The sequence below is a fragment of the Brassica napus genome, chromosome C2 (assembly GCF_020379485.1).
Source record: "Brassica napus cultivar Da-Ae chromosome C2, Da-Ae, whole genome shotgun sequence".
In the NCBI taxonomy this organism is placed as follows: domain Eukaryota; kingdom Viridiplantae; phylum Streptophyta; class Magnoliopsida; order Brassicales; family Brassicaceae; genus Brassica; species Brassica napus.
In genome coordinates, this window is record NC_063445.1 from 40,663,543 (window position 1) to 40,735,631 (window position 72,089).

A 72,089-nucleotide genomic window follows, 5' to 3' on the forward strand; every position below is an offset into this window, starting at 1 on the left:
AATGTGAAGGAAATAGGTTTGTACTGATCCAAGAACTGAGGATTCACCATAGTGGAGCTCATGATTTGAATCAAAGTGATGAAACGAGAATCGCCAGTAAGCGGAAGGAAAGATCCGAGCTCAAACAATGAGAATCGAGATCAAGAAACGCGAAATGACGGAGATGAACTTTATTGCGAGAACAATAATCAGATTGACGAATCGAGAAATCAATCGAAGATCCGCAAAGCTTAACGCCATCAACGAGAGGATTCCGAGAGCTCGACGAAGAAGATGATTCAGCAAGAGCGCGAAGAAAGTTTCGATTTCGGCTCTGATACCATATCAAATGTATTTAATTAATCTGATAAGATCAGTTTGTTACATGGTTCATCTTATATATTACATCAGTTTAAACAAAAGGAAACTAAACCGAGGTTAACACTAAACTGGTACTAGCATTGAACCAGTACTCTATCTAAATGAAGCTTTTGGATCAAGATGCAATTTTTTGCTGCAGTGTAGACACCGAAAAAAAAAAGAAACATAATTGTATTACTATTATTTGATGTTTGGTTCACAGTTCAAAAAATAAAGAGAATTCGAATTTGTGTGGGTACGAACAAGTTTAGGTTGATTGTTTGTGGTTTTTAAAACGTTTTTTGATTTTACTTTCCTCAAAAATCTATTTTACAGCCATTCAAGATTTTGAATAAATAGTTTTCCTACAAAATAAGGAATTAGCTTTTGACTTTTTAATACTCCATCCGTTTCATTTGTAAGTGTCGTTTTGGGTTTGTGCATACAGATTAAGAAAACAATTAATTATATATATTTTCTATATAAAAACACCATTACCTATACACCTAACCATATTTCAACCAATAGAAAAATAAATTGCTGAACAAAATTAATAAATTTTACATTGAAAGTCGAAAATGACACTTATTTTGTAACGGAAAAAAATTCTCTACAACGACACTTAATATGAAACAGAGAGAGTAAATTATAATGAGAAACCAGAATCTGTGTTTCCATGGAGTTTCCGTCTAAAAAATTACGCATATATTTTTTGTTAGCTTTTTGTTAAAAATATATTATTATTTGATATACTATGGATTTGACCCATTTTCATCAATAGTGTATGGGTGTTTTTAATAATAATTATTATATTATAGAGTCTATTTATTATATTTATAAGATCAGGAGTGTTTTGGAGAGAAGTGATGATTTTGGAGCATTTTGGAGATATTTGGAGTAAACACCCGAGATGACCATCGAGCTCGACCATCGGTCGATATTCGAGATGAATAATCAATCGATACTCACATCTGTGTGTTGATCGACAGCGAAGAACACAGAAAGCCCGTTTGGTCACAGCCGACATGAAGCCCAACTCTTCACCATTTTACAAGATTACCCCTGACGAGTTTTACCCTAATTATATAAGCTTTGCCGCCATGTTTGAGGCAGAGTGTGCTTTTCGAGTTTTATTATTTTCCCAGCAAAAGTTTTTAGGATTTTGATAGATTAGAGAGAAGATCCAAAGTTATAATTTGTGATTGGAACTCCATTAATATCTATTTACTATTCTAATGAAATTTTCATATTTAATTGATGTTATGAATTGTTTAGCTATTTCTAAGTAGTTCCATTGTTAGATTTTAGAGTTTAAATAGTTTAGGAGGGATTAGCCCTAACTATAGCTTGCTGAGTTTTTCATTAATGTTTGTGTCTAGATTAGCTACCTAGAACATGCCCTTGGATTGATTGATAAAAGCGAGAGCTTTATTCTCATCCTGAAAACATTCTAATATAACTATGTTTCTTGCTATGAGCAAGGCGAGAGCTGATCTAGTGAGCTTAGTAAGCTATTATTCAACCCGCGCATAAAGCTTGACTAGAGCGCGTCGATCGATATCACACTTGAATAATCGATCGACGGAGCAAAAGGTGTATCGATGGATATCCCTATAGGATTATCGATCGACAATTTCTATTGATCAAAATAACGAGAGTTGAGATCATTAGATCTATTTAATAGACAAGTCCAAATATTGCGAACGCTGATGGACTTGTTGACTAAGTAGTTGAGATTTACATTATCATGCATGCAACTCATTACGCATTTGTAGGATTATAATCCCAATTTTCCTGAAAAAAATCCTAAGTCTAGCTATTTCCTTTTTAAGCACCAAACCTCAAAAAAACTATTGAACAAATACTTGTTCAGTATAAAACTGCAATTTATATTAAAAACTCTAAAACCATCTTGCTTAACAAATCATATTAGATTTCTTAAGTTCCCTAGCTCCATGTGAATTCGATCCCTAAGTACTACAACCCGACCTCTTATTTGAGAGAGTATAAATCACTCCTTAGGGTAATTTGAGTGGTATGAAATTTGGCGCCGTTGCCGGGGAGCGTTGATCGCCTATTTATCTAATTTTTGTTAAGTTTCTGACATAAAAAATTTCTTGAATTTTCAGATACATGCCCAGCAGAACCAAAAGCAACATGGAAACTCAACTGCTATTCTCACCAGATCCTGCAAGTTTGGAACATTCGATCCGCAAGGAAGCGCGCTCCTCATCGACCGACAACAACACTTGTGTTTCGCTCAATTCTGCTCAACCACCGTCGGCCCAAATACTAGTTCCGTCGACCGATACTCGCTCACCACTGTCGACCGACAACACTCACCTTCCGTCGACCAACATCCTTCATCCGACATCGATCGATACTCCATCCTAGACATCGATCGATACTGAGTCCCGAGAGATGGTTGTGCCTTTGATACTTGTACGAGATAACAATGGAGACCTGCATGACCAGGAGGGTCATCTGCATAATGCAGCAGGTCAGAGGATAGATGCTTAGGGGGCTGCAATCCCTGAGCCTGATGCTAATGCTACAGGTACTACTTTACCCGTGGATGAGGCTGCGCAACACAAAACGTTGGCTGACTACAACCGTCCAGATCGATACTACACCAACAGATCAGCCATTCGTCCTCCCACTATTGAGAGGGATTTTGAGTTGAAAGCGCAGTACTACACGCTTGTGGGACAGCTACCCTACCATGGATTATGGACCATCTGGAGAGGTTCGAGGATCTGATTTCTGCTATTAGAGTCGAGGGAGTCTCTGAGGACTACCTGTTATGCAAGCTCTTCAGGTACTCACTTGCTGGAGAAGCTCTGCGTTGGCTCAAGCAGTTACAACCAGGATCTCTTAAATCCTGGAGCGATGTCAAGAATGCATTCTTATGCAATTTCTTTGATGAAGCGCGTGCTGAAGACTTGAGGAGCAAGATTGTTACATTCACTCAGGAGCCTGCAGAATCATACAGGGGCTCTTGGATCAGATTCTAGTCTTATCAGAGAGACTGTCCACACCATGGATTCAATGAAGTACAACTGCTCAGTACTTTCTACAGAGGCATCGCGGTGCAGTACCAGATGGCTCTTGATGCTTCCAGCAATGGAAACTTCAACACCAGGAATCCAGAGGAGGCAGTCAAGGTTATTGAAAACCTAGCATCCAGCAACAGCACCAAGAACACTGATTTTGAGAGGAAAAGATCTGCCACCATCCTTGGGAATGATCAGATGGATGAGGTGAAGGCAAAGCTTGATAGTGTTCACAAACTTCTCAAAAAGCAGGTTAGCTTTGTTGAAGATGCAGAAGCTGTAGAGGGTAGTGCAGAGGAAGAAGAGGTGAACTACATTGGTGGAACTGGATTCCAAGGTTCTGGAAACCAGGGTGGAAATAGAAACTCCTATGGAAATAGGAGTAACTTCAACCAAAATTCACAGTACCAGAAACCCTACAACAACATAAATTATGGAAGTTCCTACGACCAGAAGCCACCGCAGCCTACTCAAGAGAGCAAGATTGAAGAGATGATTGATAGAGCTCTTGAGGCACAACAGCGAATGACAGTGGGCTTCAATGGGAAGATACATTCTGTCTACACCAACCTGAACACAAATTTTGAGACTTTGAGCACTCATGTGAAGAAGCTGGAGATGCAGGTTGTGCAGACAGGAGATGCTGTTAAGAGGCAGGAAGCCTTGACAAGAGGAGTAGGTGATGATGTGATGAAACACCACGTGAATGCCATCATTAAGGATGATTTTGGGCAAGTGGTGAAGGAAGAGAAGCTGCAAGAGGAGATTTCGAGGTAGAAAGTTTATTGAGTTTCGGCGGATCGCAATGGTGTCGATCGACGCTAGACCTCGAACATCGATCGACATATACCTGTCCAAATCGATCGACAGGAACTCCAGAGCATCGATCGATGACGCCTACGGAGTCAGCCGCGTCTTGCAATGTCGTGCAGATTCTAACTCACGTGGAGTTCGCAGCAAAACACCCACATCCGCCCAGCCCTGTTAACGTACGAATCGATCGACATGCTAACAACAACATCGATCGACACTCAGAGGCCAGCATCGATCGACAACCTCCAACGCATATCGATCGACGAGCACCTATTACCTATCGAGTGCAGATGCCAAAGATAGATGTTGTACGACTTAATGCACCCAGGCCCAAACCCAAACCTTCAGAATACCCACCAGAGCCCGTCAGGACACCTTCCGATGATGGAGAAATCCTATGGAAGAGGATAGGGTTCCTACTGGAAGAACCCTAAGGAGAGGAAAGGAAAAAGTGGCGAAACATCTGAAGAGGGGGGCCAATGATAAGGAAAAGGAAAGTTTCCGGAAGAGAGTTTTCAGGATTCCTAGAGATAAGCCATTCGAGGATGCTTATTATACCCACAGATTGTGGATGTTCTTCAGAGAAACCAGAGAGAAAGAAGAAGACACCAGGAGAATGTTCTGTGAAGCTAGAGAAAAGATGAGGAAGAGGGTTACACTGAAGAAGAAGAGTGATCCTGGGTAATTCGTAATACCATGCACGGTGAAGGGTATTGAGTTCCCACATGCGTTGTGCAACACAGGAGCATCAATCAGCATACTACCTAGGGTTATGGCAGACCATCTGGGTCTGCAGGTGGAGCCTTCGCAGGAATTGTTCACATTGGTGGTTTGTTCCCAGAGGAACTGAGGAGGAATTGTGAGAGATCTAGAGGTGAAGATTGGTAATACCCTAGTTCCAGTTGATTTCCATGTATTGGACATCAAGTTAAACTGGAACTCTTCTCTACTACTTAGGAGAGCTTTCTTGTCAACAGTGGGAGCAGTGTGCAACTTGCAAACCAACCAGTTGTGTCTAACACTCATAGATCTTATGCCCACTACGATCCTGTCCCAGTCAAGAAGCCACAGATTTCCTCCAGGAGAATCAACGTTCCAGGAATCATTGCAGCTTGCCATTGTGGAGCCGAATACGAGACAGAATATTAAGCGTCGATCGAGACTCACACAGCAACATCGATCGACAGTGGCCATCAGAAATCGACCAACACACGACAGGAAGAATCAGTCGATAGTCGTCCAGATGATTGGGAGAACGACTACTACAATCCCACTATTGCCGCATACACCAGACAACACATGCATACAGAAGAGTATGATGGAGACTATGAGGAGGAACGAGCTACTGAGTACAGAGCCATCCTTGATGAGTAAGATAAACTCTTACATCATTCCTCCTGGAAAAGGAATGCACCATCGATCGACATGACAAGCTGGCCATCGATCGACACTCAACCTCATCAACATACCGACAACGAACATCGACTGACACTGCCTACTATAAATCGATTTCCACTAAATTCAACCGTGCTCAAGAAGGAGACTACTCGATTGGCAGTTGGGCAGATGAACACCACCACGAAAGCTTTGCAATAGAAACAGCTACCTACGTACTGGGAGCAGATAAACTACAACATAGTTTCACAGACGAGGAGCTGCTCAACATGCAAAGACGCTATGAAACAGATCAGATTCGAGCAGAATCTGCTTGGGAAAGAACTCGTTTCAGCCATCCGACTGACAGGGCAATCCGCCCATCGATCGACACTCATCACCAACAATCTATCGACAACAACAATGCAACATCGATCGACAACCGTCCAATACCGAAAACTACTGAAAGCGAAAAATATAAATTCAATAACCAGTATCTAACTCCAGATGAATTTGGTATTTTCAGGGACCCTGATGGCTACGCAAAAGCAATAGACGGCCGCACACTACACGTATCTCGAGAAGATATCGCAGATATCTTTCAGACAGCCAATGGAGCAGACAATCTGTTCATGCATCAACGCAACAATCCAGAACAGAAGGCTACAAAGGAGTTCTATGACAGAGCTGGTGGCATAGACAACGGCTTCATACAAAGATCTCGCCATCCAACTCAAACATCGATCGACGTTGCCGTCCCATCATCAGTCGACAGACATCCAGAATTCTGCAGAAGAGCTTTTGATTCCCACGGTACCAGGAGATTCTACTGGGAAGAAAAGGATCAGTATGGCGTCTACAGAGATGAACAGGGATACGCCAGAGATCTAGATGGAAACACCATTCGCCTTCACAACACGGATGTCAGAAGAGTTCTGGGAAGAGCTTCGAGAGATGAGCCAAGCTACGTATGTCTTCCTGAACATGCTAACCTATTCACACAGACAAAGCTGGTACCAGAGATCTACACCAAGGACAAGATCAATGAGATGTTCTATGGAGTCTGTGGAGAACACGAGAAGAACAAAGAAGCTTTCCAGATGAAGCTTGATGGTGTCTACTATCCATTGAATGATAATATCAGTTCGCTAACTACTTTCATGGAGGAAATGAAGCAAGACATAGCCAGAATTCAGCACGCGACCGATGTTGCTCGACCTCCATTGATCGACAGAAGACGACCACCATCGATCGACGGCAGACAACCTCCATCGATAGACAGGCATCATCGCACATCGATCGACAATCAGATGCCAACACCGGTCGACAATGATCCACCACGCCCATATACGATGAAGTCTCAACAAAACTTTCACACCAGGGAAGAGATAGATCAATTGGTAAAAGAGATCTATAGAGCTCTGGAAACTACAGAACAGAGGCTTGATGGGAGATGTGATGACATCTATTTCCCAATGGATCTTAGCATTAGTGCTTTGACTTCCAGGATTGAAGCTATACAAGGGGAATTGGTGGAGATTCAGAGTTACATTGCCCGTCGACCAGAAGCATCGTCAACGATCGACAGACGCAATAACATATCGACCGACATTCACCATCGAACATCGATCGACAACGCTACAAACCGAGGCCGGCTAGTACCAATGATGACATCAGACATGTCCGACACACATTACCATGAAGAGGAGATCTCAGCTGACACTTATGCCACAATTAGGAGACATCAGTTCAACCTGGAGAGTCTTGAAGAAAGATTGCAGAGGATGGAAAACACAACTGCAACAATGAAAGAAAAATGGCGTAGAGGGGATGAAGCTATGAGAGACTTCACTGGTACATGGTTCAACAAGCGCAAATAGGAGATGGATACTTGTTTTCCAACAAGTCCCAGTTCTCAACACTACTAGCCAAATCACCTCCAAAGTCAAGCTAAATGACTATAACAAAGCGCTGGGTGAGAGGCAACCCACTATTAGGTAATATTCATTAAGTTCTTATTAATATACTATTTATGTTGGTTTTTAATTATTGCAGGTCATAAAAAAAAAGATCCAAGTAGACGATAGCCATGAGTATCGACCGACGAGAAGCTGTCGACATCGATCGACATTGTCTAACCTGCCGCGACCGATATCAACATCCCTACATCGGTCGACATCCATTCTGGTCTGGTATATCGTTCTTTCTTGTTTCATTGAGTCTGGGGCTACTGTAGTTTAAGTATGGGGGGAGGTTTACTGATATTTATTTACTTATTAGTATTATTAAAATGTTTTCAAAATTAAGTTATTACTGAGTCAAGAAGGGGATTATGAACTTTAAGATTTTGCTAGATATCTAACCACTCTTTAGCACCATTCTAGACTTACTGATTGCAGATAGTACTAAAGATACTAAAGTGGATCAACCTGTCAACTATCCACTCTTGCTGAGATTGTTTTGAAGGAACCAAAGCTGACCTCCAACACTAAAATTGACACAACTGCTTGTCTTGGGGCTTGGTAGGCATGGGATCGGATTCTTCAAACAAGTCTGGAAGGTAAAGCCTTTTGTATATAGATTTATCATCCTTTCTCTCTCTATTTTCGAAATTATAGATAGATAGAATATATATATATATATATATATATATATATATATTTATTATTATAATATATATATATATATTTATTAGGAAGGAATTCGAACAGGACTTGGTGGCTACAACCATTAAGGCTTGCTTCATAAGAATTTCACAGGAAAAGGATTAGAACAAGACTTGGTGGCTACAACCATTAAGGCTAGCTTCACAAATAATCCTAGGATATAGGTCAAAAAGAAGTGAACAAGACTTGGTGGCAACCACCATTAAGGCTTGATTCATGGAATCATGTCCAATCGTGGTCAATGATCTAGATAATATAAGCAGACTTTGACTATGAGAGAAAATTAGTAGAGAGAGATAATAGGAACTAATGTTTACCTGCAGGTCCAGATACATGTTTGAAAGTCCATGCATCCTGTGATCGATACCCCCAAGGTAAAGCTTGCACTTTTATTTATGCTAAGATATGAGGTTGGTGATAGACCATGGATTTTACCCACTTTTAGCCATGATCTATAAGTGTTTTAATATATATTTATTACTATATAGAGTATATTAAGAGTATTTACAGATTCAGGTACGTTCTGGATAAATATGGTGATTTTGGAGGCTTTGGAGATGCAGAAGAGCACAGACGCGTCATATGTCAAGCTATGGATGGAGACCTTCCCACAATTAGATTGAGCCCATATTTTGACACAAGATCGAGCTTTGAATTAGCTTTCCAATTCCACCGGTTTGAGGTCAATCAGCATTCTTTAGCAGAAGTTATGCCCGTTTTACTGAGGAGTGGTCAGTCTGCCTCGCGAGAGAAAGCTGTCGAGAAGAGGAACGTATGTCGATCGATGCAGAACTCTTGACATCGATCGATATGGATGCCAGAATGCGGGCCGAGCATATTTTATGACCGACTGAAGCCCAGAAGCAACCCCAAATTACCAGAATACCCTTGGACGACCATAAACCCTACTTATGTTATTTCTAAGTCATTGTTGACGACTACACGCTACCAAAGCTTTCTTTTATTCTTGTTCTTAGTTAGGAGAGAAAGGAAGAACTCTTTCAGAATCCTCATGGAACTCCATTGGTTTTGGTTTTATATTATTTATGCTTTTTATCTATTCATCTATGATTTCTGTGACACACTTCATGTCTGAATAGATCCACCTGTTAGATTTAGGGTTCAAATAGGTTAGATGAATTAGCCTCAACTATAGAATTACTTAGTTGTGATATTCATTGATTGATTGTTCTTAATGTTTGTTATAGCCTTGCTAACTAGAATATTGAACGCAGGAATTTGCATGTGTCAAGCATCCTTGATCATCATGTCCTGAATCTAATCTGTCATGCTAGGACTGCTAGAAAAAGGGTAACCGCTGATCTAGGAAGCTAGTGAGCATTATCAACCTGCGCCTAGGGCTTAGCTAGAAGCATCGATCGATATTGTCTTCTAACAATCGATCGATATTGTGAAAGGTGTATCGATCGATATCCCTATAGGATCATTGATCGACACTTTCTTGTGATCAAAAGACGACAGTTGAGATCCAAGATCTAGTTAGTTAACCTGTGAAACATTGCTATCGCTGATCAATGTGATTAAGGAGTTGAGCTCTAATATATCATGCATGCAACTGTTAGGCATCTATAGGATTATAATCTCCAACACCTGAATAGAAACCCTAGATCTAGCAACCATCCTTCCATCAAACAAACTTCTTGCCAAGCTGAACAATCGTGTTGTTCAACTTGTTTACTGCTTTATTACTGCTTTGCATTTACTACTTTATAAACTATTAGCCTAGCTTAATCATATAGCTATTAGATCTAATTGGTTTCCTAGCTCCCTGTGAATTCGATCCCTAAGTACTACAACTCGACCTCTTATTTGAGAGAGTATAAATCACTCCTTAGGGTAATTTGAGTGGTATCGAATTTGGCGCCGTTGACGGGGAGCTTTGATCGCCATTAGATCTTATTTAGTTAGATTTAGTCTAGGTTTTACTATTTTTAAAAAACTGATAAAAAAAAATTTCTTCTGTTTCAGGTACATACATATTAGTACCAGGAACAACAATGAAGAGAGGATTTCTGGGTTATTCAAAGAAGAAGCCTGCTGATTCACGCACGATCCGTAAGTCTACGAGGGAAGAATCGATCGACACCCTCCAAGCAGCATCGATCGACAGCGTGAACCAGAAATTGATCGACAACGTACACCATCAATCGATCGCCACCCGACAAACAACAGTGATCGACAGAGCCAATGAACCGTCTAAAAACACTGTTCATCCGAGGTACTGTTCATCCCAGTACTGTTCATCTAGGTATTGTTCATCCTAACACTGTTTATCTCCCGTCGATCGACACTGTTCATATCCCGTCGATCAACACTGTTCATATCCCATCGATCGATATTGTTCATCCTGCGTCGATTGACACTGTTCACTGCGACACTGTTCATCCGAACACTGTTCATCCCGACACTGTTCATCCGGTGAAAATCGACACCACCTGCGGGGAGACAGAGAAGATCGAAGTGCTTATACTTAAGGTCGATGAGAATGAGATGTTAAGAGATGAAGAAGGTCGCACTCGCAACAGTGCGGGAGAATTGATTAATGCTCAGGGTGCTGTGATCTCTGATGTGATTGATGTTGCTGAGATGAATGACTTTGACCTGAGCCGTGAGTGGTATGATTGGGTAGGTCAAGATCCCTTCCAGGGTCTTCCTCACCAAGATCCCAGAACACACTTCGAAGAGCTGGAGGATCTCGTGTCAAGGAGTGAGCAGAATGAAGTGTCTGAATACCACATGCTCTGCAAGATCTTCCCTTATTCTATCTCTGAGGATGCATTCAGATGGTTCAGTCAACTGCAACCAGGATCTCTAACCAGCTGAGATGACATTGAAAGAGCATTCCTTTACAAATTTCTTGATGATGTTGAAGCAACTCGTGAAAAGGAGAAAAATGATAGATGGGACAGGTTCTTGGCATCGTTAGATGATGAGTAAATGATTCCACTAAAGCTGCTCGACGACTTTATTGCAAAAAGGGATGAACAACATGTATCTAGAGAGCTGAGCTGAGTAGAGGAAGCTGGTACTGAAGACGCGACCTCAACGTCGACCGACATCACGACCTCAACGTCGATCGACGGTACGACCTCAGAATCGATCGCCCACACAATCCCAGCATTAATCGACGGAAATTCCTGTTTCCGATCAAGACCACTTGAAATCCCTGAAAGTTTGAGTTATCCTCAGGACATCGTAGACTCGGCACAGAAGAATACTGATGTATCAAATTGTCATCCTGACCTAGATGTAGACAGAGAAATCACCATGGAAGATTAATCACCATGGAAGATTTCTTGGAGCTAGAAGAGTTCTTGGAATTGGAGGATGGAGAAAAGCTTGAAGACTTGGATTCAAGTAGAGAAGTCACTATGGAAGACTTCTTAGAGTTGGAGGAATGGCTTGAAGATATGGATCAAAATTCGAAGAAGAAGCTTGATGACGATCAGCATACATCGAGAGGAGATCTGGAAACTTCAAAGGCTAGCATCGATCGACGCCAACCTGATGAGATCGATCGAAAACCACCCCACATCATCGATCTACACCCACCCGACATCGATCGACACCGCCAACCACTTATCGATCGACACCGCCAACCACTTATCGATCGACACCACCCACCTAATATCGATCGATTCCCATTGCTAGACGTTCCACCAGGTTGCATAATTGAGATGGAACCGATTGAGGAGAGGATTTACATGTCTAAATCCTCACACCTTGCTGTCCCTAAACATCAGAGACCACCTATCTGGACAGAAGAATCTGCTGGGTTTCACAAAAGAGTGAAGAGGATACATGATCATGTGAAGACTGTGGTTCCAAGCGCTGTATTTGAAGCTGAATCTCCTATTCCACCTGATAGAAGTATGCAGTTCAGTTCTCACATTGAGGTATTGGATGATCATCAGCACGTAGAAGCTTCTCAGAGAGGGTTGCGATTTACAGATGAAGTTGATAAGGGCCCAGCAGAAGCAACATCGATCAACACCAACCGGATACCATCGAACGACATCAACAAGCCGGCATCGACCGACACTACCACTTCTCCATCGATCGACACTGGACGCGTATCAGAGCTGAAGAAATTCGATGTGTGTGGAAATCTTAGGGATGTAGATACCACCACGCGTTCAGACAAGTCTGGGAAAGAAGAGGAGGAATTGGAAGAAGAGAAAAAGGATCAAGGATGGTCATTGACCCCTCACTTCTCAGATTGTGTCAGGAAATCCAGGGTGTGCAAAAAATACTTCTCATATCCATTTGCAAAGCTTCGAGCACTCCTTCTTGCTGAGATGATAGACAAAGGAGAGAATTCTATGGAGGAGGCTTTCACACAAGAATGATAAAGCTTCAGAGAGTAGACATTGAGACTTGTTTGGAGCATGTTCTCATTCTCATCCGGACTAAATCAGATCTCCAAAGTCAAGCTAAATGACTATAACAAAGCGCTGAGTGGGAGGCAACCCACTATTAGGTAAAAGGAAAAGATCCGAGGAAGACGAGTTTGCAAGAGGATCAACGATGGCTGCGCAGCATCGATCGACAGAGCATCACTAGCATCGATCGATCGCCACTTAACTGTGTCGATCAACAGAGCTTCAAGAGTATTGATCGCCCCTAACCTGTGTTGGTCGACACTAACATCAAAGTCAGGTATACCATTTTTCCTTGTTACATATTTTCCTTATGATTTATTTCCCCACCCATCTTAGACTGTATAACACTGGTCACAGTGTTGTTTAAGTCTGGGGGAGGTTTTACTAATATTGTGTTTTAGTTAGCTATTTAGAAAAAAAAAATTAAAAAAAAAAAATCCGAGTAGACGATTCCTCAGCATATCGACCGATGGGACCAGCTCGACATCGATCGACAACACTTCATATCCATCGATCGATTGTCTCCTCATTGTGTCGAATGATTGCTCTAGCTATCGACCGATGAGACCACGTCGCTATCAGTCGACAGCACTTCATCAACAACGATCGATTGTCACTTCATTGTGTCGATCAACATTGACATCAGCGAGCAGGTTATCGTTCTTAGTTGTTAAATTATGTACTTATGTTTATGTTATTACCATAACTTCGACTGGATATACACTGGGGACAGTGTAATTTAAGTCTGGGGGGATGCTTATTGATATCTAGTTTATTGTGAGTCTTATCAAAATGTTTTCAAAAGAGTTTTATTGAGTCAAGAATGAGATAATGAACTTATTAGATTTTACTTGTTATCTAACCACTCTTTAGCACCATTCTAGATTTAGTCATTGCAGATAGTACTAAAGATACTAAAGTGGATCAACATGTCAACTATTCACACTTGTTGAGATTGTTTGAAGAAACCAAAGCTGACCTCCAACACTATACCTGACACAACTACTTGTCTTGGGGCTTGGTATACATGGGATCGGATTCTTCAAACAAGTCTGGAAGGTAAAGCCTTGTGTAGATTAATCAAATTTTCTCTCTCTATTTCGACCCTAGATTTATAGGTAGAGATATTTATTTTCAAAAAATATATATATATATATATATATATAATAGGTGTTAGTTTGGTGGAATCCGAACGGGACTTGGTGGCTACAACCATTAAGGCTTGCTTCATAAGGATTCCAACAAAAAGAATTCGAATGGGACTTTGTGGCGGCAATCTTCAAGGCTCGATTCATATGAATTCTTGGATATAGGTCAAAAAGAAGTGAACATGACTTGGTGGCAACCACCATTAAGGCTTGATTCATGGAAGCCTGTCAATCTTTGTCAATGATCTTGCAATATAAGCAGACTTTGACTAAAGAGAGAAATTAGTAGAGAGAAAAGATAGGAGCTAACTTTTACATGCAGATCCAGATACTTGTTTGAAAATCCTTACATCATGTGATCGATACTCCCAAGGTAAAGCCTGCACTTTTATTTATGTTAAGAAATGAGGTTGGTAGAGGGGAATGTCAGACAAGATTTGCTAAGTTGTTGGCTAGGTGAATCTGGTTGCTAAGCTAGGATATGGTATAATGTGCTTTTGTGATTAGGACTTCTTATATGTGGATTGAAATATTGTAGAGGTTAAGATTCTAAGATTTAAATCATGTGAGTCCCTGCTGTTTTCAAACCTCTTTCAGAGAAACTGTCCGTTTGTTTTGCTTGAGGACAAGCAAAAGGGTAAGTCTGGAGGAGTTGATATACCATGGATTTTACCCACTTTTAGCCATGATCTAAAAGTATTTTAATATATATTTACTACTATATAGAGTTTATTTAGAGTATTTACAGGTTCATGTACGTTCTGGATAAATATGGTGATTTTGGAGGCTTTTGAGGTGCAGAACTGCACAGACGCGTCAGATGTCTAGCTATGGATGGAGACCTTCCCACAGTTAGATTGGGCCCATCTTTTGACACAGGATAAATCTTTGAGTTAGCCTTCACATGCCACCGGTTTGAGGTCAATCAGCATCCTGTAGCAGATGTTATGCCCGTTTTACTGAGGAGTGGTCAGTATGACTCGCTAGAGAAAGCTGTCGAGAAGAGGAACGTTTGTCGATCGATGCAGAACTCTTGACATCGATCGATATGGATGCCAGAATGCGGGCCGAGCATATTTTATGACCGACTGAAGCCCAGAAGCAACCCCAAATTACCAGAATACCCTTGTACGACCAGAAACCCTATTTATGTTATTTCTAAGCCATTGTTGACGGCTACACGCTATCAAAGCTTTCTTTTATTCTTGTTCTTAGTTAGGAGAGAGAGGAGGAACTCCTTCAGAGTCCTCCTGGAACTCCATTGGCTTTGGTTTTATATTATTCATGCTTTTTATCTATTCATCTATGATTTCTGTGACAAACTTCATGTCTGAATAGATCCACCTGTTAGGTTTAGGGTTCAAATAGGTTAGAGGTATTAGCCCCAAATATAGAATTGCTTAGTTTTGATATTCATTGATTGATTCTTCTTAATGCTTGTTCTAGCCTTGCTAACTAGAATATTCAACCTAGGAATTTGCATGTGTCAAGCATCCTTGATCATCATATCCTAAATCTAATCTGTCATGCAAGGACAGCTAGAAAAAGGCTAACCGCTGATATAGGAAGCTATTGAGCATTATCAACCTGCCCCTAGGGCTTAGCTAGAAGCATCGATCGATATTGTCTTCTGACAATCGATCGATATTGTGAAAGGTGTATCGATCGATATCCCTATAGGATCATCGATCAAGACTTTCTTGTGATCAAAAGACGACAGTTGAGATCCAAGATCTAGTTAGTTAACCAGTGAAACATTGCCATCCCTGATCATTGTGATTAAGGAGTTGAGCTTTAATATATCATGCATGCAACTGTTAGGCATCTATAGAATTATAATCTCCAACACCTGAATAGAAACCCTAGATCTAGCAATCATCCTTCCATCAAACAAACTCCTTGCCAAGCAAAACAATCGTCTTATTCAACTTGTTTACTACTTTATTACTGCTTTATATTTACTACTTTATAAACTATTAGCCTAGCTTAATCATATAGCTATTAGATCTAATTGGTTCTCTAGCTCCCTGTGAATTCGATCCTTAAGTACTACAACTCGACCTCTTATTTTAGAGAGTATAAATCACTCCTTAGGGTAATTTGAGTGGTATCAGTTGGTAGAGGGGAATGTCAGACAAGATTTGCTAAGTTGTTGGCTAGATGAATTTGGTTGCTAAGTTAGGATATAGTATAATGTACTTTTTGTGATTAGGACTTCTTATATGTAGATTGCAATATTGTAGAGGTGATTATTCTAAGTTTTAAATCATGTGAGTCCCTGCTGTTTTAAACCTCTTTCAGAGAGACTGTCTGTTTGTTTTGCTTGAGGACAAGCAAAAGGGTAAGTCTGGGGGAGCTGATAGACTATGGATTTGACTCATTTTCATCCATAGTTTATGGGTGTTTTTACTAATAATTATTATATTATATAGTCTATTTATTATATTTATAAGATCAGAAGTGTTTTGGAGATAAGTGATGATTTTGGAGCATTTTGGAGATATTTGGAGCAAGCACCCGAGATGACCATCGGTCGATATTGGAGATGAATAATCAATCGATACTCACATCTGTGTATCGATCGACAGCGAAGCATGCAGTAAGCCCGTTTGGTCACAGCCGACTTGAAGCCCAAGTCTTCACCATTTTACAAGATTACCCCTGGCGAGTTTTACCCTAATTTTATAAGCTTTGCCGCCATGTTAGAGGCAGAGTGTGGTTTTCTAGTTTTATCATTTTCACAGCAAAGTTTTTAGGATTTTGATAGATTGGAGAAAATATCCAAAGTTAAAATTTGTGATTGGAACTCCATTAATATCTATTTACTATTCTAATGAAGTTTTCATACTTAATTGTTGTTATGAATTGCTTAGTCATGTCTGAGTAGTTCCATTGTTCGATTTTAGGGTTTAAATAGGTTAGGAGGGATTAAACCCAACTATAGATTGCTGAGTTGTGATAATCATCTTTAGGATTGTTCATTAATGCATGTGTATAGATTAGCTACCTAGAACCTGCCCTTGGATTGATTGATAAAAGCGAGAGCTTTATTTTCATCGTGAATACATTCTAATAGAACTATGTTTCTTGCTATGAGCAAGGAGAGAGCTGATCTAGTGAGCTTAGTAAGCTATTATTCAACCCGCGCATAAAGCTTGACTAGAGCGCGTCGATCGATATCACACTTGAATAATCAATCGACGGAGCAAAAGGTGTATCGATCGATATCCCTATAGGATTATCGGTCGACACTTTCTATTGATCAAAATAACGAGAGTTGAGATCATTAGATCTAGTTAATAGACAAGTCCAAACATTGCGACCGATGATGGACTTGTTGACTAAGTAGTTGAGCTTTACATTATCATGCATGCAACTCATTAGGCATCTGTAGGATTATAATCCCAATTTTCCTGAATAAAAACCCCAATTCTAGCTATTTTCTTTTTAAGCACCAAAACCTCAAACCAGCTATTGAACAAATATTTGTTCAGTATAAAACTGAAATTTATATTAAAAACTCTAAAACCATCTTGCTTAACAAATCATATTAGATTTCTTAGGTTCCCTAGCTCCATGTGAATTCGATCCCTAAGTAATACAACTCGACCTCTTATTTGAGAGAGTATAAATCACTCCTTAGGGTAATTTGAGTGGTATCATTTTTCTTTTAAAAAAAGTTGAAAAAAAAAAACTAAAATCAAAAATCTAAAAACTAAAATCCAAAATCTAATAAAAACTAATAATTAAAGACAAGCTCTACAAACAATTGAGATTTGTCCTCTTTTGTAAGGTTTGCCATGTAACTCAAATACATCGTCGATACATGTGCGCACGAGCTATTCATGAGTGGCTGAAACCAAAAGATTACGGCTCTATATTATTAAAACTCAAGTACAAAATTGGAGTGTTTGGAGATTTGAATAGAACTATTAAAAAAATTTGGAGTGTTTGGAAACATGGATTGTAGTCTTTTAAAAAAAATTAATTTTGTTTGGAAACAAGGATACTAGTATTAAGAAATAAAGTAATGGGCTTATGTTATTAAGAAAAATTAAAAGTCCATCATATTATAAAAAATTATCTATCTCGGCCAGTTTTAAAATATAAGAAAATGTGTCAATCTAATTGCCTAAAACTTTTTTTTCTTCTTTTTTTTTTTTTTTTTTGTCGACGAACTTTTTTTTCTTCTAAACTAACCATAAAACAAAATTTAAACCTTATACATATTTCAGATCAAAATAATAATTCAAAGTTGATTTATATCACAAAAATTGATTCAAAAATATACATATATTCAAAAATGGATTTTTACTAAACTATTTTTCAATAACCATTATAAAAAATGTTGTCAATATATATAAGAAAAATACAATACAAAGTCCAATTTGAAATACCAACTCAAATTATGGTTTTTATATTTCATATTAAGTTTGAAAAATATAATATATATAATTATTTATATGATGGAACGTATAAAATACTATTAATTATATGATTACTTATATGATGGTACATATAAAATATGATTAATTATATGATGACAATATACGATATATAATAATGACTAGGGATGGGCTTTCGGGTACCCATACGGGTTTGGTTCTGATCGGTTCGCGTTTTGGGTTTTCGGGGTCAAAGATTTCAACCCTATTAGGATGTTTCTAAATTTTAGTTTGAGTTCGATTCGGATCTTTGCGGGTTTGGTTCGGGTTTGGATAACCCATTTAAATGATTTTTAATGTTTTAAATCATTATATATTTTAAATTTCTCAAAATCTACAAATAAAATAATATATTACCTATAAATTTGAATAACATATGTCAGAATACCTAAGCTTAACATAACAATTGGCTTGATTTACAATTTTGGATACGGAATCAATAATTATTTTAAGTATTTTTGGTGATTTGAGTATACTTTAACTATTTCAGATATTTACTTTTGACTATCTATATATATTTTCAAGTATTTAAACCAATTTAAAAGTATCATTCTTGATCTTTTATATACGTTAAATTTTAAAATAATTAATATGTATAAGTATATAAATCTATTTTTAGATAAATTCGGGTACCCGGATACTTCAGTTCAGATCAGATTCGATTCTCTAAATAACAAAATTTTGAATAATTCGAATATTTAATCAATTTATGTTCGGGTTTGGTACTATATTTTCGAATCAGTATCAGTTATGTTCCTCGGATTCATTTTACCAAACCCTAATAATTATATGAAAAACAAACATCAACATAGTTTTCAAAATATACACCCGCGCAGGCGCGCGGGTCAAAGTCTAGTTGAAGTTAAAACAATTTGTAAAACCATCCCAAACATTTTTTTTTTGATGAAATTTCAAATTTATTGATCTATTGGTAAGCATTTACAAAGAATAATCTATCTAAAAAAATATGTAGAGTAAGAGACCGAAAGATGTTTAAGAGAAGGAAAAAAAACTAAGGAACTACTGTAAACCATCTTTGCATGAGCCCTGCATACTTGTGTGACGGTCCATATTTAAGAGAGGTAATTCGATTTCGCACTGTCTTATCAATGAGGCGAGTGATCTGAGCTGCAGTTGACCATAGCTTCTGATGCCTTCTCCCATTGCGCTCCTTCCAAACATTATAGATTGTCATCTGGAATACCATTCGAACCAATATCCAGTCCAGAGGGGAGAAACGAGCATGCTGTATAGCTAGCAATGTATCAGACCATTCAGGATCCATTCTCTGACCAAGCAAACGACCAGCAATGTTATCCAATACAGTGTAGCTAAATGTGCAAGCAAAGAAAAGATGGTCCCTAGTTTCATCTATTTCCCCACATAAAGTGCAATGTTGCTGCATACCCCAGCTGCGCATCCTGTCACCAGTAGAGAGCCTATTTTTTATCGCCAGCCAAGTGATTAAACTATATCTCGGAATCCCCTGAGCAAACCACACAACCTTGCTCCAAGGTACTGTCCCGCGCTTAACCCGAAGTTGGTGCCAGGTTTCCGATGCAGAAAAATGATCCTTGAACTGATTTCTTGAATGCCGCCATAACGTTTGATCCAGACCATTTTCAGCGCAAGGGACCGGTGCGTCTCTGATCAGACCAAGAAGCGCTGGAAAGTGCCTGCTACGCTGCCCTCGAATGTGCCACTGCCCATCTCTTACTGCATCACAAACCCGAGCATTACGAGGGACTCCATATTGTATTGTACCTGCATCTCCTGTAATGTCAATGATTTTCCCTTGACCAAGCCAATTATCAAACCAGAAAAACGCATCATTTCCATTCAGTATTTTTGTTTTCATGAAGGGATAAGCAAGATCTCTCAGCTTTAATAGCTTCCTCCGTATCCAAGATCCTTTATGGTCCTCCTTGACATCCCAAAAAGAGCTACCTCGTAACAAATAATGTTGAACCCAAGAAACCCACAGTGACCCTTCCAATGTAAACAAACGCCAAATAAGCTGAAGGGAGAAGACTGTTGCAGAATCTCTAAGTCGACGCAGACCCAAACCACCTTCATCCTTAGGAAAACAGAGTTCTGCCCAAGCAACCTTTGCTTTATGGGACTGGTGTGGAGAACCAGACCAGAGAAACGCGCTATAGAGACTCTCAATCTCATTCAAGCAAGAAACAGGGAGGATGAAAGCAGAGCTCCAGAAGTTGACTATGCTTGTAATAACTGATTTGATCAGCTGCAGCCTCCCAGCGAAAGAGAGACTTTTGTTGGACCAGGTGAGCATCCTGCTGCGGACCTTGTCTACTAATGGTTCATAATCACGCTTTGTAAGTGTCTTTGTAGTCAAGGGAAATCCCAAATATCGTATAGGCAGAATCCCTACGCTGATCCCCTTAGCTACAACAGCAGCTCCAAGGGCGCCTGAGGTGTCACCAGATGCGAAGACTGTGGACTTCGAAACATTGATGTACAGACCCGATACACTCGCAAATTGATCCATTACCTCCATTATACCATCTAAAGAGCGAGCCTGGCCATCGGAGAAGACGAGGATATCATCTGCAAAGCTCAAATGAGTAAGCTTGACACCTATACAGTTCGGGTGGTAGCCAAACTTCCCAGCCTCCGCAGCTTGATTCAGCATCTTACAGAGAACGTTGTTGAGAATAAAATATAGGTAAGGAGATAGAGAACACCCTTGGCGAATTCCCCAAGCGCTAGTGAAGAAACCTTCCAGATTTCCATTCACTGCCACTGAGAAGGATGCTGTAGATATACAAGTTTTATCCACATGATGAACTGATCTGGCAGGTTCATGGCTTTAAGAACTGAAGTAATGAAAGACCACTTGACAGTATCGAAAGCCTTCGCGATGTCAAACTTGATAGCACATCTAGAGGAGGAAGTCGTCTTGTGGTAACTGTTCACCAATTCAGAAGCAAGCAGCACATTCTCAAGGAGGAGGCGGCCCTTGATGAAGGCACTCTGGTTCGGCTCAATAGCTTCGGGAAGAATTTCTTTGAGCCTTCGAGCTAGGATATTGGACATTACCTTGTAGAGGAGATTACAGAAAGCGATAGGACGATAATCCTTCATAGACTGAGCTGCTTCAGATTTCGGTATAAGCGTGAGAATTGTGGCATTTATACCAGTAGGTAAGAAGCCAAACAGGAAAAAAGATTGCACTGTCGTGATAAAGTCCTTCCCAATGACTGGCCAAGCAGCAACATAAAATTCTTTAGTAAACCCATCCGGACCCGAAACCTTATCGTTAGGAAGGGCATGTAGAGCAGATTTGATCTCTTCCCCACTAACAGGTGCCACCAATCCAGTGGCAGTGGAAACTGGACAACAGTATGTCAACAGCTCTTGCAGAGACGTCTCAGAAATCTCCTCCCCCTCTTGGTGGGTTTGAAGAAACCTTTTGTAAGACCCGATCCCGGCCGACTAGGCCGCGGTCGATGCCTCACGTCGCTCAGTCCATACCCGGACCGAACCTCTAAAAATTTTGCCCTTTATTTAAAATATCGCCCATTGGCGAGGGCTAACTCAGATCCTAGCTCAAGACTACCTTAGTCATTCCCTAGCTAGATCCTTTCAACTTATGCACAGCGGAATAGTATCTACTTAACCATTGGTCTAAAACCAATCTAACACTTGTCTGGTCAGATCACCTCAACTACTGGTCAGTAAACGCAACTGCCAGCTAGCTCCAAGGTCAATCCTGAACCTAGACCAAGTCATACAATCAGAGGTTCCGTTCCCCTAAACCATTCTATCTAGATCTATGCAACATTGACAGATCATACCTTTGCCACATCCACGGAGCTTGTTAGCTCATCGGCCCAGCTACACTAGCTGAATGAACTCATAAACCAGCTGATCGAGCTGCGAGGTAGCCTTGCCCAGCTCCCCGTCCACTCGTCCAACTCCCTTATACCTGCATAAACTCTTCCCTTGGGTACTTAGTCATTCAGCCAACCATCCCCACAGACATAAGTAACCCTTGAGAAGTCTTCAAACAGCTAAGGACATGCATCTGGCCCTTACCGGCTCATGCACTGTCCCACATCCTTTTTGCCTTATCAACTTATGATACCAAGTCCAGCTCATGGACTAACAATGCCCATCAGATCCTGAGTCAATCAACCAACCACCCCACATGACTCAGAACTGATGAGTCTTCACACTTCCTAATCAGTCATGGAACCATGTCCCACTGAACCTGATTAGTGTTGCTCTTACCACCGGTGCATCCTTTGATCAATCAGATCAGACACCTTGATCCATCATCCAAGGATCAGGTCGTCCATCCTTACCCATGATCAGATCACACACGGCCTGCCTTACCAACACCAAGGTTGATAACCAGCAATTCCTTATGATCAATATCATAAGTGACAATATGTTCCACCACACAAACATATGATCAGATATCCTAACACAAGGATCTGACCCCAATATGCCCTCAGGTGCAATTTCGACCGCAAGCAAACCTGCTCCAAAAACATAGCAAATGCTTTGCACATAGCTTACCAACCCAAGGCTGATAACTAACATTCCTTATGATCAATAATCATAAGTGACAAACATTTCACAATACACAAGCATATGATCCGATAACCTAACACAAGGATCTACCATTGCATGGCTGGTTCCAAAACTAATCGATCATTTTCTCATTAAACCCAAATCTGGCCGATTTCAAATGTGATCCAAAAACTAAATAAAATTCATGTAAATTCATTATAATTCCCAACTAAGAGAATGCCATAATCAGAATTTGCAGATCCGGCCTCGATCATAGAGATCTCGGCCACGAACAGCCAAACCGGCCAAACTGACCATCTCTAAATCAATTCGATAAAACCCAATAAAAATCATGATAATTCATTATAAATACCCACTAAGAAGAATCAATCATCAGATCCCCTCAAGTCCTTCAGGAACTATGAGATCCGATCATACCTTCCAAACCAAGGCCATGGAGGATTTCTCCTAACCGGCCAAGGCCATGGTTTAATGTCATCAAGTCTGATCCAAAAGACTACACCATTCATTCATAATATATATATTCCTCAAGGACGTGCCATACTTGGCCATGATCAATTCCAGAGTCAACAGAATTGTAATTCAAAAGGTAATCATAAAACCGGTTACCTTATACATGATCTGATTAGATCATGTGCCTTCCCTTATCATGGACGGCCATGCTCCTCCAGGGCACGCCTCCATCATTGTCCTATCACATACCTCCAGTATTGATAAGATCTATTCAAGGGTCGCACCAACTTCCCATCCATGGAACTTCCATGAAACCAGTTTCTACACTGCATCCGCCTTCAAGGCTGTCTTGGCCTGTAAGAGTGGAGTCTGGCCTTCTCCCTTCTCTCCTGATTATCTGCGTGTGTTCCCAAGACACAGAGGAAGCCCAGGATGTGATCATCCATGATCAAACATCCTCACAGGGTCGTCCATCACTTCCCCCTTCAGTGCCCATGAAACTGCCTTTCTACACACATCTGCCCTTAAGGCTGTTCATGCCATTGAGACTGGAGTCCGGCCTTCTCCCTTACCTCCTGACCATTTGAGTGTGTTCCCAGGGCACAGAGGAAGCCTAGGACATGATCATCCATGATCAATCACCATCAAAGGGTCGTTCTCAACTCCCCTTGTGATTGCCCACAAAACTGCCTCTTTGCTGCCTTCACACCACTCTTGATCTTGGATGGAGCAATCCGACTCTCTCTCTCTTTTTCTCTGGTTTTCTTTGTGTTTCAGGGTGTAGAAGGAAGCCCCTGGTGTGCCTGCAAAGGCACGGACTTGCCTTCCTTATATAGGAGAAGGGGTGGTTACTTCTTAACCATCGCATCCCTTCGGTTTCATTTATGTCCATTGATTTAATCAATGGTACAGATTGCACCCTTTCACCTATGGCAGTTACCAAACGTCCCTGACAGGACTAACTGCTCCTAGATACATCACACACAAGCCTAGGCTGGTTGCCCAAGCCCCTGGTCCGATCCTAAGTGCCCACCGGCCCATAGCCATCATTGACTAACCAACCGACCCGGTAACTGCCCAGAACTGTCACACTGGTCCGAGCTTCCAACACTCCATCCAGCTGAGTTGAACTGACTCCCAGCTGACCCAGCTGAGTGAGCTAGTAGTCCAGCTACCTGAGCTGGCCAAACTTGATGTGAGCTACACTGAGCTTGTCCGAGCTTCGCCCAGCTGACCGAGCTTCATTCTCGCATCGTCCAGCTGTCTCATCACTATTCAATCTTACTAAGTCCCTTGGTCTATTTCCAGACCTAGACTTAGTCTTCTCATGATCCATTCTGATCATTCACTTCATTACAGCTAGTTCACGATCAATTCCCATGATCTGAACCAAAGCAGTCTCGTTTCTGTTGAAACGTCTATGTCTCATGTCAAGTTCAAGGAACGGGGACATGACAAGTCTCCCCCACTTACGAAGGATTCGTCCTCGAATCCAGTGGTGTTAACCTCTTGTCTCATGACAAAGGTTCCATCCGAACTCCTTTGTACCCGGAACATGGAGCATGCTCGATTGGTTCTTTCTAACCAATTCGTTGCATCTCCCACCTTGTTCCTTCTCACTGACCACGTTCTGGTCATCATATACACAACAAGTCTCCCCCACTTGATAGATATTTAACCCAAAATCTTATCAAGTGGTCCATCAAGCACCCAAACAAATACCTGACTTGTGTCTCAGACCCAACTCTCCAGGTTGCGGTCCTAGTAGACACCAAGTCTCTTACTCTCTGACCCTAGTCCATGACTAGATCATCTTCAGTCCCTAAAAACTTACTGCATACCCGAGTCTTAGTAGATTTACCCAATCTCCAAGCCACTCAATGTATCAGTCAAGTCTTAATGAACTCGTTCCAATCTTTAGGCCGCTTGTTGTACCACAAGTCCTAACAGATTGTTTTGTTTCCTTATGTCCTTACAGACACCAAGGGTTCATGATCACAGCCTAATCGTACTGGATCATCCCTTAACCGACCAAAGCCTTTTCCAGCTTGGCCATATTGCGATCTTAGTCCCTACTAGACTAACCGCCTTATCTTTACTTCTGTCCATCACTGGACTTTGTCATATTTCGATCCTGGTCCATTTAGGACGTGATCATATTCCGGTCCTGGTCCACTCAAGGACTAGACCGTGCATTCCGACCATAAGTCCATCTCCGAGTAGGTCGTGTCCTGATCCTCGCCCCTTACCGGACTTGATCATATTACGGTTCTGGTCCACTCAGGGACTCAACCGTCTCAATCAATACACAGCCTGAAGCTACCATCTTTCTGTTTCACAAAAAGAACTGGTGCTCCCCAAGGCAATACACTAGGGCATATGAACCCCTTCTCAAGCAACTCCTCAAGTTGCTTCTTCAGCTCGGCCATCTGAGCTGGTGCCATTCTATATGGACTTTTAGATAATGGGCCCGTTCCAGGTTCCAATTCAATGATGAATGGGCCAGCCCTATCAGGGGGAATGCCCTGTAGTGCCCCAAACACATCCTGAAATTCCCGAACCAACGGTATACCCTCTGGGTCACAGGCCCCTACAACCTCATCAGTGTAAATGGTAGCCAAAAGGCCTCACAACCATTTCCAAGCATCCGTTCTATTGGACTGCTGAAACCACCAAACTACAAGAGGTTGGCTTGATTCCTTGGTACTTAATCGGGGTCCAAACTCGTTCTCAAGTTGCACCCTTCCCAGGTGACAATCTCGAGTTGCCCGATACTTTCCCAACCAGTCCATGCCCAAGATCACTTCATGATACTTGAGGGGGACCACAATCAGATCTATAGGCATCGGCCTATCCAAGATCACCACAATTAGATCTATAGGCATCGGCCTATCCAAGATCACCATAATCAGATCTATAGGCATCGGCCTATCCAAGATCACCACAATCAGATCTATAGGCATCGGCCTATCCAAGATCACCACAATCAGATCTATAGGCATCGGCCTATCCAAGATCACCACAATCAGATCTATAGGCATCGGCCTATCCAAGATCACCACAATCAGATCTATAGGCATCGGCCTATCCAAGATCACCACAATCAGATCTATAGGCATCGGCCTATCCAAGATCACCACAATCAGATCTATAGGCATCGGCCTATCCAAGATCACCACAATCAGATCTATAGGCATCGGCCTATCCAAGATCACCACAATCAGATCTATAGGCATCGGCCTATCCAAGATCACCACCGATCATTAAGTACTTAGATGAGTAGGATTTCGGTTTGATCACACATTTGGAAAATGTCCCATACCATTCTCCAAAGCATCACACATTTGTGAACGTCCCATACCATTCACAAAAGTGTTTATAGTATACCTCAATCCTCATCATACTAAGATACTTAACATCGTGTTTCCAATTCCTCTTGGAATTGATCCATTCCATTCATTCAATCTTAAGGAATCCTACCTTGACTTACACTGAGTCCAAGCTGATCCATCTGATCACATGCCCACTCATGTACTAGCCATGTAGCGTCTCCCTTAGACTAACATGAACATTTCATATGCTCACTTGTTTTGAACGGCCACCAAGGGATAACATTTACCTCCAAGAGAGTGCTGCACGTTTCTTTCAACCTAAGCCACTCTCTGGTCCATGTTACTTCCTTTGTCCAGGTCGTCCATACAAAGCTCTTGCATTACGTCCATCATCCAATCCGTCCATTATTCCCAAATAACTAGATAAACTAACCTTTATGTTTTCAGGGTCTTGCCGTGGAAGAGTGTATCTTGGCTAAGCCGGCTCATCTTGGAACTTCCCCGTTCACAAGCATGAAACCCAAACTTACCTCAACTCTCACTTGGCTCACCACAACTAAGGTTCCAAGTCATCTCAGTTTTCAGAAATAATTTCGGTTTGGAACTCAACATCTTTGAGCACTGTCCGTAACAGGATCAACCTGGCTCTGATACCAACTTGTAAGACCCGATCCCGGCCGACTAGGCCGCGGTCGATGCCTCACGTCGCTCAGTCCATACCCGGACCGAACCTCTAAAAATTTTGCCCTTTATTTAAAATATCGCCCATTGGCGAGGGCTAACTCAGATCCTAGCTCAAGACTACCTTAGTCATTCCCTAGCTAGATCCTTTCAACTTATGCACAGCGGAATAGTATCTACTTAACCATTGGTCTAAAACCAATCTAACACTTGTCTGGTCAGATCACCTCAACTACTGGTCAGTAAACGCAACTGCCAGCTAGCTCCAAGGTCAATCCTGAACCTAGACCAAGTCATACAATCAGAGGTTCCGTTCCCCTAAACCATTCTATCTAGATCTATGCAACATTGACAGATCATACCTTTGCCACATCCACGGAGCTTGTTAGCTCATCGGCCCAGCTACACTAGCTGAATGAACTCATAAACCAGCTGATCGAGCTGCGAGGTAGCCTTGCCCAGCTCCCCGTCCACTCGTCCAACTCCCTTATACCTGCATAAACTCTTCCCTTGGGTACTTAGTCATTCAGCCAACCATCCCCACAGACATAAGTAACCCTTGAGAAGTCTTCAAACAGCTAAGGACATGCATCTGGCCCTTACCGGCTCATGCACTGTCCCACATCCTTTTTGCCTTATCAACTTATGATACCAAGTCCAGCTCATGGACTAACAATGCCCATCAGATCCTGAGTCAATCAACCAACCACCCCACATGACTCAGAACTGATGAGTCTTCACACTTCCTAATCAGTCATGGAACCATGTCCCACTGAACCTGATTAGTGTTGCTCTTACCACCGGTGCATCCTTTGATCAATCAGATCAGACACCTTGATCCATCATCCAAGGATCAGGTCGTCCATCCTTACCCATGATCAGATCACACACGGCCTGCCTTACCAACACCAAGGTTGATAACCAGCAATTCCTTATGATCAATATCATAAGTGACAATATGTTCCACCACACAAACATATGATCAGATATCCTAACACAAGGATCTGACCCCAATATGCCCTCAGGTGCAATTTCGACCGCAAGCAAACCTGCTCCAAAAACATAGCCAATGCTTTGCACATAGCTTACCAACCCAAGGCTGATAACTAACATTCCTTATGATCAATAATCATAAGTGACAAACATTTCACAATACACAAGCATATGATCCGATAACCTAACACAAGGATCTACCATTGCATGGCTGGTTCCAAAACTAATCGATCATTTTCTCATTAAACCCAAATCTGGCCGATTTCAAATGTGATCCAAAAACTAAATAAAATTCATGTAAATTCATTATAATTCCCAACTAAGAGAATGCCATAATCATAATTTGCAGATCCGGCCTCGATCATAGAGATCTCGGCCACGAACAGCCAAACCGGCCAAACTGACCATCTCTAAATCAATTCGATAAAACCCAATAAAAATCATGATAATTCATTATAAATACCCACTAAGAAGAATCAATCATCAGATCCCCTCAAGTCCTTCAGGAACTATGAGATCCGATCATACCTTCCAAACCAAGGCCATGGAGGATTTCTCCTAACCGGCCAAGGCCATGGTTTAATGTCATCAAGTCTGATCCAAAAGACTACACCATTCATTCATAATATATATATTCCTCAAGGACGTGCCATACTTGGCCATGATCAATTCCAGAGTCAACAGAATTGTAATTCAAAAGGTAATCATAAAACCGGTTACCTTATACATGATCTGATTAGATCATGTGCCTTCCCTTATCATGGACGGCCATGCTCCTCCAGGGCACGCCTCCATCATTGTCCTATCACATACCTCCAGTATTGATAAGATCTATTCAAGGGTCGCACCAACTTCCCATCCATGGAACTTCCATGAAACCAGTTTCTACACTACATCCGCCTTCAAGGCTGTCTTGGCCTGTAAGAGTGGAGTCTGGCCTTCTCCCTTCTCTCCTGATTATCTGCGTGTGTTCCCAAGACACAGAGGAAGCCCAGGATGTGATCATCCATGATCAAACATCCTCACAGGGTCGTCCATCACTTCCCCCTTCAGTGCCCATGAAACTGCCTTTCTACACACATCTGCCCTTAAGGCTGTTCATGCCATTGAGACTGGAGTCCGGCCTTCTCCCTTACCTCCTGACCATTTGAGTGTGTTCCCAGGGCACAGAGGAAGCCTAGGACATGATCATCCATGATCAATCACCATCAAAGGGTCGTTCTCAACTCCCCTTGTGATTGCCCACAAAACTGCCTCTTTGCTGCCTTCACACCACTCTTGATCTTGGATGGAGCAATCCGACTCTCTCTCTCTTTTTCTCTGGTTTTCTTTGTGTTTCAGGGTGTAGAAGGAAGCCCCTGGTGTGCCTGCAAAGGCACGGACTTGCCTTCCTTATATAGGAGAAGGGGTGGTTACTTCTTAACCATCGCATCCCTTCGGTTTCATTTATGTCCATTGATTTAATCAATGGTACAGATTGCACCCTTTCACCTATGGCAGTTACCAGACGTCCCTGACAGGACTAACTGCTCCTAGATACATCACACACAAGCCTAGGCTGGTTGCCTAAGCCCCTGGTCCGATCCTAAGTGCCCACCGGCCCATAGCCATCATTGACTAACCAACCGACCCGGTAACTGCCCAGAACTGTCACACTGGTCCGAGCTTCCAACACTCCATCCAGCTGAGTTGAACTGACTCCCAGCTGACCCAGCTGAGTGAGCTAGTAGTCCAGCTACCTGAGCTGGCCAAACTTGATGTGAGCTACACTGAGCTTGTCCGAGCTTCGCCCAGCTGACCGAGCTTCATTCTCGCATCGTCCAGCTGTCTCATCACTATTCAATCTTACTAAGTCCCTTGGTCTATTTCCAGACCTAGACTTAGTCTTCTCATGATCCATTCTGATCATTCACTTCATTACAGCTAGTTCACGATCAATTCCCATGATCTGAACCAAAGCAGTCTCGTTTCTGTTGAAACGTCTATGTCTCATGTCAAGTTCAAGGAACGGGGACATGACACCTTTGGAAATGAGTGATTGCCTCCTTTCTAATGTCACCTGGATCCGTTAGAATATCACATGAGGTAGTAGTTAAGGAACGAATGGTATTCCTAGAGGAACGAGATTGAGCAGCTCGATGGAAAACAGTGGTATTCTGATCACCCGCCTGTAACCACTGAAGGCAAGATTTCTGTCAGTAAATTTTCTCCTCAATACTAGCAAGTAAGTTCCATCGCTTTGAAGCTTCAGCCTCAGTAGCCAGATTGATAGGGGTTGGATCCATCAGAACCTGGTTCTGACAATAACAAAGATGCTCGTACGCCTGCTTAGTTCTGTTTGGCAAGTCCCCATAATGATTTCTGTTCAGGGCACGAAGATCATTCTTTAGCAGCTTCAGCTTTCGATGGAACATAGATAAGGAACAGCGGGAGTGATACAATAAGGGAGATGTATCCCAGAAATTCTTCACTGTAGGGAGAAAATCCTCATGGTCCTTGAGGTAGTTAAAAAACTTTAAAGGTTTCCTCGTTTCATCTCTTTTATCGGAAATATGTACTAGACATCGTGCGTGATCAGATACACCTCCTGCATCAAACTTTGCATAGGATTGGGGATAGAACCGAAGCCACACATCATTTATTAAGGCTCTATGTAGCTTCTTTCCAATTGGGTTACCCTCTCTTTTGTTCCACCAGGTGAAAATAGCTCCAACATAGGCGAGATCGGCAAGCTCACAATCTGCTACAGCATATTGAAACTCCCTCGTACCAGTCTGATCCGTTAGGTAATCCATTGCACGAGAATGTTTCATTGAAGCGAGAGTGGCGTTGAAATCACCAAGAACGATCCAAGGCAAATCAAGGCGAGCATAATCTGCTCTGGTACCTTTAAGTTCCTCCCAAAGCTGCCTTCTCTCAGTCATGCAATTAGATGCATAAACTGCAGAACAAATAAATTTGTCCCTGGTTTCTGGAATTTGGATCGCACATGTGATGACCTGAGAGCTCATGTGCAGCTTAGTGACCACCACCTTATTAGACCAACAGAACCAGATATGCCCCAATCTGTGATGCTCATAGTTCGTTAGAGAGCTCCATCCAGGCAAAGCAACCTCCATACGTTTTATATGATTTTCCTGTTGTACTCTTGTTTCGATAAGACAACCGAAAGAGGGTTTTTCTACTTGTATCCAACTCCGAACCGCTTCATGTTTACGTGACATGTTGAAGCCGCGCATATTCCAAGCGAAAAAAGATATCATAACTTCCTAACGGAAGTCTTTTTTGATGAGGAGTGAACCTACGCATACTTGAGGTCCTTCGATCTAGCGATCGTCTTCTTTGTGACCTTTCCTACATTGGCACCCATTTGTGAACCTCTCTGAGACACCGTGGTGGGTTTCCGCTGGCGCTGAGAAGTTTCTTGCACCACTTTCTCAACATGATCCGCTACAATCTCCCCCTCCTCTGTTTCAGATAACTCATCAGTCTCAACTTCCTCCTCCTTACTTATATCTGCCAGTGCTTGAAAGCGCGAAGGAGATACTGTTCTACCGCCACTTACACTGCCACCCACAACTTCTTCTCTAGATACATTAAGTTGACCACTCACTTCTGAAACTCCAATCTCAGGGGTAGAACTCCCACCAATTCCATCCGAAACCGTCCCACCAGTGTCTGGAGTCTTCCCTGACTGACCCACTTCCACCATACCCGCACCAAGAACAATAGAGTTAAGCATTTTATTCACTTCAACTCCGTTACCGAGAGGAGCATATGGAGTAAACTCTTCCAACTCCTGAAGTAACTCTGAGACAGGATTCTTTTGTTGTCTTTGGTCGCCATCAGCCACCACGAGAGGCAAGTTAGAGCCCTTTTCCTTTTGCAAAATTTCTATGTTCTTTGCAGAACACTCAGTGCCTTTGTGCCCCCACTTGCGACAAACATCGCACCCTGGAGGTAACCAAGGGTAACTCACTTCCAACATAACAGAAGCTCCATCATTGTCAACATACAAGATTTTCTCCACCAGAGACTTGTGTAGATCCACCTCAACTAGGACACGAGCAACGTCAAGACGAGTGCATTTTTCAGTGTTTGGGTGAAGCTTAACAAACTTCCCACAGCCCGAGCCAAGCACTTCAAACCTTTATGTGAGAACATCAGATTTGGAACTCCTTTGAGATCAACCCACATTGGAAGAGCCGACAAATCAGGAGGATTCATAGCTGTTTCCGGAGACCATTCATGAACAACCAAAGGGACATCACCCACATGCCAGTACTTTCGTTGTATTACTCTTGATCGCATCTGAGAGTTCTCAATATGAAACAAGACCGTCTTCTTCTCAATAAACTGCACATCAATCCGAGAACCCGAACGAGGAGTAGACCAGATACGGTTAACTGTCGCGTGTATGGATCCTACATGTGGCGCATCACCAATGAAATAGCCAACTACGAAGCTCTGCGAAAGGGGTTTAGGGTCTTCGAAAACCTCGTTGGGAATTTTTGAAATTTCCGCTAATAAGTTGTGAACTTATTTGGCTATTGCGACGAAATCCCGACGAACTTCATTTTTATTCTAATTTTTTTTTTAAATGGGACTCCAACAAGTTATTTAAAAACTCTTGTAACTTATTAAAAAACTCCAATAACTTATAAAAATAACTCCAACAACTTATTAAAATACTCCAACAACTTATTAAAAAACTCCAATGACTTTTACAACTTATAAAAGTCATTGGAGTTTTTTTAATAAGTTGTTGGAGTATTTTAATAAGTTGTTGGAGTTATTTTTATAAGTTATTGGATTTTTTTAATAAGTTACAAGAGTTTTTAAATAACTTGTTGGAGTCCCATTTTAAAAACAAAAAATTAGGATATACTAGGTGGTAACTTTTCTCTTCTTTTTTTTAATATAATCTTTGTTTTTTTTTCTCATTTTTTAACTTAATCTTTGATTTTTTTTAAGGTTCAACAAGTCACACAACGGCATTACCGCCTGCATTAATGCGATGATGTATTCCTTGCTCCGCAAAGGATACAAGACCTACAGTGTGATGCCTTCCGAAGAAAAGGAGATATGGTTCCGTAATTTTGCGGTAATCTTTTAATTTTCAAAAAAAAAATTTACTTTTAATTTTTTTTATTTATTTACTAATTTCGGTTTTTTTGTAGCAACAATTCAATTGGGAGTCTAGGCATACCAAAACTGTTCGTCTGGCCTTCCACGAGAAGGTCGCGGAGTCCTATACGAACCAGATCTACGAGTGGAAGCAACTATGGCTCAGGGGCAAGATACCGAAGAATATCAACACCAAAGTTTGGGAGGACTTGCAGGTGCATTGGGGGAAGCAGGAGACTAAGAAAAAGTCTGCCAGAAACGAAGCCTACCGCAACAGTGATCGTGGTGGGAAAGGTGTTTTTGTCCACAACCTCGGGGCTTGCAGTATGTCTTCTAAGGAGGATCAGCTTGTAAGTTCTATTTATTTAAAATATATTTTTAATATTTTTACATATTTATTGATTAACTTTGTGTTTAGGTTGAAGCAAATGGCGGTAATCTCGTTGATCATGTTGATGTCATGAGGGAAGCATATACTAACAAGAAGACAGACGAAATTCAGGATTCCCTCATCAGAGATGTCATAGATTTGGTGCAAACCAAAAAAAGCAGAACTCCTAGCTTCTTAGCCGATGAACTCTGATGACGATTCTACGGCAGCTTCCACCAACCTTTGCTGACTTCAAATCAACGAAATGGTGGAACAGGTAACTTTTTAATTTTCCTTTCATTATTATTTTAATTCTATTACTAATATTTATTTTTTTCCTATATAGACGGTTCCAAAGAAGAAAGGACGTTTGGTCGGTTTGGCTCGTCGTGCGTCTTCGTGTCCTTCTTCACAAACTCCATACACAGATCCCATGATCATGGAGCAGCTGCAGAACAATTGGCAGATCAGAAGAAAACCAACAACGAGATCATTGACAAGATGAAGCGTTTGTTCCCAGATGAATTCCAATGAATTTTAGGTTTTTTGTTTAAAAACTTGAAAATGTTTCTTTAATTTATGTATGTTTAATAACTTGATTTTTTTTTTTAATTTATGTAAAACTTTTTTGTATAATATTATTTTTAATTTCAGTTTTTATTGATTTATAAAAAATTAATTAATTAAATTATTCGAAATAATAAAAAAAAATATTCCGACGAAACTTTCTCCGTACGAAATTTCCGACGGTAAGTAACGTCGGAATATTCCGACGAACATGATGCGTCGGAAATTTCCGACGAAACAGTCCGTCGGATATTTACGACGAAATTGTCCGTCGGATATTTCCGACGAAATTGTCCGTCGGATATTTCCGACGAAATTGTCCGTCGGATATTTCTGATGAAAAAGTCCGACGGACTCCGACGGATACGGGCTCTCGGAAATTCCGACGGATTCAGGCGTCGTCGGAATATCGGAGTAACATCATCGTCAGAATTTTGTTGGACATTTTTCCGACGACGGCATCAGTCGGAAATATATTCCGACCAATGACCGACGAAACTCTTCCGATGAAAAATGTTGTCGGAATATCCGTCGGAATATTGTCTGTCGGTACTTGTCGGAATTTCGTCAGAATTTGTGACGAATTTCCGACGAACTTTTTTTTCCGACCAGATATTTCCGACGACGGTTTTCGTCGGAATGTCATCGGAATATGGCCATTCCGATGAAATTCCGACGAATATGGCCGTCGGATTTCGCGTGTTTTCTTGTAGTGGAGTAACACCAACCAAACCCTAAAACTCAATCACCAGCCTTTAGTACTATATTAAAAAATGGATATGATTATCAACTATTAAAATAATATACATTATGGAGATTCGAATGCATGTCAAAGGCGCCTGTCTCTGAAACAGATAAAGTGTCTCTCACCAAACATAAGATTGTGAAGAAGCAAAACTTCTTCAACTAACTAGACTTTCATCTAGCTTCACATGGAAACTCTTCTTCCTAAACTCTTTTTCAATTAGTAATGCCATTTTTTTACGAAAAAATAGATAAAATAAATTCACATTTAATACTCCAACCATTAAACATAAATTCACCCCCAAATGCTATCACCTGACTACCTGAGAAGTGAGATCGGCAGCCATATAAATGAGGGAAGTAGTGATGCTCTTGGTGGTGAAGGGATGCGACTCCAGCTTTCTCAAATACCATCGTAGAAACCCAGGTTGTTTCAAAGAAGAAGCATTTTTCGATACTACGAAGCTCCCAGCCGTACGCAGGTGGTGAAAGGATCGGCCGAGGATTGCTTTCCGACCGGAGTACATGGTTTTCAAGGGCGACCCTTTGGTTCCATGGAGAGAATGAAGATCGGAGAAGAAACGTTTGTTCAAGGCAACGATGTTCATCTTTCTGATCTCCGATGATTTGTTGATGGCGGCAGGCCGGCATCTTTTGTTTTGATTAGGACTGGAGTTTGTAACTAAACCAAATATGACCTGAAAAACCTGACGTCGATCGAACCGTTTTTAATAAAAACCGAAAGAAGCCTAAAGACTAGGTACCTAATATCGGGTATTATCCTGACCAAACAGAAAATTAGTAAAAAAAAAATAGTTACACTTATTAATCTTTTTTACATAATTTTTTTTTCCTGAAACTTGGCTTAAAAAAAAAAAAAAACTTGGCTAAAGTGTTGAGTCTCCAAACAAGGCAACCAGGCTATAATGATACAAACCTTTCCTACATATCATAAGGTCGTATCATTTTACATAACCTAATGTATAGTTTCATATTGTGGAGTATTTTTTTTTGAAAATTTGGTAGTTTTTACGCTATACTAGGGGCAGGACCCCGCGCTATATAATGTCTTAATTTATGATGGAGTAAACCCGGTAATTGATGCTTTTCTTAAACATGTATTGTTGCATTGTAGACATTTGCATATGAAGAGGTTTGTGTGTGGGGGCATAAGCAGGGAAGTGTAGGTGTGTTCTTGATTTAGTCGAGGAGGCCCAGAAATGACGACCATATGACCAGCGTGTCTTTTTGGTATTAGTTATTTGTCTCACCATCTTTGAACCTATTATTTGTATTTGCGTCACTGTTTTTCGTTTGTTCTGTTTTGGTTCCATTCGGCTTTTAATTATGTCCTTGTTATCGGGTTTAAGGTTTGATACTATTAGTAGACAGATGAATCAGTTTTATAAGGGTCTGTATTGGTACATTGTTAGATTTGGATTCTCTAGGGTTTGGTTGAGCTTCTATTTGTAATCCGTGTCACAGTTTTTGTTGCTTCATGTTCAGGGGTTGCATTAGTAGTAGCTCATAGTGTAATCTTGTGCTCCTTGAAATGATTCATTTGTGCTTTGTTTGATCATTATCTATCTCATTCTGTTATAAGACAAAAGGAAGTAATAAAAGAGAGCAGATTACTATAGTCATATCCACATGCATCGTTTCTCCTGATATGAACTTCTGGCTCACTTTGCTATTTTCTTGAAGGTTGAAGAGTTAAGACTCATGGAAGCTTCCAAGCCCAACCCAATCAATAAGATGGCTTGGTCTATGTGAGAGTTGCGTTTTTGTTTTGTAGATCCAATATGCTTAGAAAATCTTCAAACCAAGTTTCAAAATGACTTGCCTTTTGCATCAAGACCTCTTGTTTAGGCAGTACTTGCATCTGTGCAAGAAAATCATGTGTCTCTCTTATTTATTAAAAAGAAAAAAATGAGTACATTCGTTTCCTTCTAAAGAGGGATTTGTTTGTATATGACAATTGCAATCTGATATCTCAGGTTTTAACCCGAAAGACTAATTGCAAGTGTACAGTAAAGTACGCAGTAGTAATACGGGATCGAATCCACAATGACCAAAGTTCACAAGAAGAGCTAAAGATAAATTACTAGCTAAGGCTAAGAAGAGATTTTTGTTTGGTTTTGCAATAACTAAGAATAGTAAATAAAAGTAAGCTAGCTAGATAAACAGATAAACGAAGATGAAAGACTATCAGAAAAAACGTTGGGCATAGAGTATTCTCGGGAAATCATTTTGTTGCTGACAAACAAATAAACGACTAGAGAAAGAAGTTAAGCAACGTCTTGAACTGAAACACGATAATAGAATTAACCTACTGTCGTAGCGCTAACTCTCTAAGTTATAGAATCCTCCGCACTAACTGTCGTTGAGTTTCAGATTCTAAACAAGCAATAAGATCAGGTTCGATATGTTCACAAAGCGTAATAACATCAACTATCGTTGGCTAAGGACACTTTGCTCATCTAAAGTTGTTTCAAGCATTTCATCAAGCACCTGTCGGGCGTGAAATAACTTAGGTTTAGAAGCTAGGTAGCTAAACAAGCTTCAGCATTAAGAACACCAATAGATGAAGAACCATAAGATAAATCTCGAGATCTAGCAATCCTAGGTCAACAACTCATGAGATCCCCTTGTGAGAAACCCTAAACCCAACTAAAAGACTACTCACTAATTTTCATGGAAATCCTTAAGAATATGTTAAGATTAAGGATAAACATGATTTAGAAATATAATCTAAAATAAACATAACAAGATCTGATAAACTAATAACTGAGACAAGTGTAGAGAGAAGTCTGCAAATATAGACAAAAAGACAAGATAAAGGAGAGAAAAGAGATCCTCTAGGGTTTTTCCCTTTACACATATATATAGTCCTAGGAAATAAGTCAAAAGCTAAACGCCAAACGCTATTTTGATGAAACGCTGCGATATGGAAATCTCGTTTTGCGTTTGACTTCTGGTTTCATCTTGTTCACGAAACTCGGGCTTGAGCTTGTGGGATCGAGAGCATTTAGACGAGAAGGCGAGGTTGAGTCCATCGGTCGATTCGTCTGGATCGGGATGGAGAGTTGAAGTCTGGGATTGAGATTGCTGATCGAGCAGACTATTTGGGTCCAGCGGTGGATTTGAGCTTCACGGGTCATGGTTGCAGGCTGGGCGTCGAGAGCTACGGATCGAGCGGCTCGTTATGTCCAAGTGGTCGCTTTGCTCAGCTCGGGATGGAGGATCAATGGCTGGCTCGAGGGCACCGAATCGAGCACGTCGGAGAAGAGCCATCGACCACTTCGTCTTCTTCATCCTCAACTTCTCAGTTTATTGCAAATTTGCAAAACAGGTCCCTGAGATCTGTGCCTCTTTCCTTTTCGACCCCATAACTTCCATTTGTGAGCTTAACCCATAGCTTAGACCCAATACTTCTAATTCTGCACTCCAGCCCCCGTAACCTGAATAAACTCTAAAGAACACAGAAAGACTCCAAAATGACCAGAATACATAATAAAAACTAATCAAACTTAGCTAGAAATCAATGTAAAAACCGATAAATATGAGACTCATCAAATCCCCCAGACTTGAATCTTTGCTTGTCCTCAAGTAAAGGAAGCAAAAACTAAACCAAAGGGAAAAGAAGTTTGAAAATATGGGAACTAACATTTTCTTTAGACAACCGTCTTTACCATTACATGTTGTAAGCCACATCAAAAAGCACCATCCTTAAGAGATACTTCCATGTACTTGACCTTCAGCTTAGCAACCATACCACTTTCAACCCACAGCTTGGAGTGACCCAAATTCGCCATCACTGACTTCTTATTAGGAACTGAAATGTGCAGTCTCATCAAGGGAGTATCGATCAATGGATACATGGAGTCTTTCTCGTTCAGGTTTCACACTTTCGGTTTCTTTCCTCTCTCTTTTCTCACTTCCTTCAGTCGATTTCTCCCTAGTTTATAGGGTATCATTTTATTTTTTCTATCGACTGAGTTTATTGGACAGGCTTCCATGAGATGCGAGTACTGATGGGATTCACCACCAGGTTCCCGATTCACTTCTTTTTGACCTTTATCCTTTTTTTTTGAAGGGAAGAGAGAGGGAAACCGTACTCACATTCTTTTCAGACCTGAACGAGGATTCCGATCCAGTGTATACCAAGCCCAAGATTAGAGAATTAAGTAGATCAGGTGAAGTCAGCTCTGGATCCTTCAGATAACCAAACAAGCATGGGGGGCACTGGCAGATCGATCCACTTGGACGTTTTCATGTTGTAAAATCTGCAGTGAGTGGCTAAAATAATGGTCACTAAGGCGTTAGTTAGGCGGTTAGTTCCGAAGAAAATGGTAGTTCCTGGAAAAAATTTGACTCGATAAATCCGATCAAAATACATATATATATATATATATATATATATATATATATATATATATATTAGAAGAAACACTCATAAACACCAAAAAGAGAGAGTGTTAGTAGCATCCTCCCCAGCCTTACTTCACACCGTCTCCGTGTGAAAGCAAATCCAAAGGAGGAGCGAGAAAGAAAATAAAAATCCTAAAAGAAGAGAAAAGAAAAATCTTACCGGTGGGTTGCCTCCCACCAAGCGCTTGTTTATAATCATGAGCCTGACTTTTGGGGTTCGGTTTCAGTCCAGGTGAGCATGAGAGCTTGCTCCAAAACAAGTCCCACCATCAAACACTTTGAGCTTCAGCACCTTGCTCACAAAACCTTTCACAGCTTCCATACCTTTCTCTTTCATCTCGGGAGTGAGAACAGCTCTGACTTTCGAAAAAGGCTTTGAGGTTCCTTTGCATTTCACCTCATAATCGATTATACCATTAGAACAGCTGTGAGGTATCAACATCAGATGAGGATCGCCCTTGATCCTTTTGCCTTTCAGCTTTTTCTTTGCTTTTGCATCAGACTTCTTATGCACGGTGTGATTGTCTTTATTCAGAGCTTCTTTGACTTGACCTTTTTCCATGAGGTCCTCTTTAGAAATAGGTACATGAGTGCTCTGATCAAGTACAGAGATGCTAGAGGCCAGTCGCGTACACTTATTTGTGGGCTCGGCTCTGTAGAAGACATTCTCATCGATTTTCACGAAAGAGATTCTCTTGTTAGGCATATCCGTAACTGCACCCACGGTGGCTAAGAACGCTCTTCCAAGAATCAACGGTCTATTAGAACCATTGCTTATCTCCACTACCTGAAAATCAGTAGGAACAACGCAGTTTCCCACTTGGACAGCTAGGTCTTTAACGGTACCTTGCGGAGACTTGGTAGAGGAGTCTGCAAATTCCAGAGTTAACTTTGGTGATTCTATTTTAAGGCCCAACCGCTCAGCGATGTCTTTGGACTTGAGGCTAACTGTAGACCCAGTATCACAGAGAGAATCCATGAACTTGACTCCTGATATTGAACACAAAACCACGAACTTCCCAGGGTCTTCTAACTTGGGGAGAGTCTTTATCGGAGATGATGCATTCATGGTTTTGATGAATAATTCCTTGATCTCCTCCGCTGATTCTCTGGTGTTTATGAAAAACCGGTTTCGATGGTACATGCTCCAAGCATCTTCAAATGACGTGGTAGAAGGCATCCTTTTCATTATTTTCTTGAATCCAGCTAGTGTCTTCTCGTTGATAGGTTCTCTCAAATGTTGTGGCACAACAGGGTACGAGATTCTTGGTACATACACTCGCTCAGATGAGGTAGAAGCATGAATTTTCACACTGCTCTCGGGCTCGACAGACTTAGGCAGGGGATTGATCATTCCATTCTCAACAACCTTCTTTTCAGTTTCATCTTCAGATCCTTCAGCCTCCTCATCCTCTCTGGCCGAGACAGCATTGCAATGAGCTTTAGGATTCACCTCTGGTTTGCCTGGTAGGGTACCCGGTGGTGCCGTACTCGCTAATCAAGCTTGAGCAACTTGTGTCTCTAAAACTTTCATGTGGGTGTTCAAAGCTTCGAATTTCCCATTCAAATCTCCTTACATGTTGTCGACCTTGCTGTTGATTTCTGAAGTGCTTCTCTTCTGTTCTTCTAGCACCATTTGTAACATCTGCTTGATTTCACTGCCTTGAGAGGACTGAGAGGTAGATGCATTCCCATGAGCCTGGAAGTTTCCGTACAGCTGCTTCTGCTGAAAACCGTTGTTCCCGCAGTTGTTCCCTTGGAATTGGTTTCTGTTAAGATACCCTTGATTGAAAACACTCTGATTCTGCGCTAAGGGTCTGCTCTGGAATTAACTCTGCTTGTTACCTTGTTGAGGGTAGAATTGATCTTGTGGATTTTCCACATTGTTGTTCCGGTAAGATAGCAAATGCTGCTGGTTCCTGAAATTTTGATTGAAGCTCTGGTTGTAATTTCCTTGACCACCAATGTAGTTGACATCAGCTTGCAATTTATTTGAGTCGTCACCAATGGACTCTAGCTGGATCTAATCACTCTGATCTCCCACGAAATGAACTGCTTTCTGATCTCTCTTCAGCAGCATCTCAATCTTGGCACTCAGCTCATCGATATTCTGAGAATTAGAGCTTGAACCTCTCCCAGAGCGTTCATGGTCTGATCTACGATTCGCTTGACTAGATGCAAGGTTGTTAATCAAAAGATATGCTTCTTCCACAGTCTTGGTCATGAAATCGCCATTACTAGAAGTGTCCATGGCGTTTTTGTATTTCTCACAAACTCCATTGTAAAAGATGTTCAGCAGGTTGACATCAGTATAACCATGGTGTGGACAGTTTGTGGTGTATTCTCTGAAGCGCTCCCAAGCTTCGTGAAAGCTTTCTGATACTGTCTGCTGAAAATTTGCAATCTTGTTCCTGAGGTGAGTTGACATCGACTCAGGAAAAAAGTGTTCCAAGAATGCAGCTTTGGTCTCTTCCCAAGTCACATAAGAGTTAAATGGGATAGATCTCATCCATGTATCTGCCTTATCTGCCAAAGAGAAATCGAATAATTTGCACATCAAGGTCCCTATAGGTATCCCGTTGGTCCTACTGGTGCTGCAGATGTTTTCAAAACGTGGCAAGTGATGCATCGGGTTCTCAGAGGGGAGCCCGTGAAACTGTTTCTGCTGCACCAAATTTATGAGACCAGTCTTGATTTCAAACTCTCTTCTCTCTATAGGAGGTGGATTGATGCCAGATCGACTCGCATAGAAAGCATCAGGAGTATCATATTGTGCCAACGTCATCCTTGGCAATTCCTTTTGCACACCCGGTTGCCTCGCAGCTGCAGCCAGTTGTTGAATGTTTGGCCTATTGTTGCCATGTTGTCCACCAACAGCAGGTAGAACTTGCTAATTGTGGTCTATCTGATGGTCATGAGGACCATCCCGAAGCTGAAGATTATCATCGTTTCCAGCCATCTCAGCTTCTAGTGCCTTTCTTTTCTTCTTGTCCCTCTAGACGGCCGAGTTCTGGTTCTAAAGGTATGAGATTAGATGATCCTTGGCTCCTAGTATGACACCTGCTCATGCACCTGGAAGCACACAAACAAAGAAGAAAAGAGTAGAGTAAACAAGAAAATAAAATGACTTAGTCTGAAACCGATCCAAAGCTCTAAAGTGAGCAATTGGTCCCAGGCAACGGCGCCAAAAACTTGATATCTCAGGTTTTAACCCGAAAGACTAACTGCAAGTGCACAGTAAAGTACGCAGTAGTAATACGGGATCGAATCCACAAGGACCAAAGTTCACAAGAAGAGCTAAAGATAAATTACTAGCTAAGGCTAAGAAGGTTTTTTTTGGTTTTGAAATAACTAAGAACAATAAATAAAAGCAAGCTAGCTAGATAAACAGATAAACGAAGATGAAAGACTATCAGAAAAAGCGCTAGGCATAGAGTATTCTCGGGAAATCATTTTGTTACTGACAAACAGATAAACGACTAGAGAAAGAAGTTAAGCAACGTCTTGAACTCAAACACGATAATAGAATTAACCTACTGTCGTTAGCGCTAACTCTCTAAGTTATAGAATCCTCCGCACTAACTGTCGTTGAGTTTCAGATTCTAAACAAGCAATAAGATCAGGTTCGATATGTTCACAAAGCGCAATAACATCAACTATCGTTGGCTAGAGACACTTTGCTCATCTAAAGTTGTTTCAAGCATTTAATCAAGCACCTGTCGGGCGTGAAATAACTTAGGTTCAGAAGCTAGGTAGCTAATCAAGCTTCAGCATTAAGAACACCAATAGATGAAGAACCATAAGATGAATCTCTAAATCTAGCAATCCTAGGTTGACAACTCATGAGATTCCCTTGTGAGAAACCCTAAACCCAACTAAAAGACTACTCGCTAATCTTCATGGAAATCCTTAAGCACATGTTAAGATTAAGGATAAACATGATTTGGAAAGATAATCTAAAATAAACAGAAGCAGATCTGATAAACTAAGAACTGAGACAAGTGTAGAGAGACGTCTGCAAAGATAGACAAAAGGACAAGATAAAGGAGAGAAAAGAGATCCTCTAGGGGTTTTCCTTTTACACATATATATAGTCGGAGGAAATAAGTCAAAAAGCTAAACGCCAAACGCTATTTTGATGAAATGCTGCGATATGGAAATCGCGTTTTGCGTTTGACTTCTGGTTTCATCTTGTTTACGAAACTCGGGCTTGAGCTGGTGGGATCGAGAGCATTTAGACGAGAAGGCGAGGTTGAGTCCATCGGTCGATTCGTCTGGATCGGGATGGAGAGTTGAAGTCTGGGATTGAAATTGCTGATCGAGCAGACTGTTTGCGTCCAGCAGTGGATTTGAGCTTCATGGGTCATGGTTGCAGGCTGGGCGTCTAGAGCTACGGATCGAGCGGCTCGTTATGTCCAAGTGGTCGCTTTGCTCAGCTCGGGATGGAGGATCAATGGCTGGCTCGAGGGCACCGAATCGAGCACGTCGGAGAAGAGCCATCGACCACTTCGTCTTCTTCGTTCCTCAACTTCTCAGTTTATTGCAAATTTGCAAAACAGATCCCTGAGATCTGTGCCTCTTTCCTTTTCGACCCCATAACTTCCATTTGTGCAGATTAACCCTTAGCTTAGACCCAATACTTCTAATTCTGTACTCCAGCCCCTGTAACCTGAATAAACTCTAAAGAACACAGAAAGACTCCAAAATGACCAAAATACATAATAAAAACTAATCAACTTAGCTAGAAATCAATGTAAAAATCGATAAATATGAGACTCATCACAATCTCAAACCTTCAAGCTTTAAACCAATTTTATAATCTATTCACATCCTAAACGACAAATACAACTCTACTTCTCAAGTATCAACGAACCATTTTGCTAAAACATCCAAAGACTGACCGAAACTGCAAAAGAGCTATATCATTGATGGCACTAATGCCTATGTTGTTGAGATATCTCATACTTAAGAGGAGCATACTCATGAGTCATGACCATCGATGGTAACAGGAGTGGTAATCATCTGCGTGATGAAACAACACATATAAGTTAATATAAGTTCAAACCATATTGGAGATAAGTTTTCACATCATAAAAAGTTTATCTAAACTATTAAAACAGAAGTATAAATAGTATTTGACCCTCAAATTTCCTCAATAATTACGAGGAAATGCCACTACTTTGTATCTAAACTTTTAGTTTAATTAAAAGGCCTACACAAATTTAACCATGAACATTAAAAGCCTATTACGTTAGATTTGTGGGACTATTATCGTTGTTTGGACCTTAAAAAAAGCTCGGGTTAATAACATATATAACACGATCTGATCTAAAATATCAGTAAACATGTTTGTCCAACTAAGAAAGTTACGGCCCATTATTTTGATTAAGGTGATTTTCATTGTGCTTGATTACTATTTTCTTTTTATATGATCATACAACAATTTAAATAGATAATATAAATATGTTATACATATATATATTCACGTTATATCTTTTTTTTGTAGAATAAGTGGTATAGTATAAATATTAAAATGTAGCTTTCTCGTCTATCCAGCTATCATACATATTCATTTGGAAAAATCTAATCTTAAATTGTCAAAAAGTCTTTGTCTTTGGTTTTGGAAAAACCATATTAATATAAATACAAATAAACATAATATATATCTGATCCATGTGGATGATAGATAGAATAAGAAATAACGTATGTAACATTAGCTTACATACAAACTATCAAAATATGATACTAAATGATCAAGGTCACACATATATAAATTGTAAAAAGAATTAAAATTTTGTAAGAGTTTAAGATTATAAATTGAAAATAAACCCGCACGGGTGCGCGGATCAAAGTCTATTTTAGTTTAATTTTTTTTTTTCAAACGGCTATTCTATTACTCAAGCTTGAGGTGGTCTGGGAAACCAGACCGGAACAGAACAACCAATGTAATACAAGTCCCTATGGAAGGATCTCGCTATCTTAGCTAGTGAATCAGACGATACATTTTCCTGACGAGGTACAAAAACAATCGAGAATTCCGAGAATCTTGCTTTCAACTTCATAAATTCCTCCAGCTCAGTAGAAAAGCTCGGTCATGCTCCAGGGTCTTTGGTCATCGCGATTAATTCCTTACAGTCAGTCCCAAAAGATTGGCATGTTGATACCTGTAGCATACATTCCATTTCCCATGATAATGCTTCCAGTTCAGAATGCTGTGGTGAGATTCGACGTCGTTGATTTCTTGCTCCCAATAATTGTAGCGCACCACTTGAACTTGCCCATGTCCATCCATAACCACTAAAGAGTGCATCATGTGTCCATGATCCATCTATCATGCAGCGCTCGGAGATTGGATTCCCTATTGTGTTTTGTTCTTCCACCACCTCATCCGTTCTTTGATTTGCGTCAAACCAAGCTTGGCATTCAGATTCAGCGTGTCTGACAGTTTTCAAAGGGTCCCTGTCAATTCTTTTAAAGAGTTTGTCGTTTCTCGCTTTCCAAATAAACCATATGATCCATGGATATGGGTCCCTGTCCAGTTCTGGTTCTACAATATCATTCTTCCTCCATAACAGGTAATCTATATTCGTGAACTGACTTCCGCTTGGAAATATAGTCGGCGGCGTTGGGGTTGATGCATGTGCCCATGTCTGAATTGCAGGAGGACACTCAAAGATGGCGTGATTTACAGATTCATCATCTGCACCACATCGAGGGCAGTAATTATCGCATCGCATATGGCAATGAGTCAGATTACTCGTTACTACTAGTTGGCCCGATACCACCTGCCAAATGAGATGTCTCATTTTTGGAGAAGCTTTTATCTTCCAAGCATAGGCCTGCAGCTTTGTGATACTAGGCTCCTTCGTCTCCAATGACTGTTCCTTTAGCAAATTAGTTGCCACCCAGTAACCTGATTTGACAGTGTACATCCCATTCTTCGTATAGCTCCAGCAATATCCATCTCGTTGATAGTCCTGGCTTATGGCCAGTGACTGAATCAATGGGATATCCTCCTGATGGACATAATTCTCTATCATCTCTGTATTTCATCTCTTCGGGTTCCCAATCATCAGACTGCTCACTAGCATCATTGGGTGGAGTACTGGTGCAATTGGCATTGCTGGTCTCGCAGGTATCGTTGGGATCCAAGGATCTTCCCACATCCTGATTTCATTCCCAGAGTGTACCTTTTGTCTAATCCCCAGCGTTATTAATGGCTTTGCAGCCATTATGCTCCTCCACCCATATGAGGGACTGTTAACATCATTTAATCGTAATGGTGAGCTAAAATGAAAAATATTGTCCTCTCAATACTCTTGCCAGTAAAGAGTCCGGAAATTGCACTAATCGCCACAGTTGATTCCCAAGTAATGCGAGATGGAACTCATGGATCATCCTGAACCCTATTCCTCTGTCTTCCCTTGATTTGCAGAGTTGCTCCCACTTAACCCAGTGTATTCCTCTCTTCGGAGGGTTCGAGCTCCACCAGAACTGTTCAATGGCACTAGCTAAGTTGTCACAGGTCTCCAAGGGGAGAAGAAGGGTCGACATTACATACGTAGGTAGAGCCAGCAGTATAGACTTTATAAGCACCTCCTTTCCTCCCCTTGTTAGCCAACTTCCTGTCCAGCCATTAACACGGTTTTGTAGACGTTCCTTCAGAAAGGAAAAGAGCCTTACCTTCGAACCACTAATATCTTCAGGGATACCAAGACAGGAGCTCATTCCTCCCTCATTTGTAATTATAGTTGATAGTTTCAGAGTATCCTTGACATGTCCAAGTATTCTTTTACCAAAGAGTAAGGAGGATTTTTCAAAATTAATGCATTGTCCCGAGGCTTTTCCATAGGTCCCAAGTGCTTTCATAACTTCATCGCATTCACGTGGCTCCGCCTTGCAAAAGAAAAGGCTATCATCAGCAAAGAGAAGGTGGGATACCGGGTGGCTAGCACGTGAAACGTGCATCCCCGTAATCTTTCCTTGGTTCTCTGCATGATTAAGAAGGCTAACGAGCGCTTCCGTGCATAAGATGAATATGGAAGGAGACAAAGGATCTCCTTGCCGTAAACCTCGTTGAGGGGTTATATTTCCTCTTGGTTGACCATTGAATAAGACATGGTATTTCACTGATGATACACATCGCATTATCCATTCAATCCATGTGTCTGAAAATCCCATCTTCTTCAAGACTGCACTAATAAACTCCCATTCCAACCTATCGTAAGCCTTACTCATGTCAGTCTTTATCGCCATTCGCTTCACCCTTCCCCCAGAGTTCGTGCGCAGAGCATGGAACATTTCCTGAGCTATCAAGACATTATCTGTTATCTGTCTTCCAGCAACAAAAGCTGACTGGGTTTCAGATATTCGATCTGGTAATACTTTTTTCAACCTTTGGCATAGGACCTTGGATATAATCTTGTAACTGACATTACATAGACTTACTGGCCTGAACTGTGACATCTCATCTGGCTTCTCCTTCTTAGCTATAAGACATATATTTGCATCATTAAGCCCATTGGCCATTGTTCCATCGAAAAGGAACTCATTAACCATACGAGTTAAATCTTCCTTCACAATGTCCCAGAAATTTTGGTAAAAAAGGGCAGTGAAACCATCCGGACCCGATGCTTTTTCAGGATGCATCGCAAAGAGAGCCAACTTAACTTCCCATTCAGATACAGGAGCTGTAAGATCTGCGTTTATCTGGTCAGTGATGGTTGTGGAAACATTCGCCAATGCCTCATCAGTGAGTTGAGAGTTGGATGTTTGAAACAAATCTCTAAAGTAACTAGTAGCAATGGCTACTAATTTTTCCTCCTCCTCTACAAGGTTTCCTGCCGAATCTAGAAGACTTGTAATCTTATTCCTGGCTCGACGTTGCTTTGTAATGGCATGAAAAAATTTCATATTCAAGTCACCTTCCAGAAGCCAGAGTATCCTACTCTTCTGCCTCCAAAACTGCTCTTCTGCCTTAAGAGCATCAGTTAATTCCTTCAGGGCCTCTACTATTTCTTCAGTCGTGGCCTCGTTATCAGAGTAAAGATTTTCGACCTTAGCTTTAAGATCTTCGATCATTTTTGCAGAGTTTATATCCCTTTCTCTTTTCCACTGAGATAATGATTTTCTGCAGCTGGATATATGATCCATTATGCTTGCATCAGGGGAAAGATCAGAGGAGTTCCAGCCGTCTAAGATTACTTATCTTATTTCTTCACTTTCTAACCAACGCTTATCAAACTTGGAAGTTTTCCTCTTTCTGGTTGGCTTAGATAGTATATTCGCAAGAACCGGACGATGATCTGATCCCCACATTCTTAAGTACTGGACTTTGGAGTGTGGAAACTTTTCATGCCAGTCTTCATTGCCAAGAGGACGATCAAGGCGACACCGAACAGTGTCATTAGTGCGCTTTCCAGCCCATGATAGTTTGTTCCCAGTGCATGGGAATCCTAGCATTCCACAATCTGATATCATTTGATTAAAAGAAAGAAATGAAGAATCAGATCGTATCCTCCCCCCTTCCTTCTCATGATGTCCTGTGATTTCATTAAAGTCCCCTATCATAAACCAAGGCCCATCTTTAATTGTTGAGAAACGCGTAAGACGTTCCCAAACTTCGTCTCTTCTCTCTAGTACAGGGTCTCTATAAACAAATGTCATATAGACCTTTATTCCATTAATGACCGCTTTTACATCAATCATTCGATTATTAGAAAATAAAACATCAACTTGAAATTTATCCATAAAAAATAAAGCTAAACCACCACTTTGGCCAAGAGGCTCAACGGTAAACAATTTATTAAATCCTAGGTCAGCCTGAATGTCTTGCAACAGCAGCTTCCTATTTTTAGTCTCAGAAAGAAACAAAAGTCATGTGGGATGCTTCTGACACATCTCCTTAAGGCGTCGAACTGTGAGGTCGTTTCCTATCCCTCGACAGTTCCAACTGAGCGTCTTCATTGACGATGGTGGGGCGGATGTTTGGCATCCACCGTACCGTTCTTTTGAAACGCTTTTGATTTCCACACAGCCGCTCCTTTCTGGTGCCCACTCTGTCCTCTCGCACCACTACCATGTCCTGATGTTGTCTGTGCATTTATCCTTGGTGAAGCCCTACGGCTTACAGCTTGTGACGACGAGAACAAGGAACGCGTAGCACTCCTCGTTATAGCTTTCGCATAGTCATCTCCAGCTCCATCATCTTCGGATTTCTCCTTCGCTTCAATCAAAAGGATTGAATTACCATGTTCTGAAGCAAACACCGGCTGCGATATGTCCTGCTCAAGGGGCTCTTGATTTTCTGTCTTGTTTAGTTCCTCTCCGAGGAGATCATCTTCCTCCATTATCATTAATTCATTACCCACCGGAATGTCGTTCATATCCGCATCACCTATACGATCCTCCTCATCTTGTTCTTGTTCACTTAATGCATCAATCTTTAGAGCATCATATGGTGGAATAAGATCATCCGCTGTCCCAACATGCACTGTCGACTTGCCACTTCCTGACCCACGGTAAGTGACATTCGTGTCATCTCGTTTATGCTGAGACCTGTCTGGCTCGACCACACTCTTTCCTCTGTCCTCGATTGTCGTCCTTGGATTCATAGATGTACGATCAGTATCCCTATCCATACTCCTGACTGGTTCAACGATTCTTAGGGGCCTCTGTTTCTCCTTCCATTCTTTATCCCTAAGAGGGAATCGCTTTTCTTGTCCTTTATTACGTACTGACAAGTACGGATTGTATCGAGACTCTCTTGAGCTGTTGATACGATTTACTAGGTTTGAGTGAGTTGATCTCTGGACTCTCGAAGTGGAACTTGACCCATCATTTAGAGACCTATAAGAAGTCTCCTCTTTACCACGTTCTGCTTTCACACGAGATGCCTCATCCTGTCTTGGTGGACGAACTCTATCAAACACGTTCTCACGAGGGTCCGTTTGGTTTAGATCATGCTTATGTAAACAGTCTTGACTTTCATGTGACATAAGACCACACGTTGAGCAATGTTTGAACAGCTTTTCATAGAAAAGTTTGATCATGATATCCTCCTTATTCTTTGTCTGCAGCTTCCGTGAAAACTTCAGAGGCTTGGTTGAGTCCACTGAGACCTTAATCTTCCCCTCCACCGTGTCTGATGCCTCCAACTTGCCCAGCCGATCACCAATAGCTTCCAGATTCTGTTTCGTGCACAGGTGCAGAGGGATTCCTTGCAGTTGAATCCAAAATGGGATCATTGATGGATAGTTATCGTCAATCACCGGCTCCCAACGTACGAGCACAAACATACAATAATTATGGTGAAAAGGGCCTTGGTTGAGAATAGAAGCAAGATCCTCCTCATTATCAAAGTTGAATAAGAACCGACCATTGCCTAGATCACACGCAGAGATCTTGTCAGACATTCCCCACTGTTCTGGCACCGCAACAATAAGACGTTCGACGTTCTGCTTCTTGGGATTTAAGATCTTGCATATAAGAGACAAGCTATACTCTTTGATAAGATTCTCATCAGCCTGATCTGGAAGTAGTATAGGGTCATCGTCATCATCCTGATACAGAGGACCTTTTCCTTTGCTTGACGCCATCGGTATCGTATGGATACAATGTGTAAAGCTTTGCGTTGCTTAATCTCAGTGAAACAAACGACGAAGATCGATTTGTAAACAAAGAGGGTGATCAGTGGTGGATTGCTTGGAATGAACCGGGCACAACCAGACGATAATGATCGATCGGGAATGAGAGACTAATCAATCACTAAGGGTGAATCGATCAGGAAAAGATCTTCGTTTCCTTAGTCGCCGTCGGAGTCGCATAATAGTGGTAATCATTAGCATATTTCAATGGTGGTTTAAAGGGTAAATTATATCTGTAACAATACCAACGTTTGTACAATGAACTTAAAAGCATTGGCTGCTGTACCTCCATCACATCCACCGTTGCCATCCTCTGTCGCAGTCAATCAGTTCTTGTTCCGACAAATATTTTGATTCTCCTATCTTGATCTTGTTTATACCTTCAACCGCTCCAACCACGGAGAACGCCCAACAACTTATTTTATCGACCTAACCTCAATCTCAACGGCGGTGGCGATGTTCAAAATCAAATCTTGCAAAGACATATTGAAAATAATACCACAAATGTGTCTCTAATTTATGATTGGAACGTCATCTCTTTCTCTCTCCAATCAACTTCATCAGGCAAAACATATCCTTCACCGTTCACCGTGAATCCCATGAATTCACCATTCTTCTTGATGTTACGTGATACATAAAAGTTTAAGAGGCGATCGATCACATGAGAAGACCGACAAAGGCGGAGAACTCAAAGTAGCAGCAGGTTGAGCAGAAATAGCATCAGAAGCAAGCTTCGCCGCCAGAGGAACTCAGTGAAGGCATATGAGATGCTGGATTGCCGGCGCTAGCATCAACTATTTATAGCGATCATGCTGCCATTGGTTATGAAACGCTTGAGGTCTTGATGGTATGAGTAAAGAGGGGAAGATTAAGAGATAGGGAGGAGATAAAGAGGTTCATGGATACTGATTGGAAAAGTATATAAAGTGAAAGACATTTATGGGAAGGGAAATGAAGGTTCAACTAATCACCTCCTAACTTAATGGCGTGAGTTAATCGACGTTGTGCCGTAGTGGGGAATCCTAGGTCTTAGAGGAAGACGAAGAGTAAATGATTAGCAGGCGTGTTTGGGTCGGTATGATAGAAATCTAAATATGGGCATGCTGCTTGCTTTTTGGTCTTCGCAAATTGGATTCGCAAATGGGCAAGTAAACAGGCTCAAAAGTCATTGAACGAATAACTAAAAACGTGATTAGAGCACCTCGAACGGGTTCTATCCATTGGTGTTCTAAACTTGCCATATATGTATATGTATATATTGTATATGTGTATGCAGTTGTGGGTCTGTTATTTTGGGAAGAACCCCTCTTAATAAGTGCTCTTATAGCCTCTGCGGGTCCCACAATAAATGAGAGTTTGCTGACGTGGACTGTCTGAGAAGTCAGCAAAAACTCATCTATTATATTATAGATTATTGTGGTTATTTCAAATATTTTTAACTAGTCTAAGTACTTTGACTAATTTTGATTTTGAGGATTTAATTTCTAGGGATATCTTCGTTTTATGCCACTTTATATGTATTCAATCTTGTATTTTAGTTTTGAATGAATATATATGCAACATCCCGATTTCTGATATATGTAGAATGACTTAAGAGAATTGATTTGGCAATCTATGTCACCAAAGTTGACTTACCTTTTCTGCCGTTTAAAATTACATGATTAAGTGCATGACTGGTTTCCCTGCTACCACCCGCAGACGCAGCTTTTGCAGTTGGTAACGGTTGTTGGCGTTTTGCAACAATCACTCAAACCGCTCTAAATTGTTTTAAATCGTTCTAAACCACTTAAATTCAAAAGCTGGTTCCAACTAGCATTTGCGGTTGCTGACGGTTGTGGGAGGGTAAATATTTGTTTTTAAAAACAATATAAGTGCAAAAATAAAAAAATAAAACTAAGAATTTTAAATTGAAATAATACAAATATTAAAATATATGTATTATATTTTAATTTATATTATAAATTTTAAAAATAAAAATATTTTCTATAAATTTTAAAAATTTTAAAATATAATTTTAAAAATATTATTATAATATTATGATTTTTAATATTTGTATAGTCATATAAAATGTAAATATAGTTAATTTATTATTTAACAGATGTTGTATTTGGTGGTTAACCAATCATAAGTATCCCGCAAACACACCATTTTTTAACCGCAGTACCAATCGTACAAATATCTTAAAACCGTAACCACCCACATCCATAAACTCCCGCAACCGTAACTGATGCGGTTACCCAAGTCAGGCTCTAAGCGTGCTTAGGCTGAAGTAGTGAAATGATGGGTGATCTATTATTAGGAAGGGATTCGCAATACCGTGCGAGTGACGTCAAAGCTCATGGAAAGGTCGGATGGTAATTGCAAAACTGGAAATAACCTATTTTACTCATATACAGAAGGAGTGATCCACAAAATTTCAGCTAAAGGAAGGACGCATGTGTAATTTTCTCACCAGACGAGAATACTTTCCTTTAAATTCCTCTCTTGGCCGAGCTCTCGCTTTTTCTTTCCAAATCAAAGGATCCTTCAATTTTCAAACTCCTCAAGAAGACGAGGTTAGGTTTCTACATACTCCGCAGTCTCGCCGGCTTTGACGTATGATTTCCGGACACGAACTGGTCAATGTTTTTATAATTCTAGGCTTCTTAGCTTTTCTAATATACTTTACATTACAACTTCGTATGGTATTTTGAATTAAAACATTTGTAGATCACACAAACATGATGTAAAATAAAAGAAGAGAAGTTGAAATTTTTTACCCATTGCTGGGGTCACTTCTAAGTTGTAACTAATTTATCCACTTAACTACATGTTTTAGAATCGATATGTATCGTAGAGAGACACCCAAGAATCACAAGAAATGATTTGTTTATGACATGGAATAAGGATAAGTGAACAACCAACGGGATTAAAAATACAAAAATACCAAATAATTAATCATCTCTTGTTGGCCAAGTAAGACTAACTTCTCTGAAAGAATACTGAATTTATTTTCAAGGAAAGGTTTAAGGTAAAATCTCTAATAATATTATTAATTGTCAGAAGCGTCCATAATCGAACAACTTTTACCAAAAAAAAAGAGATAAAAGGAAATTAATAAGCTCAACTCATCGTCGTGATACTTTATGCTGGAACTTTAGGTCAATACACGGTCAAATCTCGATATTGGGTGGCTCAGAATTTATTAAAGATTACGGAGGAAAAAGAAGTTTTGGAGCACGTTATTACAAAGCTCCAAGCTTTTGCATGGAAATTGAAGGCTCCTACGAAAATATGTAATCTTATATGGCAGTTGTTAACTAGTCATGTGGCAGTAACAAGAAACTTAGTTGGACGCAATATGAGGTGTGACAATTATTGCCCAAGATGTGGAGAAGTAGAAGAAACTGTCACACATGCAATTTTTGAATGCCCATCAGCTCTTCAAGTGAGGTTTTTATCATCAACTCCGACAAGCCCAAATATTTTCCCGGTATCCAGCGTCTACACAAATATGGATTATCTATTATGGAGGAAAAATAGTATTATTGAGCCAGAGCAAGATAGAGATCTTTATCCCTGGAAAATATGGTACATTTGGAAGGCTAAGAATAAAAAGCTCTTCAGGGGAATAGATAGAGATCCTTTAGAATTAGTTCGACATGCAGAGAGTGAATGCCAAGTCTGGTTTGATGCTAATGAAGTGGTACAAACAGTGGCACAAGATAATATAAATGAAGAACCCCAAGTCGTAAGCTTGAGAAATATTTGCTTGTTAGATGGATCTTGGACATCTTCTGCTAACTTTAGTGGATGCGGATGGGCCTGGATGGATAGTTCTGGGAATATTCAACTTATGGGGACAAGAAACTTTCCTTGACGCGAATCAGCCTTACATTCGGAAGTAGAAACAATGCGGTGGGCGATGGAGAATATGCTGCAACATTCAATTTGCCAGAGCTTTAGGACAGACTGTAAGGAACTAATTGCAATGGTAAAGTACCCTCAGGCGTGGCCAAGCTTTGCGACGGAATTGGAGAGGATAGAGACGCTACAGATATGCTTCCCGGATTTCAACATCACTCACGTTCCACGGGCGCACAATTAGACTGCTGATTTTTTAGCTAAGACTGCTAGATCTTTCCATAGGGAGTTACATTTTGTTGGCTGTTCTATTCCGGTTTGGTTACCCAGACCACCTCAAGTTTGAGTACTAGAATGGCTTTTTGAAGTAAAAAAAAAACATAATTTATGTGAACTAAATTAAATATAAAACTGAAACAAAAACCTTTAAAAAAGTCACAAAAAATATAAAAATTAAAACAAATGAAAGTTAACTAAAAAAAAAACCCAACATCATTAGTAATGTCTCTTATATCATTATTAAAAATCTTGCAATGATTCATCTTCCATGTGACGCTATGGAGAAGAACTTTTGTTTTTAATAAAATTTGCTTTAGGTTTTAGGTTTAGACTTAACATCTACGTTTACATATATAAGAATATAAAAACACAGAGTTTTCTATTTTTTTAATCAAATATTTTGATGATTGCATATTAGGTTAGAAGAATATATGTTAATGAATGAAAAATGAAAAATACGTGGTTTGGTATTAGAATTTTAGTATATTGGTATTACTAATATTTTTAATTTAAATAATACAAAAACACATCGGTTTCTCGGTTCGGTTCGGTTAAAACCAAACCGAACTGAACCATTCGGGTTGGATAAATCTTCAACCGAATGGTTTGAAATAGACGTTGGTTTGGTTTGAATCGGTTTTTGTTCGGTTGGTTCGGTTTGACTCGGTTCGGTTCGGTTTTTTGGCCCACCCCTAAGTTACACTTATTAATCATTTTTACATAATATTTTTTTTCTTGAAACTTGGCCAAAGCGTTGAGTCTCCAAACAAGGCAACCAGGCTATAATGATACAAACCTTTACTACATGTCATAAGGTCGTATCATTTTACATAACCTAATGTATAGTTTCATATTGTGGAGTATTCTTTTTTGAAAATTTGGTAGTTTTTATACTATATTATTGTGGTTATTTCAAATATTTTTAACTAGTTTAAGTACATTGACTAATTTTGATTTTGAGGATTTAATTTCTAGGGATATCTTCGTTTTATGCCACTTTATATGTATTTCATCTTGTATTTCACTTTTGAATGAATATATATGTGACATTCCGATTTCTGGTATATGTAGAATGACTTAAGAGAATTGATTTGGCAATCTATGTCACCAAAGTTGACTTATCTTTTACGCCGTTTAAATTACATGATTAAGGGCATGACTGGTTTCTCCGCTACCACCCGCGGACACAGCTTTTGCGGTTGGTAGCGGTTGTTGGCGTTTTGCAACAATCACTCAAACCGCTCTAAACTGTTTTAAATCGCTCTAAACCACTTAAATTCAAAAGCCGGTTCCAACTAGCGTTTGCGGTTGCGGACGGTTGTGGGAGATGGTAAATATATATATTTTTAAACAATATAAATGCAAAAATAAAAATAAAACTAAGAATTTTAAATTGAAATAATACAAATACTAAAATGTATCTATTATATTTTAATTTATCTTATAAATTTTAAAAATAAAAATATTTTCTATAAGTTTTAAAATATAATTTTAAAAATATTATTATAATATTATGATTTTTAATATTTTTATAGTCATATAAAATGTAAATTTATTATTTAGCTGATGTTGTATTTGATGGTTAACCAATCATAAGTATCTCGCAAACACACCATTTTTTAACCGCAATACCAATAATACAAAAATCTTAAAACCGCAACCACCCGCATCCATAAACTCCCGCAACCGCAACCGTTGCGGTTACCCCAATCAGGCCCTAAGCGTGCTTGGGCTTGAGTAGTGAAAGGATGGGTGACCAATTACCGGGAAGTGATTCGCAATACCGTGCAAGTGAGGCAAAAGCACATGGAAAGGTTGGATGGTGATTACAGGGTCAGTAAACATGACTTTTGAGCCTTAGAAAAATTAACGGACCAACCGTTGGAATTAGATAGAATCCACAGGCCGATTGGGCGAGCGTGGATGGCCAAAAAGTTTTAGCTAGTTTTATTAAAATATTAAGATAATTTTATACACTTTTAAAATATTTTTGGTTAACTTTTTGTAGTTTTGTTTCTAGATTTTTGGTGGTTTCGAATAATGGGTATAATAACCTTATCTGAATCACAACTGATTCAAAATCTCTCTTAGTTTTTTCTCTCCGACTTCTCTCTAAAAGTCTCTCGACACAGGAACTCGTTTCGGTGGCCGGTGGCCTACCGCCGCCGGTTACCATTCTCTTTTTGTTTTTTGTTTTTTATTTTTTGTTTTTGTTTTCCTGTATCATATTACTTATTAATCGTATAAAAGTTTCGCTAGGCGATTTGCTCTTCGGTCAATAGATCGATCAATACTTCCGCATAGTCGGATCTATCATCGCGAGGCGATTTTGTTGTGTTAATAAATTCCGATCATCTCTGATCGGATCTTGTAAAATCTAAAGCTCTCTTCTGTTTAATCAGAAAATGGTAATAAAGAAGATGTGGGTTTAACAAAGACGTCTTATTTATGGTCGGGGCGAACGTTCAGTCGGTTACAAGAGAAATGAAGAGAATGCGACAGAGAGGAAGCCGGTGGCTCGATGAGCTACCGGAAAAGTACAACTAACGGCGAGATGAAGCAAAGGTGAAAACCCTAATCTAGCCGCTAAGTGTTAGCCAATGATTTTGGATCCTTCTCTCGTTGTTTCCCCTTTTCCTTATATAGTCGCCCTGATGTTTCGTCCTTGACCTAATTTACGCCATCTTGGTGGGCCTCCTCTGCCGGGCCGAAAAGCCCGTAGGCGTCCGAGCAGCCGCTGAGCCGAATATACTTCAGTCGACGATGATCGACTAAAAGTACTCAAGAGTCAAGCCGAGAGACCTGACTCTTGAGCCAACTGATCGAGCCATCGCTCTACCTAATCCGGGCCAGGCCTTTCTATTCTTCGGGCCTTGCGGGGTGGTCAAATCCATCCTCTACAGTAAGTCCCCCCCCCCAGTCCATTAGTGAGCGAAGTGCTTTCTGGCTCGTGATGGATTCTAAGGTTTGAAGGTTTGAGGGAATAGAAGGCCTGTTGGAAGGTTGGAGCGGTTGGTCGATGAGTCGCACAGCGTCGTTCTCTCGGAGGCGAGCAGTAGAGACTTTATCGCTCCTTTTGGTCGTTGTGTCGCCATGAAGGTTCTGGAATATTTCCGCTTGGGGCCGATTAGTCGCGGATATTCAGGTCCCGACTGACATGTCTAGATTAACCGTTGGTTTATTCTGATTTTAAGATGACCGACGTCTGATTTAGACGAGAAGCTGAACCGTCGAAGGGTCCGCCGGACATTTGGGAGAGTTTCGAGGCCCAAATGGGCCCGTTTGAATTTAATGATGACGCCTCGAGTTTCCCCCCTTCTCTTCCTTTCATAACATGTCGAGAAGTGGAATCGTCGCGAGGGTCCGCTGGGTTTTTAGGGTGGATTTCGAGGCCCGATTAGGCCCGAATAGACCTAATGATAGCGCCTCGAGTTTCCCCCCTCTCTTTTCCTTATAAATACGCAGATCCTCTCTCATTTCTTCAAGTTTTTCTCCGCGATCAAAGGTACTTTCTCTCTCTTTCCTTTATCTCTCTAAGCGTTGTTAGATTCATTCGAAGCATTCTTCGCCGTTCCGTTCCGCGATGTCGCCGGGTCAGAGGCTATCGAGGCAGCAGAAGGGGAAGGCAGTCGCAGCGGCGTCGAATCCGACAAGGAATCTCGACGGGGATCGTGTCGGAGATCCGGAGGCGATTCATCGCGCGGCGATGATGGACACGGCGAATCTATCTCATTCTCAGAGGCTTCTGGTCGTGGATGCTACGAGACTTGCGAGAGAAGGAAGTGAGAACGTCATTGCGAGAGATGCAATGGAATGTTCGAGAGACGGGCAGAGCGGGGCGATGCCTGTTGACTCGGTCACCCTGAGAGCTCGATCTGCGGAGGGCGGTCCCTCGGAGGACGATGATTCTGAGGCCGAGTTATTCCCGACTACCATTTACCCCGAAGGAATTTTCGAAGAGCTTCCTCAACTCCATCCCGACTTATTGCGTCCTGCCTTCTTGGCCGGTCAGGACTGGGAGGGCGTAGAGAAGACGAAGTCAACTCCAGGAAGTGTGAAGAGGGTTCTTCGGGCTGCGGGTGCCGTAGGCATGACCTTCCTTGTGCCTTCGTTTGCGCAGAGACCCTGGTCTCCTCCGATGGGGTACCAGACGGTGTACGAATCCTATTTTCAGGAAGACACTCGTTGCTGGTTGCCCATCCCGTGACTGATCACAGCATACGCGAGACGTTGAGATCTCACGATCAGTCAGCTGCTAAATGGCTCGCTGCGACTAGCGGTCACTTTGTCGGTTTTGGCGAAGAAGATTGATATGCCGATGAGCGTTAGGTCGTTCGAGGAGATGACCTCGATAACCGATATGAAGGATGGCACTTACTCGGTGAAGATGCGACCGAACTGCAATGTGTGTACCGGTCATCCGAATAAGACGCAGAACTGGCAGCGTTCCTACTTCTTCCTTAAGTCCGACAGCTCGGCCTTCGAGGAGCCTCCCCAAGATGATTATCGAGTTCTTAGGAACCGTTCTTGCGGTAGAATATCCTGTCGCGAACCGTAAGCGATTTGTCGATTCTAACAATGCATTTTTTTTTTGCTTTGTATGCAGTCGGCCATCCTACCTCTCCAGTTTATCCCGAAGATTTCTTGAGGAGTGTTCGTGCCGTCGCTTTGCTTCGAATCTATCGTTGGTCCGAGATCTCCGTTGAGAAGATCCGTGAGCTTAAAGATCGAATCGCTCGAAGTACGTTCTCTCGCAGCTCTAGATTGTGTTCTTTTAGTCGCAAGGTTTATTTGTCGTGTCCTGACCCTTCTGCCTTATGTTTTCAGGAGAGTGGAGATCCGATCTTCCGACCGTTCTTCCTATTCGCGCTAAGCGACTAGACATCTTCCCGAGAGACATCTAGAAACAAGTTTCCGAGGCAAAGAGGATGGGTACTCTTCCTGATTTGAGCGCGATAATAGCGGCCCAGCTGAGGCTGACTAGCGGGGAAGGACCCTCGATGACGATTCCTCGTGCTGGCGAGGTTTTCCCTTCCGGTGCCAGAAGTGCGGGGAAGGGCAAGAAAAGGAAAAGAGGTGACGGCTCGGGAGTCGAGAGGAGTACTGATGAGACGAGTGACGTCCCTCCTTCTGGTGAACCCCAGAAGAAGAAAAAGAAGAGAAGGACAAAGAAGAAGTCCGCCGGCGAGCAGTCGGAGAATGCTGACGAGCCGATCGAGCAAGAGGAGGAGGATGCTCGAGAAGAAGAACTTCAGCCCGAAGAGGGGGCTTCTGAGGCTGAAGTCTCGGGGGGGGACGGAATGATGAGGAGGGAGTAAGTGAAGGAGAGGAACGTGAGACTTCTCTTAATGCCGCCCACTCGGGTGGTTCTAAGGAAGATAGTGAAGGGTCGCCACTCCTGATAAGGAGGGGAAATGAAGAAGATGATGATGAGAGGCGCTCTCCTGTTCTGACGTCTCCTCGCGAGAGAACTCCAGTTCCCATCGGGGGAGGGGCCGTCCAGACCGGTACTTCTTCCCGCGGCGCCGCTATCCTAAGGAGGGCACCTAGATTCAGCTTTCCCGACAAGGTCGACTTCCACTACGAGGGACCGGCTCCCTTAGTGTACGTTCCAAAGAAATGTGGAGAGTTTCTCTGTCAATTAAGAGGGAGGGCGAAACCTCTTCCCGCTGTGAAAGACCTTATCTTCGGGAGTGAATACGAAGAAGCTGCGAGGGCCAAACTGCTGGTAAACGGCTTGGTCCTCTCTTTTTTTTAAATTCCTCGACTCCTAACTTCTCACGATTTCCATTGTTTCGCGTGTTCAGGGTGATAGCACGATGAATGTCGTGATTGATAAATACGACACGGCCCTTAAAGGAGCCTTGGACGAGCTCGAGCTGGCCAAGAAAGAGTTTGCTGAGAAGGAGGAGGTTTCCGCTCGTCAACTGAACGAGTCAAGGGACAATCTGCAGAAGCTCAACGGGATGATGACCCGCACCGTTGCTCGACGTGATGAGTTTAAAGCCGCGCTGGAATCATCTCGAAGAGTCATCCGCGAGCTTGAACAGAAGGAGGGACTCCAGAATTTTGGAGGTGACGAGAGAAAGGGGGAGAGTTGAGGCGGAAATGACTGCCAAGGCTAATCGTTGCTTCGCCAAGATTCGTTCTCGAGTGGAGCGTCGGGGTCCTTACGACGAGGCTCGGTTGCTCCACATACCGCAAGCTTCTATTGATATGTTCGTCGAGCACGAGAGAAAGTACGAACAAGAGGCTGAGAAGCTTAAGGTTGGCGAAATTCCCGAAGGCGATCTCAGACTTTCTCCTTTCTTGTTGGAGTCCCAGTTCGTGGATGCTCGGATTCTGGCGGGTCTCGACCCGTATGGTTCCAATGCTGGCTTAATTGACCCAGAGACTGCGGTGAATCTGCATGTTTCGCGTACTCATCCGATCGGAGAAAGGCGCGAGGATCCGACGCTTCCTATTGAAAACCCTTCGACTGTTCTTGAGGAAGGAGTGCCTGGTCGAGGAGCTCGAGTCGATGGAGATAACGTTCCTGTCCTCGTGCTTTCGGACACTTCAGTCGAGGGTCGCGATTCGCCGCCTCCAGAAGAGTCCCGTCGGGGCGGTGAGGAAAACACTGGCGAGGTGTCGGAGGATGTTGCGGTGCAAGTCGCTCCGATTGCCCGCGAATCGAGCGTCAGGGCTTCGGAGCTTTCCGCCCTTAATGATCGCGAGAGTGATCGGGAAGCTTAATCTTCTTTGTTTGTTGTTTCTTTTGAGTCCCGGAGGACTTGTGTTGTTGCTTTTTAGACTTTTGCCTTTTGAGGCTTCTACTTTGTTGTTTTTCTTCTGTTATTTCCAACTCTTCGAGTCGTATTAACTGTTTATCTTTTATTGTACTTGTCAATCAAATGCATGATTTCTCAAGATTCGAAGTGACTTTGTTTGTTTAGTATAAACGTTATTCGAGATATCGAATCGTTGTAGTGTTAAGCTCGTCATGACTTTGTCTCGGTCGATCTCTTTGACTCGCGATCGTTCGTCATTTGAGTTTCGTCGTTAATCATGAGTTCTCGACGTTGACGGTTCCAAATCGATCCTAACGTAATTTTCAAGCGTTCGGTGGGCCAGACCTTACTTAGTAAATTACAGGGTGAGTTGGAGTCATTGTCTCGGCCGTGTTGGTTTAAATCGCAACACGGTCGACTCCCGTGAATACGTGTCTGATCAGGACATATCCAACGTGGGATGTGTGTACCGATACGCTTGTTCGAGAAGCCGGGGCATGCTCGTGTGGGCATCGCTTAAGTGATCGTCTGCTTCGGAGATCGATTCCTCGGGGAGGGGGTTTGTTTTTTTTTTATTTCGGCTGGACCCCTTTTTCTTTTGGGCTGCCTACGTATCCCTTTATGGGAATCAAATCATTCGTAGTTCTTAGATTGTGAGTAAAAGTGGCCTTAGAGGCGCATTAACTCGGTATTTTTTTTTTTAAACGAGAGAACGTGACCGTTGGTCGTTCTTTCGCCTTTTAAAGAGATCGAATAAAAGTGGCATTTGTGGCGCATTTACTCGGTGAGGCGTTCGTCTCGACTAAGGATGGAAGAGGCAGAGATGTTTGGAGTTCCAAGCTCTCGGTACTGCTTCGCCTGTTGAAGTCTCGAGACGGTATACTCCTGGTTTGATGACTTCGACTATCTTGTATGGTCCTTCCCAGTTGGCTCCGAGCTTGCTGGCTTTCCACTCCTTAGTATTTTCAAAAACCTTTCTTAAGACAAGGTTGCCCATTTCGAGGGGACGTGATTTGACCTTTTTGTTGTAGCAGCTCTCGATTTGATGCTGGTAATTCTGGATACGGAGTAATGCTTGGTCGCGCTTTTCCTCGATGTCGTCGAGTGCGTCAAGCAGCATGTCGCGGTTGAGTTCGGCGTTTTGTGGCATTCACTTCTGCGGGAGCCATTGCCTCGACGCCGTAGGCCATCGAGAAGGGTGTAGTCTTCGTCGCGCCGCGAGGAGTTGTTCTATGGGACCACAGGACACCGTCTAGTTCATCTGCCTAGCAACCTTTCTTTAAGTCGAGTCGTTTCTTCAGACCGTCGATGATGGTCTTGTTAGTCGACTCGGTTTGGCCGTTACTTTGCGGGTTTCTCGGGGTCGACATGTTGAGTCGAATTCGCCATCTGTCGCAGAATCCCTTGAAATGATGCGAGATGAATTGTGAACCGTTGTCTGTGATGATCTCATATGGGAGCCCGTGTCGGTAGATTATGTTCTTCCAGACGAAGTTTTGCACCTCCTTGTCGGTGATGCTGGCATAGGCTTCGGCTTCAACCCACTTGGTGAAGTAATCTGTGAGGACCAGGATGAACTTCTTTTGTCGAGATCATCGGACCGATGATGTCCATTCCCCATCGCATAAATGGGTATGGAGCAGTCAGGGTGTGAAGAAACTCCGTTGGGCTGTGTATGGTGGTGGCGTGACGTTGGCATTTATCGCATTTGCGCGCGTATGTCTCGCAGTCGGCGTTCATGGTTGGCCAGTAGAATCCGAGGTTCTTTACTTTTAATGCGAGAGCTCGCCCGCCTGAGTGATTGCCTGCTGCTCCTTCGTGTGTTTCGGCCATGACGAGTCTCGTTTCTTCGTCGGCGATACATTTGAGTAGTACCTTTGTTGCAGTCCATCGGTGTAGTTCCCCGTCCATGACAACGTAGTGTGCGCTACGTCGCTTCAGTCGCCGCGCGTCCCATTTCTCGGTGGGCAATAAACCTTCAGCGAGATAATCGATGAGTTCCTTGCGCCAATCTGTTGGCTGATCATCTTGCGAAGGAGGTTCTGCTTCGTCGTTGTCCATCGCTTCGCTGATCGCTGCTGCAATCGCAGTCTGCTCTGCCTTCGTGTCGATGCTCAGTTTCTCGATTTTGTGGATTGGGATTGTTCTCTTGACTTGGTCGTGTAGCTTGCTTCCTAGAGCGGCGAGGGCGTCGGCACATGCATTTTCTCCGCGAGGAACCTTCGTGAGTTCGAAGAACTCGAAGTCTCGCGTGAGGTCTTGGACGAGTTTGAGGTAGGCGTCCATCCTTTCGTTGCGGACGTCGTAATCGCCGAGGTACTGGCTTACGACGAGTTGAGAGTCGCAGTAAGCGCTGACTCTTTTGGCTTTTACTGCCTTGGCGAGACGGAGCCCTGCGATGAGGGATTCGTACTCAGCTTCGTTGTTTGACGCCGCAAAACCCAAACTGAATGACTGTCGGATGAGTTCTCCTGTTGGTGATTGCAATTGCACTCATGCTCCCGACCCTTTACTCGTGGATGAACCGTCAACGTGTAGGATCCAGTTTACACTTGGTAGGATGAGGTCTTGCTCCAGCTCTGGCGTTAACTCGATCAAGAAGTCGGCAAGGACATGTGACTTTGCTGCAGTGCGATTCTTGTACACGATGTCATGTTTACTCAGCTCCATCGCCCATTTAGTCAACCGTCCTGATTGGTTAGTATTCTGCATAACCGTTCGGAGTGGTTGGTTGGACAGTACTTCGATCGTGTGCGACTGAAAGTAGGGTCGCAGTTTTCTGGCCGAGGTGACGACGGCTAAGGCCATCTTTTCGAGTGTTGGATATCTCGTCTCCGGCTCGGTCATTCTTTTACTTGTGTAAAAGATTGGTTTCTGTTCTCCCCGATCTACTCGAATGAGTACGCTGCTGACGGCGGAGGATGTTCATATGAGTGTCGGGGTCTGTTGGAACAGAGGCCGTGGCCATAACATTTTCTGGCACCTTAAATCCATTATCGTTGTCTACAGTATTATCGGTCTAATCTGTGACCAGTTTTCGGAGTTGTATGGCGGCCAAATACGACCAAAGACATCTGCTCCATAGAGACCAGATCCGTACCTAAAACAATATATAAAGGCATGTTTAGTACTTGTTCGTTTCATTGTTTTTTAACATGAACTTGAAACTAAAACCTTAAAGATTGTTTAGAGAAGGAGCCAATGTCTGTTCTCAAGAAAGTCTGCAAGGACCCCGACTCGTTCGCGTACGCTTTGCAGGTGCACTCAAAAGGCTCCAAAAGACACCAAAATCACCAGTTTCTTCAAAATCGTCCATGAACCTGTAAACTCTCTAAATAGACTCTATATCGTAGTAAATATATCATAAAACACCTATATACCATGGCTAATAATGGGTGAAATCCATGGTATATCAATAATGAAGAAGAAGAGGAAGCACCGTCAACTCCAAAAGCCAATCGTAAAACTAAGGGCTCTTCGAACAAAAGAAACAGTGAAACCGAGCTAGAAAGCCAATCGTAGAGAGACAATGTGTCGCCGGCCTCTGGCTTCGATAGTACTGGTGGGGTCGTGAGGTAATGCTTGAGTTGATTGAACGCCTCTTCGCATTTTTCGTCCCAGACGAACCTCTTGTTGCCCCTTAGTAGCTCGTAGAAGGGAAGACACTTATCGGTTGATCGCGAGATGAACCTGTTGAGAGCTGCTATGCGTCCCGTTAGTCGCTGTACTTCGCGGCTGTTCTTCGGGCTCGGAAGGTCGAGAATCGCCGAGATCTACTTGGGGTTAGCTTCGATTCCTCGCTGAGTGACAATGTAGCCGAGGAATTCCCCGGAAGTGACACCGAAGGTACACTTGGCCGGGTTGAGCTTCATCCCGTAGTCGTTCAAGATCTTGAAGTAGTCGCGTAAGTTGTTTAGGTGATCATCGGCCTTGAGCGATTTGACTAACATATCGTCGATGTACACTTCCATGGTGTTGCCAAGCTGATCAGCGAACATTCGGTTGACGAGTCGCTGATAGGTCGCGCCAGCGTTCTTTAGCCCGAAGGGCATCACCTTGTAGCAGTATGTCCCTCTGTCGGTGATGAATGCTGTCTTCTCGCGATCGTCGGGATGCATCAAGATCTGGTTGTATCCCGAGAAAGCGTCCATGAAGGTTAGGAGTTCGTTACCAGCAGTTGATTCGACGAGACGATCGATATGAGGGAGTGGGTAACTGTCCTTTGGGCATGCCTTGTTGAGGTCCGTGAAGTCGACGCATATGCGCCATTTGCCGTTTTTCTTTTTGACGACAACCGGATTAGCCAACCATTCGGGGTATCGGACTTCGGTAATGAAACCCGCGTCGAGGAGCCTATCGACTTATTTGTTTACGGCTTTAGATCGTTCTGGACCGAGTTTTCGTCGCTTCTGTCGGATGGGTTTGAACGTCGGGTCGACGTGCAGTTCATGAGAGGTAACTGCGGGGTCGATCCCCTTCATGTCGGAGGTCTTCCAGGTGAGCGTCGAGGCGTTGACTTTGATGAAAGAGATGATCCTTGAACATATGTCGTCGGACAGGTAGACGCCCACTCGGATGATTTTCGTCGGGTCGGACTCGTCGATTGCGACTTCGCGAACTTCCTCCTTATGGGGGTATATCTTGTGGAGTGGTTTACTAACGGAGTTGACAAGGGAAGCCTGTTGCTGCATCTTTACAGTTGCGATCAGCAGTTTTCTCGCGGCTTGTTGATCTCCCCGAATCGTCTGTGTTTTGCTGTCCTTTCCAGGAAACTTGACGCATTGATGATAGGTCGAAGGAACGGCTTTCATGGAATGCATCCATGGTGTTCTGAGTATGGCATTATAGGGTGCTTTGGCGCGGATGACGAAGAACTTGACGGTGCGGGTTATACCACCTGCGTATACTGGAAGACAAATTGTCCCGATCATTTTCTCCGAGGCTCCGTTGAAGCCAGTGAGCGTGCGAGAGGAAGGCTTCATATCCCTTAAATCAACTCCCATTTTGTCGAGTGTGTCGCGAAAGATGAGATCGACCGAGCTGTCGGTATCAATAAGGACTTTTGCGACTAGGCATTCACCGATGTCAAGGTCGACGAGGAAAGGATCGTTATGTGGCATGTGGAAGCCCTTGGTATCCAGTGCCGAAAAAGTGATCTGGTGATCATTTTTGACTGGAGAGAGGGCCACTTCTTAGACGTGGTTGCTTGACGTTTGCAATCTTTGACGGCTCGAACCGAGTCACCACAAGGTGGTGATCCGCCCATTATGACGCTAATATGCGGGGCTCGGGTAGCTCGCATTGATTCTAGTTGCTTCCTCAAATCGTCAGTTGTGTTCTCGAATTTAGGAGTTTCTGCAGGCTGTTTCTTTTTTGATTCGAGACGTCGTCGCAGATCGGACCTTTCGAACGGTTGAGTTGGGCTCGCAGGTCGTCGGCCTTCGAATTGAGCTGGTCACGAAGGTTGCCACTTTGATCGATTCTCCGGGCGTTGCATTTTGAGATGGTCGCATGGAGGTCGGTGGTTCCTGTGTTTTCGTTCGTGGCGCTCTTTCGCTTCAGTAGAATGCACAGGTCTTTATCTGTTGTCGAGGGAGCGAGAGACTGCTTATCCTTGCTGTTCAATTTATCGCGCAGGTCTGGTTGCACTGTCGGGACGTCATCATCAGAGGAGTCACAAGGGCGAGAGAGTATGACTTCCACTCGTCGCCGGCGACACGGATGTTTGTCTTCTGACGAATCGTTGGCTGGATAGACGTTGTTGACGGGAGTGCGCTCAGGGCTTGCTCTTTCCTCGCTCGGGGTCTTGTTCTTTTGAGACTTCTGTGCCTTCTTCTCCTTGTTCTTACTCCAGCCTTTGGTGTTTTTTGGTGTCGTAGGAGAGGTGGGCATTTGGATTGTCCCATTAGTGATCCCGTCGAAAAACTGCCCGATGAGGACCTTGCATTCCTTCGTATCATGGGAATCCCTTTTGTGGTAGAGGCACCATTTTTTTGGCTCCTCGGAAATTGAACTCGCTGGTTCGGATGAGCTTGACTGTTTCGGAGTGGAGTCTCGATCCCAGTGGTTCCAGCCTTTCTCTCGTGTGACGGCTGCTGATTTTGGAGATTCCTCATCACCGACCGAGCTGACGTAGCCTCGCTTCTGAGTGGTATTTCCACCGGATTAGTGCTGGCGGGGCTCGGGGCAGGTGTCGTTTGTTCGGGCGGGTCGTTGTTTTGCTGCCGCTTCTTTTGCGAACTTTTCTCTTGTGTCTTCTTCCATGCGGATAAAGTTGTGCGAACGAGCGATGGCGTCGGAGACAGATTTTGTCGGGTATCGGTAAAGATCCTAACGGCAGGTGGAGTCGACGTGCAAGGTGTTCATCAAAGATTCGACGGCGATATGATCAGGAATATCGATCTTCGAGACAATAACCTTGAATTTCTCCATAAAGTCGCGGAGGCTTTGGCCGTTGGCGTGAGTGAGGTTCCACAAATCTGACACGGTCGCTTCCTGGTTGGTGAACATGATATAATTCTTAAGGAAAGCCGTTGAGAGGTCGTGGAAACAGTCGACGGAGTTCTCTCTGAGGCCGGTGAACCAAGTAAGGGCCGGTCCTTCTAGGGTTTCGACGAAGAGTTGGCAAAAGCCGGCGTCTTTGTGTTCGTCGGTCAGGTTTGCGCGTTGCATCGCTATGTTGAAAGACGTGACGTGAGTAGAAGGGTCAGAGAGACCTTTGAAGGTTGGAAGACGGAGTTTCTCCATCTTCTGGAGCCGCACGCCGGTAACCATTTGCGTGAAGGGTGTACGAAGAGATTCCGCGAGCACATGCTCGATTTGGGGCGCGGACGTCGTCACCTGGTGGATCTTCGAGTTGATGTCGAGGATCGACAGTTTCAACGCGGCTAGTTCGCTTGCGGTGTGCGCGTTGATGTCGTTACCGGCGCTTTGGTTGTCGTTGTCCCGCGTAGGTGCTACGTTGGTGGTTCGTTCTGTGGCGAAAAGGTGTCAACGATACTGCGCCGTTGAAGCTTCGGCGTTTGCAGCGATAGGAGCAAGGATCTTTGCTATCGACGTGATTTGGTCAACTGCCGCCTTCTGCGCCGCTTCTTGTAGGGCGAGGCGTGCCAAGATGGTTTCCATGGACGCATGAGGGGGTAGTGGAGTTACTGGTGTAGGCGTAGGTGTCGCCTCTGGAGCTGGCATCACCTCGAGAGCTTCGTGCTCCTCGCCTGACGAAGAACTGTCGTTGCTTACAACCATAGTACTAACGTTACTTTGCTAGTAGTCCCACGGTGGGCACCAACTGTTTAATCGGAAAACGGTAATAAAGAATATTTTAACAAAGACGTCTTATTTATGGTCGGGGCGAACGTTCAGTCGGTTACAAGAGAAATGAAGAGAATACGACAGAGAGGAAGCCGGTGGCTCGATGAGCTACCGGAAAAGTACAACTAACGGCGAGATGAAGCAAAGGTAAAAACCCTAATCTAGCCGCTAAGTGTTAGCCAATGATTTCGGATCCTTCTCTCGTTGTTTCCCCTTTCCTTTATATAGTCGCCCTGATGTTTCGTCTTTGACCTAATTTACGCCATTTTGGTGGGCCTCCTCTGCCGGGCCGTAAAGCCCGTAGGCGTCCGAGCAGCCGCTGAGCCGAATATACTTCAGTCGACGATGATCGACTAAAAGTACTCAAGAGTCAAGCCGAAAGACCTGTCTCTTGAGCCAACTGATCGAGCCGTCGCTCTACGTAATCCAGGCCAGGCCTTTCTATTCTTCGGGCCTTGCTGGGTGGTCAAATCCATCCTCTGCATCTTCTTCGCAAAAAAAAATGTTTTGTTCCAGTTGCTTGGGATGGATTCTCAATCTATTCAAAGATAAGCACTTAATCCCTTTCAATAAGAGTCAATCTTTACTTTCTTATTTAAGCCGATAGGCTTTTAGTAAAGTTTCTTAGCGAGAAGGAAGCAGTGGTGTTAGATTGACAATCGGGTGTCTTTAATGGAGGTTTAGTAGAGCCGGCGTCTTCAAGACGGTCCAGCAAAAGATCTCTTATGGGTCAATCCGAACTATCTTGGAGTTATAATCTGCGGTGGATGGATGTGGCACCCGCCACTTTCGAAATATAATAAATTGATAAAAGCGGAAATAAAATAATAATACAACTCAAATAATAATAATCTTCATATAATATAAAAGTCAATATGGTACCAAAAGGCCTAAAAGCCCAACATCGATAACATCCGAAACATAAAATACGATATAAACCGAAAGTCTGAAATAGGAATAACATAAACGATAAAAGTCCAAAGGCCTAAAGGCCCGATAAAGATAAAAGCGGTAAAAGCGATAGAAGCCCAAAAGCCCAATAGCACCGGTCCGATAATCACTCCTGCTCGTCGGTCTCACCTAAAAGGGGGAAAGAATGAGGGGTGAGCGACAGGGGAATCGCTCAGCGAGGTATGGGATGCTACCCCGAAGTCCATGGACCCGGACATAGCACTCCGAATAAATATAATTTAATTCTAATGCATGTCAAACACCGTACCTAAAGTACTCAAGCAACAAACAATGGTCCTAGCGAGGTGCACACTCGCCGCCCACTAACAGGCCAAAACACTACCGAAAAGGTGCTCGGTTCATACACACACCGAAAAAGTGCTCGGTAACACACGCCCGTAGACGATTTACCGACACTTCCAGTCTACAGCTCAACCGGTAGACTAAAGTTGGCTGTGACCTCCATACAATCCGGCATACAGAAGTCCGTCTCTGTATCCGTCTCCAAACAAAAACAATCCTAGCTAAGAATTTACATTAAGTGAAACAATCAATGTTGAATCCTCTAACCCCCTAGTTCCGGTTTATGCAAAGAATCCTAAAACCAAACAAGCAATGATAGACTCGATTTCACACAGACGGAACACATTAGAAATAAACTATATTTATTCGAGGTCCTAAGCCGTGTACGAGAAGTTCGGGAATAGACCCTCACCTTAGCAACAATAAGAGGTGGTATCTATGAACTCCAGCTGCTCAAATGGACTCCAAATCTGAAATCAGATCGAAATTTCGAGTCAGAACGCCTTTCGAACGGTTTAAAACGGGTATTTACGGGAAAGTCAACTCGCTGGTCAAAGACTAATTATTTAATTAATTAATTAATTAATAATTAATTAATTAATCCGGTTTTCCCTAACCGATTTCCAATTGATTTTAACCGACCGGTTTAACTTAACCGAATCGAAATCGATTTAAACCGGTCAAACCACCGGTTGACCGAGTCACCGAGTTGACTCACCGGGTTGACTCGGCCGAGTTGGCGAGTCGCCGGCGAGTCACCGGTGTCGGTCACCGGCGGCGACGGCGACGCGGCGGCTTACCGGAAAGTCAACGGCGGCGACGGCGGCGAGGCGGCGACCCGGCGGCAGCTTCCCGGCGGCGAACGGACGGTGGTCGGTCACGGCGGCTCAGGCGAACGTTGGTCGGAGACGGCGGCGAGTGGCCGGAATTCGCGGTGGCTCCGGCGGACGGCGGAGGCGCTTGTGTTTCACGCGCTAGCCGAGGCGAATCTTCGGGAGGCGCGTGTGGCTTCGTCCGGGCTCCGTTTGAGGCGTGGTTGGTGTCTACGGCTTCGTCTCGACGAGAGGAACACGATGATGTCCTTGGATGGACGAGATGATCAATGGTTAGGAAGTTATGGGTGAATTACTAAACGGAAACGAAAATGAACATAAGGCATGCGGTTTCCGGCGTTTACCTAGGGTGTTTATCGGTGGTGGCAAGCTGAACGTGATCACGGCACACGGTTGCTCCGGCGACGAGCTCCGGCGACTCTCTGACTATAAAATAATCACACTTCTTCTTAGCTCTCTCTCTCTAATTCTTTCTTTATTTTCTAAGTGTTTGTGAAATGGGAGAAGGTGGAGGTGGTGGGGTTTTAAAGGCATTACCTTCGGCCTTTGGAGTTGGGGTTGGGTCATTACAATTCTCCCCCACTAACAAGGAATTCGACCCCGAATTCACGTCACCAAACTCTCCAATGACACCCCGAAACAGCTCTGGATA

General features: G+C 42.4%; 4 protein-coding genes and 1 non-coding gene across 5 annotated transcripts; 1 reads left to right on the forward strand and 4 right to left on the reverse strand.

Annotated features, from left to right (window-relative positions):
- Window positions 1–19,253: 19,253 nt before the first annotated feature.
- Window positions 19,254–20,897, reverse strand: LOC106369680. The gene has a single exon (XM_013809802.1). It carries the CDS (start codon window positions 20,895–20,897, stop codon window positions 19,254–19,256), a length of 1,644 nt encoding a protein of 547 aa, XP_013665256.1.
- A 101-nt stretch (window positions 20,898–20,998) lies between these two features.
- On the reverse strand, window positions 20,999–31,382 carry LOC125582395. The gene is made up of 2 exons (XM_048749071.1): window positions 30,482–31,382; window positions 20,999–21,597 (listed from the first exon to the last, which is right to left on the reverse strand). Exons 1-2 carry the CDS (start codon window positions 31,380–31,382, stop codon window positions 20,999–21,001), a joined length of 1,500 nt encoding a protein of 499 aa, XP_048605028.1.
- Window positions 31,383–39,725: 8,343 nt separating this feature from the next.
- On the reverse strand, window positions 39,726–42,287 carry LOC106369679. Its single transcript, XM_013809800.2, has 4 exons — window positions 41,534–42,287; window positions 41,348–41,455; window positions 41,080–41,257; window positions 39,726–40,917 (listed from the first exon to the last, which is right to left on the reverse strand). Exons 1-4 carry the CDS (start codon window positions 42,285–42,287, stop codon window positions 39,726–39,728), a joined length of 2,232 nt encoding a protein of 743 aa, XP_013665254.2.
- On the forward strand, window positions 41,815–41,921 carry LOC125582700. The gene has a single exon (XR_007320156.1). It is a non-coding gene; the product is annotated as a small nucleolar RNA R71 (small nucleolar RNA).
- Window positions 42,288–66,400: 24,113 nt separating the features above from the next.
- LOC106369677 lies at window positions 66,401–67,159 on the reverse strand. The gene has a single exon (XM_013809798.2). The coding sequence runs from the start codon at window positions 67,157–67,159 to the stop codon at window positions 66,401–66,403; it is 759 nt and encodes a 252-aa protein (XP_013665252.2).
- Window positions 67,160–72,089: the final 4,930 nt, after the last annotated feature.

Excerpts from the sequence above, each read along its gene's own strand:
- LOC106369680 (XM_013809802.1), bottom strand. The coding sequence starts at position 20,897 with ATGCTGAATCAAGCTGCGGAGGCTGGGAAGTTTGGCTACCACCCGAAC.
- LOC125582395 (XM_048749071.1), bottom strand. The coding sequence starts at position 31,382 with ATGGAGGTTGCTTTGCCTGGATGGAGCTCTCTAACGAACTATGAGCAT. Across the intron at positions 21,598-30,481 it reads GCGATGGAACTTACTTGCTA|TTTCCACTGCCACTGGATTG; the intron begins GTATTGAGGAGA and ends ACTGTTGTCCAG.
- LOC106369679 (XM_013809800.2), bottom strand. The coding sequence starts at position 42,287 with ATGACGTTGGCACAATATGATACTCCTGATGCTTTCTATGCGAGTCGA. Across the intron at positions 41,456-41,533 it reads TCATTTCGTGGGAGATCAGA|GAAATTACAACCAGAGCTTC; the intron begins GTGATTAGATCC and ends TTGGTGGTCAAG. Across the intron at positions 41,258-41,347 it reads TCAATTCTACCCTCAACAAG|GGAACAACTGCGGGAACAAC; the intron begins GTAACAAGCAGA and ends ACCAATTCCAAG.
- LOC106369677 (XM_013809798.2), bottom strand. The coding sequence starts at position 67,159 with ATGCCACATAACGATCCTTTCCTCGTCGACCTTGACATCGGTGAATGC.